This window comes from Vicia villosa, linkage group LG4 (assembly GCF_029867415.1).
Source record: "Vicia villosa cultivar HV-30 ecotype Madison, WI linkage group LG4, Vvil1.0, whole genome shotgun sequence".
In the NCBI taxonomy this organism is placed as follows: Eukaryota; Viridiplantae; Streptophyta; class Magnoliopsida; order Fabales; family Fabaceae; genus Vicia; species Vicia villosa.
Window position 1 is genome coordinate 176,867,176 of NC_081183.1, and position 69,331 is coordinate 176,936,506.

General features: G+C 36.0%; 9 protein-coding genes and 1 non-coding gene across 11 annotated transcripts; 3 read left to right on the forward strand and 7 right to left on the reverse strand.

Moving 5' to 3' along the window:
* The first annotated feature begins 5,600 nt into the window (after positions 1-5,600).
* Positions 5,601-9,781, forward strand: LOC131600399 (uncharacterized). 2 transcript variants are annotated; one of them, XM_058872563.1, is made up of 5 exons: positions 5,601-5,665; positions 6,013-7,188; positions 7,358-7,598; positions 7,764-7,843; positions 8,097-9,781. In XM_058872563.1, exons 2-5 carry the CDS (start codon positions 6,058-6,060, stop codon positions 8,160-8,162), a joined length of 1,518 nt encoding a protein of 505 aa, XP_058728546.1. In that variant the 5' UTR covers positions 5,601-5,665; positions 6,013-6,057; the 3' UTR covers positions 8,163-9,781. The 2 variants fall into 2 exon arrangements, with proteins under 2 accessions (XP_058728546.1, XP_058728547.1); XM_058872564.1 differs by lacking the exon at positions 5,601-5,665 and having other exon boundaries at positions 5,675-7,188.
* Positions 9,782-12,491: 2,710 nt separating this feature from the next.
* Positions 12,492-15,983, forward strand: LOC131596090 (uncharacterized). The gene is made up of 5 exons (XM_058868649.1): positions 12,492-12,651; positions 12,966-14,123; positions 14,291-14,531; positions 15,225-15,307; positions 15,706-15,983. Exons 2-5 carry the CDS (start codon positions 13,017-13,019, stop codon positions 15,775-15,777), a joined length of 1,503 nt encoding a protein of 500 aa, XP_058724632.1. The 5' UTR covers positions 12,492-12,651; positions 12,966-13,016; the 3' UTR covers positions 15,778-15,983.
* Positions 15,984-16,646: 663 nt separating this feature from the next.
* Positions 16,647-17,464, reverse strand: LOC131596091 (photosystem I reaction center subunit psaK, chloroplastic). Its single transcript, XM_058868650.1, has 3 exons — positions 17,258-17,464; positions 17,089-17,172; positions 16,647-16,995 (listed from the first exon to the last, which is right to left on the reverse strand). Exons 1-3 carry the CDS (start codon positions 17,336-17,338, stop codon positions 16,768-16,770), a joined length of 393 nt encoding a protein of 130 aa, XP_058724633.1. The 5' UTR covers positions 17,339-17,464; the 3' UTR covers positions 16,647-16,767.
* An 871-nt stretch (positions 17,465-18,335) lies between these two features.
* On the reverse strand, positions 18,336-26,378 carry LOC131596089 (TOM1-like protein 9). The gene is made up of 10 exons (XM_058868647.1): positions 26,117-26,378; positions 25,818-25,896; positions 24,914-25,012; positions 24,699-24,812; positions 24,285-24,445; positions 23,641-23,722; positions 21,843-21,928; positions 20,688-20,891; positions 19,502-20,082; positions 18,336-19,258 (listed from the first exon to the last, which is right to left on the reverse strand). Exons 1-10 carry the CDS (start codon positions 26,215-26,217, stop codon positions 18,651-18,653), a joined length of 2,115 nt encoding a protein of 704 aa, XP_058724630.1. The 5' UTR covers positions 26,218-26,378; the 3' UTR covers positions 18,336-18,650.
* A 9,230-nt stretch (positions 26,379-35,608) lies between these two features.
* On the reverse strand, positions 35,609-35,681 carry TRNAK-UUU (transfer RNA lysine (anticodon UUU)). Its single transcript has one exon. It is a non-coding gene; the product is annotated as a tRNA-Lys (tRNA).
* Positions 35,682-37,952: 2,271 nt separating this feature from the next.
* Positions 37,953-38,806, reverse strand: LOC131598381 (uncharacterized). Its single transcript, XM_058870992.1, has 3 exons — positions 38,702-38,806; positions 38,523-38,624; positions 37,953-38,474 (listed from the first exon to the last, which is right to left on the reverse strand). The coding sequence occupies exons 1-3, from the start codon at positions 38,804-38,806 to the stop codon at positions 37,953-37,955; spliced, it is 729 nt and encodes a 242-aa protein (XP_058726975.1).
* Positions 38,807-39,161: 355 nt separating this feature from the next.
* LOC131596093 (D-amino-acid transaminase, chloroplastic-like) lies at positions 39,162-41,423 on the reverse strand. The gene is made up of 5 exons (XM_058868652.1): positions 41,100-41,423; positions 40,955-41,004; positions 40,541-40,719; positions 39,610-40,295; positions 39,162-39,467 (listed from the first exon to the last, which is right to left on the reverse strand). The coding sequence occupies exons 1-5, from the start codon at positions 41,263-41,265 to the stop codon at positions 39,373-39,375; spliced, it is 1,176 nt and encodes a 391-aa protein (XP_058724635.1). The 5' UTR covers positions 41,266-41,423; the 3' UTR covers positions 39,162-39,372.
* A 984-nt stretch (positions 41,424-42,407) lies between these two features.
* Positions 42,408-46,706, forward strand: LOC131598382 (zinc finger BED domain-containing protein RICESLEEPER 1-like). Its single transcript, XM_058870993.1, has 3 exons — positions 42,408-44,050; positions 45,984-46,488; positions 46,626-46,706. Exons 1-3 carry the CDS (start codon positions 42,408-42,410, stop codon positions 46,704-46,706), a joined length of 2,229 nt encoding a protein of 742 aa, XP_058726976.1.
* An 848-nt stretch (positions 46,707-47,554) lies between these two features.
* On the reverse strand, positions 47,555-54,237 carry LOC131596092 (transcription factor MYB3R-1-like). The gene is made up of 12 exons (XM_058868651.1): positions 53,902-54,237; positions 53,347-53,527; positions 53,189-53,243; positions 53,038-53,095; positions 52,478-52,572; positions 52,146-52,249; positions 51,005-51,133; positions 49,036-50,704; positions 48,604-48,932; positions 48,375-48,483; positions 48,053-48,283; positions 47,555-47,953 (listed from the first exon to the last, which is right to left on the reverse strand). The coding sequence occupies exons 2-12, from the start codon at positions 53,427-53,429 to the stop codon at positions 47,870-47,872; spliced, it is 2,946 nt and encodes a 981-aa protein (XP_058724634.1). The 5' UTR covers positions 53,430-53,527; positions 53,902-54,237; the 3' UTR covers positions 47,555-47,869.
* A 5,832-nt stretch (positions 54,238-60,069) lies between these two features.
* On the reverse strand, positions 60,070-61,442 carry LOC131598383 (uncharacterized). Its single transcript, XM_058870994.1, has 2 exons — positions 60,948-61,442; positions 60,070-60,819 (listed from the first exon to the last, which is right to left on the reverse strand). The coding sequence occupies exons 1-2, from the start codon at positions 61,440-61,442 to the stop codon at positions 60,070-60,072; spliced, it is 1,245 nt and encodes a 414-aa protein (XP_058726977.1).
* Between the last annotated feature and the right edge of the window lie 7,889 nt (positions 61,443-69,331).

The following is a 69,331-nucleotide window of genomic DNA, read 5'->3' on the forward strand; positions in this document are numbered from 1 at the left end:
CTCGTTCCTTAAACGACTTGAATCGAAGGATGAAGTAACCCTCTTCATGGTAGTACATATCGGGAAGTTGGACAAAGTTCCAGCTCTTTATCATAAAATTCTTAACGACATTCATGCTAAGTTCTCCACCCAATGCATAGAGAACAAGGGACGGTTTCCAAAATTGCAGCTCTTCAATGATATCCTCAACCTCAATTTCCACCTCAATATCTCCGTTTATAATTTTCGGTGCAATAAACTTCATCTGTCTGCCCTTCGCAGGATTTCAATTATCATTCAAAACATCTACCCATAGCTTCCTCCCTTCATCAACTTTGGCCTCTAGGGTTTCTGCACTCTTAGAGGATTTCCCCAAATTAGTTTCCTCAACTCGAGTATTCTCATCGTCCTTCCTTGTACTGACCAGATTTGTAGTTTCAGCATCAGGAGCAACTTGAGCTGAATGCCCAGAACATTCAACAGGAGCAAGTTTCACCGGAGTAATGGAATCTTTCCGTGGCGGAGGCACCGTCTTTTTCGGACGCCCTCGACCCATCTTTCCCGTGATCTTACTGTTTTCAAACAAACATTCATATTTTATTCTTCTACACAGTTATAAATAACGTTCCTTTCAATTTCACAACTTTAAATTTTTTTGTTAACTAATACATTTTTTTTAAATGATCAAACATTAAAAAATCAGCTAGTTATTTTTTTAAATTCTATGATATATTTTGATTTTATTTAGTTATGAAAAATATTCATTAATATGTATTAACAGGGGATGAGAAATATTTGTATTTATCTTTATATTTTCATGTTTATCAACAAAAGTAAATTTTTTAATTATACCAACCATTTTTTTTCATTTACTACTATTTTTAAAAATTTGTCTTAAAACAAAACTATATACTAAAACTACCTACTCTACAAAAAAATTGAAATCGTAAATAAAATTTAAAAACTAAACAAAAGATACAACTTAAGAAAAAAATACTTGTAGATCCATACTTTCAATATTCAAAAACAGAAATACATACATACTGCAACAATAAAACATATCTCACTTCAATGTTATATTCTAATAGCTTTAATTTTTATAGCATGCTAGAGACAATGGTAAATTTTAGGAGCTAAAGAACCAATAAATAGAAATATACCTTTGAAGAAGATTTGTTTTCAATCTAACTCCTTTCAAAATTTGCATATACTAGAATGTGGATGAGGCTGAAATGATGAAAAATAAATTATTTGTTTGGAAAAAATGGACCGAGTGAGCATGAGAGGAGATTTAAGAAGAAAGGTTAATATTGTCATGACTGTTTGTTTTTTTTGTGTTAGAATGAAATCATACAATTTCATTTGTTTAGTTTTAATTGCTTCACAAAAAATAGGTTTTGTCAAAGCTTTTTAAATACAAACAAGTCGTTTTCAACTTATTTTCATAAGCTCTAAGGATAATTTATAAAAATAGTTCATTGCTTAAATTAAAATATCATTTATTGTAGAAAAAATCTACATAGCTTCATGAGAATATCTGACTTGAACCCAAGTCAGAGCTAGTGTGAGCAGCTTTTGTTTTCCTTTTGAATTACTTATTTGAACTATTTTTGTTTATTGTAAAACCATAAAATTTGAAACTCCTATCATGATGATAAAAGAATAAGGTTAGAAAGGAGATGGAGGAGACGTGTGACATGTTTAATAGTTTCAATCATAATTGTGTCACTGGTGCTACAAAAACAACTTTGACAATTCGTGGGAATGTTGATGTTTTAATCGATAAAATTGATCATATGATAGGTGATGAAGCATATAAGCATTAGAAAACATTTTTATCTACATATAATGATGATGATGAAATGGATGAAGATTACAGTTCCTTTTTGGCTACATATATTTGTGTGAATGTTAGAAACTGTTAGGGGTTGGTTTTGAAAGTTTTATTTTTATGTATGTGATGTTTATGCAGTATATATGGCTTGTTGGATTATGTTGAATGCTTGAATTTTGTGAAGTGAATTGTCTATGGTTTCATTGATTTGTTTTGAATGTGAGGTACTGTTTAAAAAATGAGATTTTGCATTGAACTTATGAGGTTATGCATTGATTGTTGATTTTAAACTGCTACAACATCTGAACTGAACTTCTGTGTTGACTTTGAACTGTCATGCATGTCTGGAGTTGTATTGAATTGATCATGGTGTGCAAGCAGGATGATTTGTTCCAATTTGGGGATGTCTGTTTTGGAATGGAATGTGGTTCTGTATTGACTGATGGTGTGGTATAGTAGGGTTGTGTTATGCTTGCATTGCAATGCGTGAACTTGTTTGAGAATTGATGCCATGTATTATTTTGGATGATGCAAGTTTATGTTGGCTTGACATTGGCAACTGATATTGCAAGTTGGGCACACTTTTGGTGGTTCAAACATGGGGATTATGGCATACCACAAGAGGCATATGATGATGAGTGAAAAATGAAGTTGGAAGTAATTTGAAGAATAGGAAATTTACGTTTAGGGTCAGATGTGGGTCCTGGTCAACCTTGGTCAACTGTTTGACCAGAAGTCAACAATTGACAAAAAAAGTCAATTGTTGGTCAAAGTGTAATTTTTCATGTATTTTGATTTTGTAATGTATCTTTGGATCTTGTGATGTAGTATGACTTTTGAAAATATGATCTTGACCCTTTTATTGAAAATGTTGACTCTTATGTAAGCTTTTGACTTTTGTACCTTTGCTTGTTTCTTGTTTTCTAAGTAACCAAGTCAACTTCTTGAATTTTGTATACTTGAATGAATAAGATAACTCCGTGTCATTTGATATCCAAAGCATTAGGTCGAAAAAAAGAAGATGATTTAGGTTAAAATCAACCTTCCATGGTTGACTTTGACTAAAAGTCAAAGTTGATGCCAAAGTCTTCAAAAATCCCTAAATGAAATCAAAATTGATTCCAAGCATGATCTCTCCTCCAATAACATATAGCAATCAACAAGTTTTCAATGAAATATAGGATTCCCAAACCCTATGTCAAAAGTTAACCTCAGTTGACTTTGAGCAACAAGTCAAAGTTGTCTATGGATCACAAGCCATTTTAAAACCCTTGCAATGAAGTATCTTGATTAAATTACTTTGTGTTGATATTGCACCAAGATGATGAAACAACCTTAAATCCCTGATTTATGACAAACCATGCGTATGAGCTACACAGTTAAAATCCAATGCATCTAAGGACCTTTGAACCAATGTTTATGTATGTATGCAAATGAATTATTCCTAATGGTAGAAATGAATGCCTGATGCTAGAAGAAAATGAATGAATTGTAAAAAAGTATAAGCATTTGAAGTCAAAAAGTATAGTGACACTCTTGACATTTGTTTCAAATTTCATTTGAAAGTTCCTTCATGTAAGTGCATCATTCGTCTTTCATTCGGTGAGGTAATACCGTTTCACCTATCTCTTTGTTCGTAAGTTTTTATTTCTTGCGTTGCTTATCTATGTGTTTTGTAACCTGACTGCGTGTTTATGTTCCAAAAATATGTGATATATTTGGTGTATAATTCAATCCCATAAATGTTCACTTCCAAAAAATTTATTGTTAACCCATGAGTGTTTTCAATCCATATGTTTATAGTGATTTCATGTTTTAATCATTTGTATTTCATCATTATTTGTATTTCATGATATCAATTCTTCACATTTGAAATATCCTATGATATTATGCTTGGATATGTTATTTATCTATTTTGCATATTTGTGCATTGCTGGCTATTTATATGGTTATGCTTCTTTCACTTTGACTTCATTCTATGTGAGTGATGTTATTATTGTTCAAATGTAAGTCTACAATTTATGGAACGAGGAATCATTGTGTGGATACCTGGTCCTTAGTTTCTTGTAACTTCCTTATGCTTAAGAATTTACTTTTCTGTTCTGGAATATAGTTTACATTAACAACAACAAGATTCATGCCATCTAGCAACAACTTCACACCTTCTTTTCCAATCACATTCATCTAAGTATTATTTCCCATTTTATAGAATGTCAACAAATTTCATCAAATTCACCTAACATAGTTTGATTAACACACATATGTCAGAACATCCTGAATCAAGGAACCATATATCTTCTTTTTTAACTTCACATAGTTCCACATAAGACATCAAAAACATTTCTCTTGCTTCATTAATTTCTGCATAATTAGCTTTTTTTATTTTGAGGACATTCATAACAAAAATGACCAAGTTGATGGAATTGATAATACTATATGACTGTTGTATTGAAATTTGTTCGACCTCTTCCTCTTCCTCTGTACACTTTGACTAAGACCTCTTATTCCTTCATATATTACTTTTAAGGCTTGGTCCTCACCACCGTGCCTTTGGAATTTATGTTCTTGTACTATGAATGAGCTTCGTAACTCATCAATATAACTCACGATATAGTTAAAATTCTCGGTTAAAGAGCGTAATATCTTTTCCACCACTTTAACATCTAGCACCTCCTTTCCATAAGTCCTCATTTTGTTAGCCACTGTCATGACCCTAGAGAAGTATTATGTTTCACCTTCACTAGTCTTCGTCTCAAGAGTTTCAAATTCTCTGCGGGGAGTTTGAAGATGAGGTTGTTTGACCTTTGCAATTCCTTCAAACTTTTTCTTCATGGCATCCCCTGTCTCTTTAGAAGTATCCTTCTTTAGAATAGTCTCAAGCACAGTTCTATCAGTCGTCTAAAATAGGTAGTTCTTTATTTTGAGTTCCTTCAATTTCATCTCATCATTCTTCTTTTATGCTTCTGTTTGTATTGCTCCAGGTTTGACCGATTTCTAATATTCCTTATATCTAAGAAAATTTTCCATTAACGTGCTCTAATGATCTTAGTGACCATCAAAACGTAGAATTAAGGGTTGTAAAAAGCTCCATTACACAATCATTTTTAGTGCTATTGCAAAATTGTCAAACACATATGTTTTAATAGATCAACCCTAATGGAGACTCTAATACTAAATTATTGGAAGTGTTTATGAAAATAAGAACACAATAATAATAAACTGCGTGATTCACTCTTTATTAACATAAACATAAATTTAAAAAGCCTTTTATTTTTTTTCAAAGTGACTTATATTAAAATGGTAAAGATAATGGCTAATGGGAAAAAAAATTCTAACTTAACTAAAATAAAATATAATGGCTAATGGAAGGAAATTCTAACTAAAATAAAAGATAATGGCTTAATGGAAGGAAATTCTAACTGAACGCGAATAGAAGTAATTTTCATAAATGAGAGAATAATAAATTAGAAATATTAATTAGATAATAGAATTAAAAGGTAAAATTTAAAATTATATTAAAGACTATTTTAAAACACACTATTTTGTTTAGTGTTAATGATGTATTCTATATTATCAAAAAAAAAAAAAAAATGATGTATTCTATCGGGCAAATACAACACTAACTCTTAATTAAATTGTGCATTTTTGCAATGGAAATTTTAATTAAATTGAGCTTAAAATGTTAATGATGATATTTTTAGTTTTAATTTAATTAATAATGAATAAAAATTTGTTTTTATAATTGTGACAAGACTGGACCCATCTGACCTCATTTTCTCTTTTTCTACGGTTAAAGAAACAAACACCACTGAACCAAACCAAAAACCCTTCTCCACCTACCTTGCAATGCTGGTAATTTCACTTTCTTTACTTTTATCGTTCTCTGTTCTTATACATTCCACACACATTACTCTCATTGCTCTCATGATCACGAAACCCTAATGGGAAAATACATCTAATTAGGGTTTGTTTTATTTATTCATCCAATGTTTTTTTCCACAGGTTGTAGAAATTGTTGCCCTTTTGTTAACTTACCTGTTACCATTTCAACATGTTGTAAAATATCTTGTAGGATACATGACTGCTTTACGAGTACATTCATATTTTGTAGGATAGGGTATGAGTACAGTTAACATACCTGTTATCAATCTTTACCGTAACATTGTTTGTTTCTCTGTTTTTTTAATGACTGCTTACAGTGAGTTTTGCTTTCTACTCTCAAAAGAGGATCTTGTTCTTGGTAAATGAAAATGAAGCGTGCTTTAGTCAAGTTTAACCCGATTGATTCTCATATGAGTGGGAATTTGAAAAGTCCTGATCCTGATGATAAAAGAATGAGGTCAGAAAGACGATGGAGGAGACGGGAGATCATGGTTGATAGTTTGAAGCACAGTCTTGTAGCTAGTGCTACAAAGACGGGTTTGAAGGTTTGTGGAAGTCTAGCTAGTGCTACAAAGACAGATTTGAAGATTAGTGGAAGTACCGACGTCTTAATAGATAAAAATGATCATATGAGAGATGATGAAATAGATGAAGATTGGAAAACATTTTTGGCTACATATACCGGTGATGATGATGATGAAATGGATGAAGATTATATTTCCTTTTTGGCTACATATAATTCTGAGATTGAAATGGATTGTGCTAGTAATCATAGTGGTGGTTCAAACATTGGCAGTGATGAAACCGATTCAGATTACAGATCCTTTTTAGCTACATATGATCCTGATGTTGAAAATGACAGTGCTGGTAATCAAAGTGGGGGTTCAAATATTGGCAATGATGAAACAGATGCGGAATACATATCGTTTTTAGCGACATATGATCCTGATGTTGAAAATGACAGTGCTGGAAATCAAAGTGGTGGTTTAAATATTGGCAATGATGAAACAGATGCGGAATACATATCCTTTTTAGCTGATCCTGCTGTTGAAAATGACAGTGTTGGTAATCAAAGTGGTGGTTCAAATGTTGACGTCAACTTTGGCAACAACAATGTCAAGAAGGAAATAGAAGAAGGCTACAATTGTTTTTCAAATCAATTTGTTCCTGATTATATTAGCAACGGGGTTCATGTTGATGAAGATGATCGGTTATTAAGAAAAAGTTTTAGTGTTGGGAAAAACACATTACTTTCTGATCAAGAATTTGATACCTCTAAAATGCAAAGTGTTGTTGATGAAGATTATAAACAAATCCTTAATTCTGGGAGGGTTGTTGGTGGTGATTTTGTGTATGGTTCTGTTATGAATGCCAATGACACATCCAATGTGAAAGATGAACGTAATTCCTCTGATTCAGATCTAATTGTTTTGGAATCTTGTCCATATTGTGAAAACACCCCTTCCGCATCTTCAAAAGCATATGATTCATCTGTAAGTGTCTTCAACTTACTTCACGCAATGAATACGTAATAGTCATATCTTGCAAATTGTCCATAAACATATATACATTATTCAAAAACTTATTTTATTTTAAGAAATAATTGCAAACAATTAATTTTTAACTCTTTTCATAACACATATTTATGATCTGTGTGTTTAGTGTTTTGGAGAAGAAATGCACCCCAAAAACAACATGCAAATGACTTGTATTTATCATTCTCAATTTCGGAAAAGACTTGTGGAATATCTTGATAGGCCTTATGACTATGAAGAGTATAAATCTCTTCTTGCTAAAGCAAATGAACGAAGGCAAAAGGAACGTCATTTAGAAACACGGCAGGGGGTGATTGAGTCATATCACTGTGGAGGTGTCACCAAATCGCATCTTGATTCACACCCTGGTAGGTCTATATTTTCTCTTGTATTCTCCATTTTGTGGTTTGTGCTAGTTTTCTTGGTAGCTTTTACTTTTGGATTTTCAACTTCTATTCTCGATATCGCTCAACTCTTTCTATGCTGAATCTGATTTCAGGCCTCTATCAAATATTTGTTTCTTAATTGTGCAGATGTAGCCAAAGCTATTGCCATGGAGTCCAAGGAAAATCGTATTTTGTTTCTCTTGCGTGGATTTTTTTTCTGGATACAAGTAAGTAAATAGATTCATGTTAACATAATATCTTGTATTATATATATTTGTGACAGTAGCATAAACTTGTCATGGAGTTCCCTAGATTATTTTTGTACATTTTGTTCGGTACATTGTTACATGATCCATCATTTAATGTTTTGTTTCTAATACCAGTGAATGTGAGTTTTTTTTTTTTTGTATAGATTTTTTCCAACTGTGTTTAATTGCTTGTGATGGAAGTTATATTGATTTTCTTTGTCCATTTTTGCAGAACACAGAAGGAAATTTTCAGCCTTGGCTTGACAAATCATGTTTGGAGATGATGCGAAGATTGTAAAAATGAAATCTTATATTTCATCTGGAATGAAGCATAAGCAAAAATACGATATGAAAAGTTGATGTGTTTGGAAGCAGTGTATTTTGAATCTAAAGAGGCAACAATGTTTATATAGATTGTTTTAGGTAAAATCACTGATTGTTTTAGGTCTCTCCACTTTTTTCAGGCCTTTGATGGTGTGATCTCACTGTCTTCCCCAACTTCATTTGAAAATGTTTCTTCTAACTAGGAATCTAGCTCCAGTGCTACATCGTGCTCTTCGCCCATATCCCGTGAATTACAGGTGCTCGTTTTTATTTGCAAGCAGGGCTAAGAAACAAACTTAGGTTGATGGAAAATAGGACCATAGCACTATAATTTGGTCCTCCGTAGTGTGGAATTTGACTTTTAGGTGCACGGTAGAAGAAACCTCCCTTAAAGTTGCCAAAAGAGGTGGAGGCATAGTGTAAGATAAAAATTTATCTTGATTACCCTTATTCTGTTGCTGGTCCCAAATGCCATGGGAAGTTTCACGTATTTTAAGGGTTTCCTGATTGTCCACTCGAAGCTCTGCAGGTTTCCACAATAATATGTTTAGAAAGAGAGTGAGGGTCTCTTCCCGGTATGTGAACCTTTGAAGAGTGTAATTTCCTATGAGAGGATGAAACAACTTTATCTGGGTGTACTAAAGTCATCGATGATGTGGCATTGAAGGTGGTTACTGACTTTGATGATAATTAGATATTCTTATCAAAGAAATACAATCCACCATTTTCCTCTATGACAAACAAGTATTCTCATCCATTGAATGTCCAACCAATGAGGGGTTTTTCAGGTAATCTTGCTCCTTGTATGAATCAATAATTCCTATTTCTAGGAAACACCATCTTATCTCAAATGAAAAGAGAATGTTGTATATAAATATTCATACAGAAGGCTCCATTGATATGTCCAGACCAAAATATCCCAATAATGGTTATTTCCTTGTATGACGATACGTCGGAAAGGGTTTGGTACCTACAAAAACAATTAAATGTCCAAGTTATTAGTTGATCAAGCCATGAGGTAAAATATTTTAGGTTTTTAAAAGTTTGTACCTTACTTTGGCGTTTGTCCTCCCTTTTATAGGAACATCATTATGGTTTTTACAAGTTTTCATTCCTTAGCAATCAGATCAAAGAACATATATCCTATTGGTTCTTTAATGGCTCCCAACAAAACACAACTAATACTTATACTATCAATTTTAGTCATTCTTGCTTGTACAACACGAACATGTTCTATGCATTCAAAAACTTGAAAGTGATCCACTGAGAGTTTAACTCCACTTCAAGCCTCCTCTGGTGTTACAACTTTTACTGCCAATGTAGCGCATATGTTTAGGACCTAAATAATCTCGTTCATTGGGAATGTATTTTTCAAATAGGATGGAACCAACCATGTTCATAAGCATTATATATTTTCCTTTCGATAACATCATTCTGTTGCGGAGTGTAAGTTATGGTCAACTACCTTTTAATCTCACTGTCTGAAAAAACCACTTGACTCATTTGAATTAAATCTTCCTCCAATCTTAGTTTGTAGACACTTAATAGAAATCTCAACTTCATTTTCGACCATAATTTTAAAACATTTGAAAGGATTTAAAGCCTCTGATTTCTCTACCAATAAAATACATCCATGCTTTTCTACTAAAATCATTAATGAATAACAGAATAAACATTTTTGTCATTGTTAGATACAGTGCAGGTAAGACCACATATATCTGAATGAATAAGTTCCACCTTTTGATTTTCTCTCCGATTACTCTTCCTTATAACAGAGCCATAATGTTGCTTTCCTCTGATGCAATTAGTGCATGTCACAGTTGAGACAGAGTGTTGTGGAAGTCCACAAACCATGTTCTTATACAATATTATTTTTAAGACTTTGTAACTCAGATGTCCATACCTTCAATGCCAAAGATGAGATAAATGTTGAGTAGATTTTATGTGAAAACAATAATGAGTTTCCATATGTTGAGTAGATTTTATGTGATCCCTCTCTTGATCAAAATTTCCAAACCTTTTTCTTGCAATTTCCATATGCTTAAGAAATTATTTTTCTATTCTAGAATATAGTTTACTTAAACAATAACAAGATTCATTCCATTCAACATCAACTTCACACTTTCATTTTCCATCACATTCATCTTAGTATTATTTCCCAATTTTACATAATGTTTAAATTTTTCATCAAATTCATTGAACATGGTTTGATTAGCACACATATTACCAGAACTTCCTAAACCAATGAACCATATATCTTCTCTTTAAACTTCACGTGATTCCACATAAAACATAAAAAACATTTCTCTTTTTTTCATCAATTTATGCATAATTAGCTTCTTCATCCTGAGGAAATTCATAACAAAAATAACAAGTAAATGTCATTGTTAACACTATATGGTTGCCTTATATATTACTTTCAAAGCTTGTTCCCCGCCATTGCTCCTTGGAAATTTTTCTTCTTATATTATTAATGAGCTTTGCAACTCATCAATAGAAAGAGCATCAATGTCTGTTGACTCTTCAATAGAACACATAATATAGTTAAACTTCCATGTTAAATGGTGTAGTATCTTTTTCATCATTTTAACATCTAGCATCTCCTTACCATAAGTCTGCGTTTTGTTGGCCATTATCATGAACCTAGAGAAGTATTTTGTTACACTTTCAATAGTCTTCGTCTCAAGAGTTTCAAATTCTTTGCAGAGAGCTTGAAGATAAGACTGTTTGACCCTTGTAATTCCTTTAAACTTTTCCTTCATGGCATCCCATATCTCTCTCTAGAACAATTCTATCAATCACCTGATTTAGGCAATTCTTTGTGTTGAGATCCTTCAACTTCAAACTCATCTCATCATTCTTTTTTCGTTGTGCTTCTGTCTGGATTGCTCCATTTGTTGCTTCAATATAGTCAGGTTCAACCAATTTCTAATATTCCTTATATATAAGAAAAATTTGCATTAGCATACTCCAATAATCATAATGACCATCAAAGCATAGGATTGAAAGTTGCATGAAACTCCATTATACAATCATTTTTGGTGTTATTGCATATTTGTCAAAGACCTTTGTTTTAATTTTTTTTTTGAAATTTTAGAATCTGACCTTGCAACCGACTAATTTAAGAGGATCAATCTCACCGTCTATTAGTGGAGACCCCATTTAAAGGCAGAGTAAAACTCTGTATGAACTAACCCAACACAAGAGTTGTTGGCATACAGTTGTTTTAATATATTAAGCAAAGTGGAACTCAGATACTTTATTATTGAGAGTGTTTATGAAAGTAAGTACACAACAATGAACCACCGTGAATCACTTTTTATTAAGATAAACACTAAATTAAATTGCCTCTTAACACATGATAAAGATAATTATAGCTAAAATAAAAACTAATGGCTAGTGGGTAGAGGTGTTCACGGTTCGGTTTTAAGGCAAAAACTCATCTGATCTAAAGATAAATTTACTCGTGGTTCGATTCAATTTTAGATGATATGTTTAAAAAAATCTATTATGATCCGATCCAATTTAATTCGGTTTAATTTGGATCCGTTTTTGAATAAGCAAATTATAAATTATATTTTTATTAATATTATAAGAATACTAATAAATCATAGATTTAATATAATATATATCATATAGTATATTAAAAGTTAATATTATAAAATGAGAATGATTGATATGAATGAAATAATAAAAATAAATAGATTAAACTAAGTTAATATACAATATAAAAAAAATAATAATTATAAAATAATAAATTTATATAATAATAAATTTATGTAACATATCATATTATTAAAAAATAAATAAGTAAAAAAATATATCCATACAGTTCGATTCGGTTTTGATCGGTTTTGAAAAATCAATTTGAAATCCAATTCGAACGGTGTAGTTCTCATAAAATGACATCCAAACACATTCAATGAACTTTAATTTTTTGCAATTTTTGATTTTTTAAAATTAACTTGTAATTTTTATTTGGATTGATTTGAATTTTAACTTCAGAAAAAAAATTCTAATAGAGAGCAAATAAAATAAAAAAATCTTAAATACCGAATATGATTTATTCTTTCGGACAAATATTAGCAAATTAACATAGTAATAAATATGATTTATTCTTTCGGACAAATATTAGCAAATTAACATAGTAATAAATATGATTTATTCTTTCGGACAAATATTAGCAAATTAACATAGTAATAAATATGATTTATTCTTTCGGACAAATATACAACACTAACTCATAAATTGATTATTTTTACAATGGAATCTTTAATTAATAACGAATTAATGTGTTTAGAATTGTGACAAGGATGGACCATCTAACCTAAATTTTCCTTCTAAATCAAAATCAGGGATTTAAACACTAAAAAATCGGCTCAATTTCTCTTTCACTGTTACAAAAACAAACACAACTCACCCAAATTCCAACCCTTGTTCCCCAACTCCTCTTCGCATTGCTGGTAACTACACTTTCGTTACTTTTATTGTTTCTCTATTCTCACATTCCACACACATTACTCACATTACTCTCATGATCATGAAACCCTAATGGGAAAATACACTAGATTTAGGTTTTGTTTTGATTATTCACCCAATGTTAGGTACATTATTCATCCAATGTTTTTTCCACATGTTGTAGAAATTGTTGCCTTTTTGTTAACATAGCTGTTATCATTTAAACATGTCCTAAAATATCTTGTAGGATAGTGTATGGCTACTGTCAATGACTGCTTTAATTTGATTGTTTCTCTGCTTTTCTTATGCATGTTTACAGTGAGTTCTGCTTTCCACTTTCAAAAGAGGAACTTGTTCTCGGTAAATCAGAATGAAGCCTGCATTAGTCAAGTCTAACCCGGTTAATTCTCGTATGAGAGAGAATTTGCAAAGTCCTAATCTTGATGATAAAAGAATAAGGTCAGAAAGGCGATGGAGGAGACGGGAGATCATGGTTGATAGTTTGAGGGACAGTCGTGTTGCTAGTGCTACAAAGAAAGCTTCGAAGATTTCTAGAAGTACCGATATTTTAGTAGATAAGAATGATCATAGGAGAGATGAAGACTGGGAAACATTTATGGCTACATATACGGATGATAATGATGAAGAAATGGATGAAGATTACCGTTCCTTTTGGGCTACATTTAATTCTGATATTGAAGCTGGTTGTGCTAGTAATCTTGGTGGTGGTTCAAACATTGGCAGTGATGAAACAGATGAAGAATTTTTATCCTTTTTAGATACATATGAGCCTGATGTTGAAAATGACAGTGTTGGTAATCAAAGTGGTGGTTCAAATGTTGACGGCAAATTTGACAACAACAATGTCAGTGAGGAAATACGAGAAGGCGACAATTGTTTTTCGAATCAATTTGTTTCTGATTATATTAGCAACGGGGTTGAAGTTGATGAAGATGATCAGTCACTAAGAAGAACTTTTAGTGTTGGGCAAAATTCACTAATTTCTGAACAAGAATTTGATACTCCTGAAGTGCAATGTGTTGTTGATGAAGATTATGAACAATTCCTTAATTCTGGAACTGTTGTTGATGGTGATTTTGTGTATGATTGTGATAAGAATACCAAAAACACATCCAATATAGAGGATGAGAATAATTCCTCTGATTCAGATCTAATTGTTTTGGATAATCCCGGGTTGGCTGTTGATGGTGATTTTGTGCATGATTGTGATAAGGATACCAAAAATACATCCAATATAGAGGATGAGAATAATTCCTCTGATTCAGATCTAATTGTTTTGGATAATCCCGGGTTGGCTGTTGATGGTGATTTTGTGCATGATTGTGATAAGGATACCAAAAACACATCCAATGTGGAGGATGAGAGTAATTCCTCTGATTCAGATCTAATTGTTTTGGAATCTTATCCAAACTGTGAAAACACCCCTTTCGTATCTTCAAAGGCATATGATCCATCTGTAAGTGTCTTCAACTTGCTTCACGTAATGTATATGTAATGGTCATATTTTACAAATGGTCCAAAAAGATACACATCACTCAAAAAGTTATCTTATTTTAAGAAATAATTCCAAACAGTTGATTTTAAACTATTTTCATAACACATCTTTATGATATGTGTGTTTAGTATTTTGGAGAAGAAATGCACCCCAAAGACAACATGCAAACGACTTCTTTTCATCATTCTCAATTTCGGAAAAGACTTTTGGAATATCTTGATAGGCCTTATGACCATGAAGAGTATAAATCTCTTCTTGTTCAAGCATATGAACGAAAGGAAAAGGAACGTCATTTAGAAACACGGCGGGGGGTGATTAAGTCATATCACACTGTAGGTGTCTCCAAATCGTATCTTCAAGTGCACCCTGGTAGGTCCATATTTTTTCATGTATTATGACTTCTTATACTTTCTACTTTCATATATAAAAATGGTAGCATAAAGTTTGGTCCTAAATAAGCAATCAAGATAGAATGCTCTCGGTTCAGTTCAGTCCTCACTGCTAGCGTTAAAACACTCTAACCTTATGTACTGCATGGACCAACCAAGACTTAGTTGATTTATATGGTTTAAGATTTACTAGAGGGTGTTATAAACTTGTTTTTATCATAAAACCTGAAACTATCTCCTATTGATGTATATTTTCATCATATTTTGATGGTTGTTTGTGTTTGTTAAAATACGAACAGTATTGTCTGTCTAAAATTTTAATGTGGGGGGTTGAGTTGAGAGTGTTATTTCCAAAACAATGGTTCAATGATGTATATTGAACCCAATATATGACAATAGAGGAATCTTTGATTTTACTGTAGTCAAGGTAGTGTTCATGGTTACCTTTTAAGCACAAGCTCATTCTGTGACTGAGTACTGATTTCTAATCATCAGTGGGTTAGATTTTGCTGAAAGAACATAAAATCGATCTATATATTCCATTTTGTGGTGCAAGTTTTTTTGGCAGCTTTTACTTTTGGATTTTCAACTTCTATTCTTGTTATCGCTCTGTTCTTTCTATGCTCAATCTGATTTCAGGCCTCTATCAAATATTTGTTTCATAATTGTGCAGATTTAGCCAAAGCAATTGCCATGGAGTCCAAGGAAAAGCCTAGGGTTTTGTTTCTCTTGCGTGGACTTTTTTTCTGGTTAGAAGTAAGTCAATAGATTCATGTTAACATTATATCATGTACTAGATCCTGAATGTGTATGAACTATGAAGATTATTTTGCTTGTTGAAGCAATGATTTGACAAGAAAGGTGCCTTGAGGCAATTGGATATAGACCTTCTAACCGTGTCTCTTTTACTAATTAGAAATTGTTTGTGTAGTAGTTTTTAATTATGATTATTTTTGTGACGTAGCTTAAACTTCTCTTGGAATTCATTAGATCATTGTACAGTTTTGTTTAATGCATTGTTTCGTAATTCCACATTTAAAGATTTTGTTTCTAAAACCGATGAATATGTGGGTTAATTGTATGCATCTTTTGCCAACTGTCGTGATATGCTTATGATGGAGGTTATATTAATATTTTTCTGCCTATTTTTGCAGAACCTATCCCACGAAGGACAATTTCAGCCTTGGCGTGACGAGGCATGTTTGGAGATTATGCGAAAAATGTAAAAAACGGAATCTTGTTACTCCCTCTAGAAGGAAGTATTGTCAAAATTAGTACATGAAATGTTATGTATCTAGTCTTTAATTAAGAGTATCTAGGATTTGGAAGCAATGCATTTTGAATCTGAACAGACAACAATGTTTATGGACATTTAAACTTGTCACTGAACTATGACACATTATGCTGTAGCTGAATGTTGAAGTTACTTTCTCATTGTCTCTAGGAGGAAGAAAACCACATATTTCCATTTTTTTCTTCTTTCAATTCCTTGATTTTCTTTTTTTGATCTCTTTGATAGGATATTGAGTTCATATATTTGTGATGACCCGATCATTGAGGTCAATCCACATCAGCATAACTTCTAAAAACTATAAGAATAATAGTCAACTAGAGTATTCCCTGATTTTAAGGGATCTTTTGTTATAAAAAAAGGGGGAGGGAAATGAGTAGCATTCAGAAAGTTTGTTAGAAGATTTACTCTCTTGTTTATGAGCAATCCTGCCATGGTTTAGGAGTTCATAAAACTCCTGTTTACCACTTCTGTCCATCCAACATTGTAAGAGCTTCAAGCTCATCATTTTCCCTTTCAATAATACACAATACACAGTTGCTTACTTAAAATTTTGGTTTCATACACTTCTGCTGCACCATTAAGAATAAATTAGTCTTTTTTGTTTTCCCTAGAGATAAATTGAGTGCTTCTGCTATTAAATCTTGCTCAGGCTCCTCAAATAACCACTTGGTAGCATTTTTTTAATGTAATGTGCAACATCATTGTTTTAAAAACCAGTTTGGTGATTGATCAAGTGAGGGTTTTGTGTTACAGATCGAGTCACATGATTGAATCAGATAATTCGGTTGTATATCTTGGATGTGTATTGAAATAGAGAGGAACAACTAAATATTAAAGTTAAAAGTGTGAGAGATGCAAACATAAAATGGCATTAAAACTGATTACATATCCAACACAAGTTCACAACATAAAAATTTCCTTTTTACAATGCACCAATGTTCTTAAGACCAAGAACAACACCAACACCAATGATGTGTCCAACAGTTCCACAAGCCAAAGTATCAGCAAGGGTGAACCCAGCTGGGTCACCAGTCTGCAAGCCTGAGTCCCTTGCCTCCAGCTTTAGTCCAGCCGTTGCTTTCCTGTTTGCTGAGGGAGCCAATCCAAATCTTCCAGCAAACAACATTAGGGTTGTAGATGCCACCATAATCTGCATACCGTAAACAAATTTTTCTTGAGAATCATTTTGTAATAGTTAAAAGAATAAAAGCATTGGAATTGGATCAAGTTCTTGAGATCTTACCACATTAGTGGATGAACCAATGAAGTCACAACGAACTCCCAAGGCACCCTTTCCCTTACGCTTTGTCATGGATTGGGAAGCAACCTGTGCATATAGAGTGATGTTATTTGAACATAAGAATATAAGAAAAGAGTGGAAAATTTATGTATATGAAAAAGTGGTTAATTACCAAACCCTGCACAGGAGAAGGTTTCAATTGTGGTCTAAGACCAGTGAATTGAGGGAGAGTTGTCATCATAGAGGTTGCCATTTCTTCAAGCTATGAGAGCAAATGAGAAATAATCTGAATCACTTTTTGTTGCTAGGTTTGAGCTTCTTCCCCTTTACTCACAGTTTTTCAAGGTTTATGATATGATATTATGATGTAACAAGTAAACAGAATCTAATATTGGCCACCAAAGTAACTTGTGGCTTCAGAATGTTGATATTAGATGGCCATAGATATGTTAGTCCTACGTGGCATTATGTGATTTGATTGCATTTTATGGGATTGGATAATGTCTTAGCTCCTCGTTTGTTTCATATCTGACCTGTACATGTATTCTTTTTACTTAGATTTTAAGCAATTTGTTTATTTTTGTAGCACCTTATCAATCTAAGTTTTTATATTGTTAATCTTTTAAATTTGGAAAATACTTAAGTGTGTGTCTCTCTCTGTTTGAATCTATTTATCAAATGTACTTATAAAAATATTTATTTAATTTCAGTAGTGTTAAAACTAAGTTAATTTAAGAACAATGGCTCTTAATTACTTTGGTAATAATAAAAAATATAAGAGAATAATTTTTTTAATATTTGTTACATGTGTTAGACAGTATATCAGATTTTTTTTAGAACAGACACTTTTTGTATTATATCAGGTGAACAATGTTTGAATTTTCTATCCCAAAGTTAAACTGCTTATCATCGGTTATTTTATTGTAACCTTTCAAATTAATATTTCGAACTAGTAGTCGTCGGTTTTTCAATGTGCTTGTTAAGCAAGATTGTTGAGAATATTTCTAGCGGTTTTGTTCCTCAACAGATTATCGAGAAAGCAAAAGAATGATTTCTATTTTCTAGGGGTAAATGATGTAAAATATGACTACCCCAGTTAAATATTTGTAACATCTTAATAAAGTTTTTGAATAATAAGTTAACTAAAACAAAACTTTACGAGTATTAGTGTCAATTGAAGAAAGAGGAGACAAAAGTTAGAACAAGAACAATAATTGATTCCTATAAATTTAGTAAATCCAAACATGACATTAACTAATAGGAAATCTTTGTCATTCTATCCAATGCCAGTCTTTCCATTTATTTCAATATCAATAGAAGTAAAGGACAACTGAATCAACAAAAGAAAAAGGAGCAGACGGAAATAAGACCTCCATTTTTTAATGCTTCCACCACCCTTCTATCTTTCTCCACCCTTCTCGGTTTTCCATTTTTCAATGTTTCCCCTAGAATCAATTTACATGAATGCTAATTCCCAGACAAGCAAACAATATGTAACAAACTATGTATATAAAACAAAAACATCACAAGTTAGCAAACAGCTAAAATGCAAACCAAGAGATGTTTTACATGCTACCAGCTCGAGCTGGAGATGGTTTTGGCTTCACTTTTGCCATGTTCACAAGGTCCCCAAATAACTTATCCTCTGGCTTGGACGGCTTCCCTGATGGAACATAAGATGTAGACACCTGATTAGAGTTTCGCAAATAACTATCGTCTCTTACAGACATTCCATGCATTTGCTGCTCAATGTAAGGAACTCCGTGTTGTTGTTGTTGTTGACCGTAGCCATAACCTACAAATTGGTTTCCATACATCTGTTGTGGATACATGGAAACTGCAGGACCACCTTGCATTTGATGTGAAGCCATCCCCATGTAGTTCACTGCACCACCTTGCATGTGCTGAGGGGGCATGCCTAATTGATTGTTTCCAAAATGGTTATTGTTTGCTGACAAATGATTGTTCACATTCGGCTGCATATACATACCACCAGCCTGGCCATAACCCATTGCTTGAGGCATTTGATGATTTGCAGCACTTTGTACATGTGTTGTAGCCATATGACTGATTTGCGGTGGTTGTGGATACTGTGCGCCTGCTAGCTGACTGCCATTGTCAGCTGGTTGAGCTTCCCATGGAGGTGGCGGCAATGATCCACTATTTTGCGCACCTATCAAACCAAAAAAAGAGTGACAAAATGAAGTCTGAAAAACAAAAGCACAAACCCTATACAGTTAAATTCTCAATCCATCCACCCAACATATCACTGTCAGTAAGTGATGAAAGGTTAAAACCGGCGTCGTACCATTTTTCCATGAACAGCTAAAAAACATTTTTCTGAAAGAGAATACAATTTTGAAGGAATTCTTCCAAATATGAATGAATATATTTAAATCAGATGAAAAAATATTACCATAAGGAGAAGCTGGCTGTTGCTGTTCTGCAACCTGACCATTCCAGGCAGGACCTGTACTTTGTGTATGCAGTGATTGCTCATACTGATGAGAACCAGAATTTGACACACTTCCATTGGGAATCTGACCATTCCAGGCAGGAGCTGTACTTTGTGTGAGCGGTGATTGCTCATACTGAGGGGAACCAGCATTTGGCACACTTCCATTAGGGTAAAATCCACCTTGAGATATAAAAGTCTGCTGTTGTTGAAATTGAGGAGTAAATGGACCAGATTGGCCAGCAACATTAGTTTGCTGGGTTGGCTGGGTATTGACAGGCGTGGGTGCATTGTCTCCGTTAGAAAACATATCAAAAAGAACAAGGGCGTTCTGATCAGACACAGGACTGGCAGCATGTTGTTCTCCCAGAGGAACAAGAGCAAGTGAAGTATCTGCTTTTGGAGAATCATAGGTATCACCACTGAGAAGGTCCCACTTGGGATCAACTTTGGCAGGTACAGCAGAACCATTAGATGTAGCTGGTGCGGGAAGCATTAACTGATTCAATGTTTGCGAGCCTGCTTCAGCACCAGAAGAAGACCTGCACATATATGAAGGTAAGTGTATATGATAAGAGCCATAGCCATCAAACTAGTTAGGTTAAGTTGAAAATATTTCTTACAGCTATCTGTTACGACATGTTCATACATAAAATGACAAATGTAAGCCTGCAGTAGGGATTTGAGTTTGGCCGAACTCATCCCTGCAAAACTGCCTTATAAGGCGAGGAATCTCACTCTTTATAAACTCTTTTTAGTGACTTTGATAATCTGGTATAACATATCTCAAGTGCAATAGCCTCTACCTTATACGCAAATTATCGAGGTAAATCATAATAATTACTAAAATTAAACTATTCAAAGGAACAGAACAGCATCAAATTCTAAAGAAAGCTAGATAAAACTCAATTTCAATCTATAAGTCCATATCTTATCGATAAACTACTCTTAACATCAAAGCTACCGCTCCGGTAAAAAAAATAATATGAACAAGTTGCATGGACAGATATTAGTTATTTCAAATAGTACACTTCTCTATGCCAATAAACTAGCAAACAGTAATGAATCAAATGAAACGCATAGTAACATGTCAATAAATGCAGATAATATACATGAGCGAATCAATAAAAAAAGACAGGCAGATTACCTCCCATCAGTTTGTTTGCCACTATCTCCAGTATCAACCAATGGGGCATCAACATCTACAAGTGGCCCAGCAGGTGCAGGTTTTGAATTCTCCAAGTGGTTTCCATTTTGAGTAGAAAGTCCTGACAAAAAAGATTCATGCCTGGCAAGTACACGCTGCAGATCATCATTGAGAGCTAGTCCCTGGCATAGCAATGATTCATCCCTGGAAAAATATGGAGAAAACACCATAATAAAGTACTACTTACGCTCTTGATATATAACAACAACAACCAAGTCTTATCCCACTGAGTGGGGTCGGTTACATGATCAAATTCCGCCATAATGTTCTATCCAAGACCATGCCTCTTACATTCTTTATATAAAAAGATAAATTTGTGTTGAGTCCCATGTTTGATGAGGTATGACCTGAAAATGTGTTTATAAGTGAAACATCTCTCACTTTACAAGCCAATTTTGTAGGATTGAGTTAGGCTCAACCCAATTTCTAAGGTATCAGATTCTATCAAAGATCCGTCAAGCCACCTCTAGTCCTAGGCATCCGAGCGGGTTGAGATTTCCACTTTGGATGGGATATGACCTATAGAGTGTTTATAATTAGAACACATCTCTCACCTTACAAATTGGTTTTGTAGGATTGGGTTGGACCAACCCGAATTTTAAGTCTAAGAATACAACTAACATGAATCCAGCATGTACAGAATATCATATGCGATCCTCAATCATTATAACTGATGGGACAGCAGGCCCACATTCAAATGATGAAATAAGCCCAGAAGGGAAAACAGACCAGGTAATGGTCCAGAAAAAGGCAAGACTCAGTGAGAAATATTTACAATAGGAGGCTTAGTTAGCATTCCTGGTCATGCATATTAAAAGGGGGAAATCCAGGAATGCTTAGTTAGTATATGTGGCAAGTTGTTTGGTTTATTGAGAGAATTGCTCATAAGGGGCACATGTGTTAAAGAGATAGGAGCCTAAGAGGGGGGTATCCTTTTCGGTATTCAGGTAGGCTTGGCCTAAGGAGTCGACCAACTGCTCTAGTATTCTTGTAAGCTCTTGGAATTTCGATAAAAATCTCAGCAATCAGAACTATAAACTTACGGTTTCTTATCAGTTGCATAATATCATGGTAGAAAGGGACATGAGGCCTTACGTAGTTGAGTTTACAAGGTGGACCACTCTTTGCTTGTATGTTCTACACTGCTCTACCAAATCAACAACAACCTCCTGTCTAAGCCCCTGAAATAGAAAACAAAGTAGGAATTTACTCTTCAAAACACGATAATCAACAATTTCTTGAGTTTTGAGCTTAGATGTTGAAAGGAAAGCATATTTAGACTATAAGAACAAGTTCATAAGGGATGGATTAGTTGACACTGTAACATTGTTTATAAAGCAGCAAATAGTTTACAATTCGGCAATTGCAAACTGCTTAGAATGATAAACCTTCTAAGGTTTCAAGAATAAATTATCACATTGTTTGGCAGTCATGAAAACCTGATTTTAATTTTGCGAAGAGCCTGTTAATAGATCCAAATCCATATCCTATTGTGTTACTTTTCAAGGAAGACAGTTCCTCTTTGTTGAACTCCGCACTAATCCCTCTCTCTGTTGGCCCCAATTTCTTTTTCTAAATAATATATGTAACATTTTGATGTTAGCCCTTACTCCTTTTGTTTTTATTGTTAGATATTTGCAATCACATGCTATCAATGGAGATGATATTATTGCTTCCGTCAAAGAGAAAGGCAATCAAACATTTTTTTCTTGGAGATGAACAGATGGGAGTCTTTGACAAAAAAAAAAGGGAGAGTCAAGTGATGTGTTTTATTTGGCATTCAAATCTGAACTCTACAATTTAATCTAAAGGTTTATAATAAATTCTCTCACTCGCATAAAAAAACAAAATGAGCTGCATTGTTTTGTCTAGAATAGATAATTAAAATAAATAAATAAATACAAGCTGATAATCAGCCCCAACAGAGAACAAACTATTAATTCACTTGATAGACCAAAATATAATTGGACAAGTTGCAATTTTCATCGCTGCAGCTTCTACTCAGTTTTCTGTTCCGATGACGAAAAAGAAAATGAGAGAAAATAAAATAGAAAAAATTAGTAGATTTTATATATTGTTTGGATTAATAGAAAACAGAAAGAATAATAAATTCCTCTCTATTTGTTTGGATAGATGGAAGGAAAATTGAAAGAAAGAATATGAGATGAAAGTAATTATTTATTTACCCTTTGGATAAAAAAAAATGTTTTGATGGAGGGAAGTGAAACCAAAGGCATTTTATAGGCTTTTATCAAAACTTGCTTCCATTAACTAGTTTTATTTCCCCCATATTTTAGCTTGTAATCAGATGCTTATGTATCATCCTCAAATTCTTCATTCAGTCAATTTAAATCACTACCGAATTTTTCATTGTTTTCTGCCTTTATAATCAGAGTTATCACTAAAGGAAACCTATGATTGTCTCGGACAAACATCTTAAACCATACCCGGTGAATAACCACCTATATCAGCAGATGGTGCCCTAAGAATACAAGGGAGAGGGATCAGAAAAAATAGCCGGTCAATCAGCATTAAATTGATTATAATCATTTAAAGATCCTCAAAACAAACTGGTGACTATGGGTTGGTCTAGGATTTTAAAACACATAAACCAAATAAAGGAAACCCCAAGGATTGGCCTGTTGGTGAAGGTTCGGGGTTTGAGAGAGTGCGCCTCACAAGATCTCAGATTCAAATCCCGCTAGGTGCTAACAATCCCTGTGTTAGGCTAGTCCATACAAAGCTTTCCTCGGGCTTTAAATGGTTCCCTCGCAAACGTACAGTGGGATTGGTTCCCTTGGGTTAGTCGGTCGCAAGGCCGGATACCAAGCTTTCAAAAAAAACATAAACCAAATAAAATGAATAATTTGAATACTAGAATTGAGCAACTTACTTCTTTGTTGTTAGGGTCTATTGCATTGAGCATTTCCGCGAGAACGTCCATTATACCATGTGCATTCTGTATTTCGGTCAAACTGGGAAACAAATACAAAATAAACCACAAAAAAGCATAAATTTATGTGGCAATCTGTACAACAAATAACTTTCATCATCATTATAATTATACAGATAGAAATGCCTACTGAAAGTACAATATGCTCATTGCATATTAAATAAGAGAGTTACGTTTATAATACATGGAGATTTATACAGCTTAACACCTTAGATTTGAAAAATCAGTGCATTCACAGTTAAAAAGACATTGATGATTGTATCAAGACTAGCGTTTTTCACATATCCTATAAAGTGAAAAAAGGGTGATGAATTAAAAGAATCAGCAGAATAAAAATAATGGAAATATGTGACATCTTTACAACACAGAAAATATGCCCTTGTGATAGATATGATCATAAACTTACGGGCTATAATCCAGATGAAACTAGAAATATAGAGAACCAAGATGTCGGACATAAAACTAATCCAGAGACTAAACTAGTTAGTGTTGGGCGCAACAATAATCCATATGGAGACTATATTTTTAAAATCCAACTCAACAACCACATTTTAGATAACAAAGAAAAAGAATTAGAAACATACCTTAGTGTCGGAAATTCTGATTCTGCAGATGTCTCAGCTGTGTCAGGCTGACCATCCATGCCACGTATGTTTGGAGGGTATGAAGCCAATGGTTGGGTTTGTGGAGGAGTGAATACAGGTGCAGACTGTTCAGATCTCTGAGGGAATACAGCCCCGGCACGCTGAAATAAGCAAATCCTTTGCATATTTAAAAAAATAAACAAATAACTAAATTTTAAAAAGGGTCATGTCTATAGCCAAAGAATAACAAATCACACTCATAACCCATATATAAGCAATCATAAACAATTGTGTCCGACCTCCAAACAAAAATGTCAAATGTTGATTTTTCTCTTGAACTGTTTTTTTAATTATAGCAATGCCAAGTAAAGAGGAATATTTGGAAACTATGTTAGAATTAGTAGTCAACATTACCAACAGCTCCTGGTATGCAGCATAATATTGTGGATATCTTGCCCTTGGTCCTCCAAAAGCTTCTTGCCAAGTATCTATAAGAACCAATATCTTCTCTTTGACTTGAAAATCAGGCTACAATTGGCATGAAAAATAATAACACACTTTACAATATGAAAGTAGAAATAACAAACAACGTAGGGAAACCGTTTAAGGATCTGAGAAATTATCCATACCTTTTTCTTTACTATTCTCACCATCTCATGAAGCACATTTTTCTCTGCAACATGCATGTGAACAATATCCCCACAGTTCTTTATGATTGTCTCCAGCAACTAGAATACAGAAGACCAACAGGAAAACAAATGAGTTTTTCTGAATATCGAATGTATAATAGACATGTCAAACGTACCCACTATAGAGAATGCTTCCTAGCTTAACAAACATCATTTGAGAAGGTACTAGTGTACTCCAAGGATTTAGCTGATTTGAACAAACAGTGACCAGCTAATGTATAATTTTAAGGCTATGACTTGGTAGATGGAGCAGCTGGGATAGCACCTATAAGAAAGATAGTCAAATCTCGACTAGGTGCTTTGGACGTGTGGAGGAAAAGATGTAGATTTCATAATAAGAGTAAAAGATGGAGGGCAACGTCATTGTAGAGAGAGGTGAAGGAAAGCCAAAATATCCATAGGCAACACTACAAAAAAAGATCTAGAGGCCAACGGTTTGGCTATAAACATGGTTAATTATTGATAGAATATTACGGTATTGTTTTATCTACATACTCAACCTCGCTAGGCGGGTGTTTGATCCACTTAGTTTCAAATCTTTCACAAGGAGGGTAGATTTCCACGAAAATTGTTATTAACTTCGGCATATTAAAAATCCCATCAGTTGATTAATGACTAAGGTGGGTAGATGTTTTGAACAATCTCTAAGGTCGACAAAGTATGTATTATTTTACTAATGGAAGTCTTTTCTAATTTCAAAAAGTAATCATCCTCCTTTTTCTTGAGGGTCTAATAGCACAGCCTTTCAGGTAATTAAATCCAAAAGCATTTCAAGTTAAGTTAACATTGCGGTATGAAAACAAATACAGGAATAAATTTGTATATAAAACGCTCCTTCACTTACAGTCAATGCAAGGAGTTGAGCTTTAGAATGTCTACTTCCAATCCGCTTCTTTATACCTTTGACAACGTCCTTTGCTTGCCTAATAAGCATAATCAAACAGAGTTCTCAATATATCAAAGTACAAACCAAGACTAAACCCCAAACATCAATCATCAAATTTTAAATTCCACTTTACAATTTACAACTTAGCTGAAGTTTCAATCGAAAAACCTTCAAATTTTGTTACCCAGTTTTTTTTACAAAAGCAGTATTAAAAAATCGACGGAACTAAAAACAACGAGAGAAGAAGGAACACATACCCAGGGTCATGATTGAGCATGTCACAGATCTCGATATTCATGGCCCAATCGGGACCGATGAGCATGTCGCTCGTGGCGCGTTCAACCATGGAATTCACCATCTCCGGTCACCGATTCGAAACGGAATAGGATCGGTTATGTTCCGGCGACCGTAAACCGAACCACCGAGTCGATCGGAGAATGATTCCGGAGATTGATTTTTTTTTTGTATGGGAAGGAAGATCGGTGATTCCGTTGATGGAAAGGTTTTGAGGGTTAGAATTGGAACTTTGAAGCGAACAAAACAATGATCTCGGTAAGAGAACGTGACACGTGTCTAGTTAGTTGTGATTAGTAACTGATGCCGTTGATTTTGAAGACCACTTTTTGATCAACGGTATTTGGGGCGTGATCTTATGTAGGGAGGCCTAGCAAACCCACCAAGAGAGGTCACATAAATAACTCACTTAGGACAAATTGGCATTACTTTGTGGAAGGAAATGCCACAATGAATCTCTACATTATTTCTATATCATGCTTTCTTATTACAATAATAAGGGATATAAGGGATAAATATACATTATTCCAAAGTGGCCATATGAAGTGTAGGATATAAAACTAAAAGTAAGGGAACTTAGTTCATTAATGAGATGTATCATACGAAAGGAAGTGAAGATGAAGATATTGAAGGCTTTGATGATAATCCGGATTAGAGAACTATTGTTCTTATATATGGATTTGAAGTTAATTCATTCTCAAATGTATCTAACATAGTTGCTCCTGTTGGACTAATTTGTATTTCCCAAGGCAAATTTATAGATGATGAATATGTTAGTGATGAATTGGGTAGCTGATAAGTTTCAAATTTTCGCTATTTAGAGTATAAATTTGTGGCACTTATCGATTCTATTCTTTTGGTTTTTGTAATAAAATTTGTATACTTAAGTTTTGATTCGTTTTATGTACCGTTTGATCGTTTTTTTTTGTTTTATAGGTATTGATGCATATCAGAGCCTCGAATAATAGTGTCTAGGGCACGACCTAGATTATGTAATTTTTGAGCAAAATAAGGCAAATTCTACAGAAGCTCGTTTAGCCAAGTTGTAGCGTGCTAGGAGCTTCAATAACACAGGAGAAGTGTTTTTCATAGCTCGCTTAGCATGGTCAGCCGGCTAAGCGAGATCTCCTTTACTGTGCCATATATTTTAGGAATAAGTGTAGCTCGCTTAGCTAGATTAGCTCGCTTAGCAAGCCTGCGCAGATTTTGTTTATATGTTCTTCACTTGTAACATTTTAGAGTTGTGATTTTGGGGGGATTTTTTACTCAAACTTCATCAATCTCATTCTTAGGTTAGATTAGGTTAGAAAACAACTATGGAGCTTGCATTTGGATGATTGAAGGTGGATTGATCGTCGATCGGAGCTGACAAACTGACAAATTTTTGGTTCATTTCTCTTCTTCTTTATGTATTCTCTTTCAATTGGATTTTGTTTATGTATTTACTTTGAACTCATGTATATTTGTCTCCCATGGCATTATATAAAACTTGTTTTACAAATCTTGATCGATTGTTATCCTGGATTTTTGCTCAGTGCTTGGGGTTTTGGGTTGTTATAGACATATACTGCTCGAATCCTTATCTAGGATGATTATCTGTTAGTTTCTAGACTTTAGAAATAGATTTAGAGCTAACATTCACTTGGGTATTTGTGCTTAATGCCTCTGTGTTGTGTTGTGTTGAGAGATCATCGACACGAGCATCACTGTTGTCTTATGTGTTCTCGAGGTGTGTGGAGAGATCGTCGTTGATATGATACAGTGGGTTTAGTGGTTGATACATGATAATATTGACGAGTATCGTAGGTTGAGTATAAATTATCGATAAATTTAAGTCTGTGACGAGTAAGTATGTTTGCATGCCTGATAAGCTAATTATATTCGAAGAATATATTTATTTTTTGTTCATATGTTTTTTTCTATTTTTATTTTCAACCCATTTAAACCTGAGCTCGAAAACATAAAAACTATTGAATGGCATTCTAACAATCATCTTTGTAGACACGATAATTCCCTGAGTAATACTTCCAAATCTTTTATTGTTTGCCACTATACAGCTTCAACAAAATGACGCGGTTACCGGGGATGGTTTTGTTTAGGATTGCATCGCAATAGTTCCTGTGATTTTGAGCTTTGTACATATCATATATATTGTGTATGCTTACTTGTATAATTTCACTTGTACATGTTTATTTGTAAATGTTCACCATATCGTTGTGTGGGTCTAGAAGGATACACCACCAGAACTGAATTGTCTTTCATTTGAGGAGGAAGAGAAAGAGGTGGAGCTTTGGAAGCTTTGGTGGCTGCAATAACAACTTATCATTGAATGCTAGATTGAGGGGCTTTGAATGTCACCATGCTTGACAAATATGAGAATAAATCTGTCTGAGGAGAACATTGTAGTTTCAAAAAAGATAATCAGTGATTTGGATCTTTGGCAATAATGGTTTTTTGTGGAAATTAACGGGAATCAAAAGTCGACTCCCAAAGACGACGCCCCAGTTCGTTTTCAAACTATAAATGAATGGTAGGCAGTGAAGTTATGTCTTGTTGCAATGGGGCGGTACTTCCGATGCGAAGGAGTAAGGGAGGGTGACCTATAAAATTAGCACTCTAATGGATAAGTCTATGAATAAATATCAGAAGTAGTGTATGATTCATAATGAATATGAATGCATGAAATGACACACTTTATCCTTATCTACCAAGAGCGGTTAAAATAGTTCACATGTGGTGCGACGTGTTATGTGAACAAAAATCTGATTGAATTGGACATTAATAGATACATTGAAGGGAAAAAATTATGCTTTTGGCCAAGCGAAAGTCTACATGTTATGTGTGCATTTTAACTCTAGGTTTGCTTTTAGGACTTCTACTATGAAACTTGTGAACTACCTAGAACATGAATCAAACTAATTCAATTTTTGAACCGAAAAGAAACAAATCATTCCCCTAGTTTGGTTTGGTTTGAATGTTTGATTTGGTTGTTTTTTTATTTGTTTACTTCCCTAACTGGATAAGTATTTGACTAATATTTTTCCAATTTATTTTTTTATTTCTTTAAACCATAAATTTAATGAATATTATATAATAATTATGTGAATAATTTTTTTTTGTGTAAGCAAGATATATTAGATGGAGAACTAAGGGTTCTCAAAACCTGTTACACAGTAACGAGATAAACTCGACAAAAAGACATTACCCACCAATTGATCCTACGATAAATAATACAACAGATCCTTACAAAAATCGTAGAAATTGCAATTGGGGTAAGTAATCTCCCCCACGAAAGACCATCTCCACACTAACGTCTTAATGGCCCATACCGTATTAAGAACGCTCCATGAATCTTTCCGGAAAATAATACCGTTTCTAACTAACCAAATACACCAAGTACAAGCCATCCAAATGCAACTTAGTCTTCCCTCCTTCAATTTCATGTTTCTACAAAAATTGTAGCAAAACATAAAACTCCCCTTAGGGTCTTCCTCCGTCGCATCCGACATACTAATCCACTCCGCTATATTCCTCCAAATCAACTTTACAATAGAACACTTAAAAAAAGAGTGTTCCAAAGTTTCAAGATCCGAACCACAAAAAACACAATAAGCCGAATCATCCAAAAATGTCATACCTCTAACCTTCAAGAGATCCTTTGTTGGTAATCTATTAATCAAAAGCCTCCACCCAAAAGCTTTAATTTTATACGGAACTTCCATCTTCCAAACGAGATTGAGAGCATCATCATGTCTATTGGAGGGGCCAAACGGTCGCAAAAATCCTGCATAAAAATCATAACAAGTTTTTACCGAAAACATATCACTAGAATCGAGCTCCCAAGCCACCGAGTCGCGGCCCAAATGAGTGCAGCTGGCCGCTGCCACTTTCTCACGAAGCTGCCAGGCAGCAGACCCGACTACGGTGCTGGCAGCCGCAAAAAGAGGAATTCCGAAGCTTCCCCAAAGCCATAATTCGTCCTTCCAGCCCCCCATACAAGCAACAGACGCATTCTTAAGCAAAGAATCCGCGAAAAGTGAAGGAAAAGACTCTTTTAACGAAACTCCGCCAAGCCACTTAGCATGCCAAAAAGATGTATTAAATCCTTTTCCCACCATAAAGTTACAGTTGTTCACTATGGCATCCTTAAAGGAATTCTTTCCTAAAGAGAGAATGTCCTTCCACCAAAGAGATTGAGTATTACGGGAATGGGTAAAATCTCCGCCGTTGGTCACTTGTAAGCAAATATCACCGTACCTAGCACAAAGAAGTTTGTACCAAATAGAGTCTGAACCTTCAAGAATCCTCCACCTCCATTTATCTAAGAGAGCTACGTTGAAATCGCCGATCTTCCTCACTCCTAATCCTCCCAACTCTACCGGAAGACACACAACGTTCCATCCCACCCAATGAATCTTTCTACTTTCTTCCGTTCCGCCCCACAAAAAGCTACTTTGAAGTTTGGTGAGTTCTTTAACTACCGTAACCGGCATCCTAAAAAAAGACATCGTAAAAATAGAAAGCGAACAAAGGATGGACTTCAATAGAGTAATTCTCCCTCCTAAGTTGAGATACCGATTCTTCCAACACGATAGCCGCTTCTTAACCTTCTCCAAAATAGGATTCCAAGATGAAACCCTCCTAGGATTCGAGCCCACAAAAATACCAAGAAAATTGAAAACTTTGCCTTCCACCTTACAAGCCAAAAGAGAAGAAGCCGCTTCGACCAAATTGTTGGAGACATTAAGCCCAATCAACTTACTTTTGTGATAGTTGATGTCGAGACCGGAAACCATTTCAAACGCCTTCAAAATAGCCTTTATAGCCCAAATTTGCTTCCAACTCCCTTCACCAATCAATAAAGTGTCATCCGCGAATTGAAGTACGTCCACGGAACATTTACCATTAATAAGAAAACCAACATATTCTTCCATGATAATTGCTTTCTTCACCAAGGCCGTGAGGCCTTCCGCCACGAGGACAAAAAGAAACGGAGAGAGGGGGTCACCTTGCCTCAAACCGCGTTCCACCAAAAATTCCTTGGTCGGACTCCCGTTAACAAGAATCGACATTTTACTTTGAAAAACCAAACGTTCCAACCATCCCATCCAAGTCTCCCCGAACCCCATTTCCTTCATCATGAACCTAAGGAAATTCCAATTCACCTTATCGTACGCCTTCTCAAAATCGACTTTGAAAAGAAAACTACTCCTTCCCTCTTTAAGAGCGTAATCAACAACCTCATTCGCAATGATGACACCATCTAGGAGTTGTCTCCCCGGGATAAACGCACTTTGGTTGGGAGAAACGATAGAGTTCAAAACACGTTTCAATCTTCCCGCTAGAAGTTTCGATAAAGCTTTGTACATGCATCCAACAAGACAAATAGGCCTATAATCGTCCAAATCAACCGGATTGTGAGATTTGGGAATCAAAGTCAAAAAAGAAGAAGTCACCGCCTTGGACATATCACTCCCGGAGTGAAAGCCCTTGAAGAAGTTTATGAACTCATCCTTAATGATGTGCCAACATTTCTTGATGAAAAGAAACGAAAAACCGTCCGGACCCGGACTTTTGGTACCACCACAACCCCATATCGCCTCCTTGATCTCGATATCTCCAAAAGGCATTTCAAGAAAATCTCTCTCCTCCAAGCTAAGACTTTTGAAATGCATTCCTTCTAAGAGAGGTATATTCCTATCCGTATCCCTAAATTTGTTCGCAAAATGACCATATACCTCCTCCTTGACCTCTTGAACGGATTCAAGCATACCCCTCAGAGAGTTAATGGGTCCTATGTGATTGTGCCTTCTCCTTTCTTTCATAGCCTTGTGAAAGTAACCACTATTTGAGTCCCCCTCATTAAGCCATGTCAACCTCGATTTTTGGAGAAGCATGTTCTCTTTGATTCTCAACTTCAACCAAAACCGGCTAGAAGCCTCTTTCCTACCTTTCACAATATCCATCATATCCCACGCATCATCCTCCTCTAAAATAGAATCTCTATTGTTTATATTCACCACTTCCTCTTCTACCTCCAAATCGATCCTCCCGAAAACCTCTCTATTCCACCATCTTAGTCTATCTTTGAGTAACCGAAGCTTCTCCTTTAACACAAAATCGCTTCTACCTTCCACAATCGCTTCCTTCCAAGATTTATCAACAAAAGGAATGAATGACTTGAGGCTAAACCACTCGTTGTTGACTTTGAACGGTTTTGGCCCCCAATCTTCCTTATCCTTGACTAACCAAATAGGGCAATGGTCCGAAATATCCCGAGAACAAATGTTTTGGCCCACTATTCCCCACTTGTTAACAATGGAATTATCAACAAGGAACCGGTCTAATCTACTCATTGATTTCCCATCTCCACTATACCAAGAGAATCTTTTGCCTTTGCAAGGAACATCAACCAAATTACAATCATCAATAAAGTCCGCAAAAGCATTCCACTCGGATACATTACCCGAAGAGGATCTCCCTTTCCTTTCTCTACTGTGCTTTATAGAGTTGAAATCTCCTCCGACAATCCACTCTCCATCCGTAAATTTCCTTTTTAAATTCACCAAAGCCTCCCATAAGAGTTTTTTCTTGTGAACATCGCAAGGAGAATAGATATTAATCACATAGTACAAATCATTCTTCCATAAAACCTTAATGCCTAAAAAACCAGCCCCGGAAAAGTTGTTCAACACTGACACCGTATCCTCTTTCCAGAGAGTAATAATACCTCCAGACATACCAACAGAATTGCTGAAAGAGTAGGCAACCTCTTCATTCTTCCAGAAGCTTTTAGCGATATCATCCTTCATGTCCACAACCTTTGTTTCCTGTATAAGAAAAATGTCTGCCAGACCTTTTCTAATGATGTTGCTAATCCTTCTGCGCTTCAGAACGCTACAGCCCCCTCTTATGTTCAATGATCCGATATTCATTGAGACACAATAAAATTCTCCTGCGCCCCTGCCTTGCTGCTGCCTAAGATGTGATTAGGTACCGAAACCACTCCAAGGGCCTCAACAGCCTTCATGATTCTGACCCCTCCTATATCCTTCAAATGATCCCATTTTCTGACATTGTTCCTACAAATGTCTGAAAATTCAGGTTGTTCGCCATGAACATTACGGGAAAACGACTCAGCCACTGCCGAAACAGAAATGGCAGCGTCCGTAGACAGATTGCAGGCCGAAACCGCATGTCCAGACTCGCACGTCACCTTATCTCGAGCTTTCCCCTTCCGCGTTCCCTTCCCTCTTGAACGCAATGGATTCCTGCTGTGCCTCCCACTTAGCTCTAAGAAATGTTGAAATTTAAGATTCTTGGGCATCCTCCTCCTCCCCACAACAGAAGTTGATAAAGATACAGGGGAAGAGTTAACCGCATTGGATTCCTTCGAATCACCCGCTGACATAACGTTGGCATGCTCCATGGTTCTGATCTTGATGGGAGACGAAGTATCGAGACCCTTCGCAAGAACGATCGCCTTATCAAAAGTGCCAGCAGAACAACTAGAATCAGAAGGGACCGGGACTATTAGGTTCCCTGCGTGACCTCCTAAGTCCTCAATATTATTGCCACAGCTGAATACAGGTATATCCCCTTTATTGCTAATCGAAAACTCCGAGATACTATCAGACGACTCGTCCCCTTCCAACCCTCCCTGACCAACAGAATAGCTTTCCGACCACTCACTCTCAGAACAAGAGGAATTCCCCGCCTTAGAGTTACAAGGGGGGGGCACTGAGGTCTTCATCACACTGAACTGTTCTTCTCTCAAAAGGATTTTGAACACTATTCCATCAATGAGAACAGAATAAGATTCTTTCAAAGTATAAGCAACAGGGATTCGAAGAAAGAACCTAGCAATATCCATATTGGTGCCGCTCGACGTATTATCGTCCACGCATATGAAGGAACCGATAGAGTTGGCCAACGACACCAGAAGATCACAACTCCAACCATGACAAGGTAGACCATATACCCTAATCCATGTTGCCCTCCAATTGTCAATATCATCTTCTTTCCATCTTCGAACGAATGAAAGCAAAGGCTTCCACCACTGCTCTCCCTCTCCTAAAGATTCCTCGAGAAACCCCTCAACTAAATCTTCTAGAAGGCAAAGATTCGGTCCCAAGGGCGTAACCTTAACAGAGAAAATACCCTCAACTTCTAATAATGCTTTCAAATTGTAAGAAGATCCTGGCACCAAGACCTGGCCCACAAGGGCTTTGTTGAAACGCTCCCTGACTTCCTTGCTAGAGTTAAAATTCACGACACATAAAGATTCGGCTGAAACAGGCCCAAATTCCTCTCTCCGAACTGCTTGAGCAAAAGAAAGCCCCGCTCTCCTAACCCCACAGCCAACACCTTCTCTAAAAGCCTTGTGGGTACCAATAGGACGACCTCCCGACAACCCTGATCCTCCTCCAACACCCTTAGCCACTGCCAAACCTCTCTCGAACCTTGGAATATTCGCGTGAATCTTCTTACCGTCAATTAAAATGTTGTCGAGCCTGACTGCCAGCATCCGTGCATCTTCCACCTCCCTAAATCTAGCGAAGCCGAATCTCTTCCCGACTCTATTGAACCTAGGTGAAATGGCCACTTCCACAATATCCCCACTGCATCTAAAAAGATCAAAAATGTCTGCAGCCTTAATACGATTAGGAAATTCTGAGAAGTACACTGAGGTTAGAGATTCCCCTCCCAGAATCCTCCCCTCCGGATATGAATCCCACTTTGGTGCCAATCCTCGAAACACCCTTTTCTTAACAGTATTCCAGCGCTCACCCCCATGGTAATGACCACCGAAGCCTCCCCTAAACTGTCCTGCTGCCATCAAAAACACAGAAATGCCAACTCTGAGAAGAAAAGAATCCTGAATACGGAAAAGCCGCTCGAGCCAGAAAAGCCAAACCCCGCGACCCGAAAGCCACCAAGAGGTAAAAAACAGAACACCGATCTATCGAACGTAGGAGAACCAAGAAAATCCACAAGCCCTAAATCAGGATCTACCAACACCTTCTCAATAAGGTCCCTGAGCCCTAAAGCCAGGAGTTTAAACCAAAATCGAGATGGTGAGAGACCCCTTTCTAGAAGCCCCTTGGATTTCCGCTGGTTGATATGAGAAAAAACGACCGGCAAAGGTCACCGGAAGTCACCTTCCATCGGTGCTCTGTCCTGTTCGTTAAGAAGAAAAGAGTTATAGTGAATCGACTTAATTATGTGAATAATGACTAGTTGTATATGTTAGTTTATCTATTCTTTTTGTGTCATATTTTTAGAAATATTTTTTAATAAATAGTTAAAATTATTACATAAAAATATTTTTTTAAATGGGCGGTGAGATCAGATCCTTTGAATTAGTCGGTTGTAAGACAAGATACCAAACTTTTAAAATTAATTAGAATAAAAATATGTATATTAAAGTAAAAATAATAAAAATTTATTACTTTCGCCGTCTGTGGGAATCGAACCCACGACCACGTGGTTAAAAGCCACGCGCTCTACCAGCTGAGCTAAGACGGCTTATTGATAATTATTTTAATCTTATACATCAAACAATTCACTAAAAAGTACATGGCATGATATTCTTAGACATAACTAGTGAAGTTTATTTTTATGTTTTTAAAGGTTGTTATTAAAGATTTTATACGTTATTTTATAGGATTTTGTTTTGATGAAGTAACTCTTTTATAGTGGTTTGTATCTTTAATATGACAAATGGATTGTTATTGTTGGAGGAAGCCCTCACCATTGTGGAACGAGGATTTTGCTACTAAAACTTCTTAAGAGAGAGTGTATCCTAATTCAATTTTATTGGGGCCTACAATGGGCGTCAATTGTACTTGTAGTAAGTAGAGAATAGTTGAGTCCCTGTCTGGGATACACAAAGGTACAAGTATTTTTGGGGTTAGTGATCTATGAATAAGCCATGATCTAACCTAAATCTTTAGATGACTATATATATAGCCTTAATCCATCCTTTGAGGAAGTCAATCTTTCGTCTATAAACTTGACCGCACATATCTTGAATTGTGCTTTAGTCCACTATGTTGGATGACTCACCCCTTCAATACAACTGACACTATTTAGCCAATCAAAAACTTGAGATTATTTGCTTCATACAGAATGGTCCCACTGGTAGTGAGAAGCGCTTGGTGAGTCATCCCGGTCATGTCGGGTGATGTGACGGGCATGTCTGTTCTTTTTACGAGATGGATCACTGTTAGACTGACACAAATGAAATCAAAGAGGACTTGAATTATAACATAACAGTCCATACTCCCTCAAACATGAGGCCTTTAAGGGCGACATGGTTTAAGAAAAACATGACATTCATGTGGTTAAAAGTGGTGTTTATGGGTAAATACATTTCAGAATGATGATTATTAATGGTCAGAATGGTAGTTTGCGGTGGTTAGAGTAGTATTCAGTGTTGGTGATTGATGATAATTTACTATAGTCATAATGGTAGTTGCTAGTGTGGTCAGAGGTGAATGGAGGGATGATCAATAATTCACATAGTGATGGATGATAGTGGTCAAAATGGTGACTATATTGATGATAAAAAATGGATGAAATAGTGATCAACGTTATGGTTGGCAGTAGTTAGAGTGGTGACCAATAAAAGTCAGAATGGCGATTGAAGTGGTAAGTGACTATTATTGGTGTCTTAGTTAAAACAAAAACAAACTTTTTATTTTTATTTTTTATATAGTGAGAAAATTATTTTGTAACTTAAAAAAAAAAAACTAACTCAACTCCATTTTTATTGAATAAGTTTGGGATTTGAAATTTGCATTTAAAATTAAAAATCAAGAACTCACAACCATCAAGAATGAAACCATTTCTTTTTTCATTTTGAAATTGATTTTAAAGATATTTATATTATAACACTCATCTATGGATTGCAATTGAACCCATTACCAATGGGCACTTGCAAAAATAATCTACAAAGAGTAGAATAAAAATCAGTAAAATAGATACGGACAATTACGAACGAAAAATAAACGGACAATTATTTAAAAAATAGAATGACATTTTAATTCATTCTACTCTAGTTCATTCTGCTTCGTTCATTTTATAATATTCAATATAACTTTTAAAATTGTGAATTCCAATCACTTGACTAATTGGAGAAAAAAATAGGAAAAAATCTTAATTACTATGACAAGGAGATAGTACAAAATATTATATTAAAGAATTAATTAATATTCTAATAAAATAATTTTTAATATTCTAACAAGACAACACACATGCCAAAATTGTATAACTTTACAATATTCCAATATGATCAATATTAATGAACTTAACACGTTATATAATTATATTGTAACTTGTTAATAAGTGTGGTTGAGCCTAACTTAACTCTACTAAATCGGCTTGTAGGATGAGGATTGCCCCCACTTATAAGCACATGTTCAGGCTATATAATGTCCGATGTGGGACTCTTAACACACACCCTCACGCCCAGGACTAGACATCTGGTCTGGAGCGTGGAAATAAACGGTGGGTGGCCCGATAGCGGAAACCATAATAGGTGGCCCACCCGATCTTAAACGAAGCTTTTGATACCATGTTAAGAAGTGTGGTTGGGCCTAACTCAACCCTACTAAATCGGCTTGTAGAATGAATATTGTCCCCACTTATAAGCACATGTCCTGGCCATATAATGTCCGATGTGGGACTCTTAACATAACTCATAAAAATTAAAAATTTTTTTGTTAAAACAAAATTTTTAATTAATTGAATTTGAAGACTCGCCACAAATCTCAAGACTTTTTTTTCAAAACAAAACTAACTTCTTTCATTATAAATTAAGAGATCAATACAAGAAGGAATATCATGAGTAATACTACGTCTAGCCCAAGAATTGGCCGCCTTTGCTAACGAATGAGCAACCATATTCGCTTGAAGTTTGATAAACTTCACCTCAAAGTTGGGAAAATTACAAAGAGTAGATTGAATGACTCTCAAAGTAGTAAAGAATTCCGAATTACCAATTATTTTATTTCTTAGAACTTGAACTACCCGAAGGGAATCACTTTCGAAGATGATGCGGTTTATACGCGTATAGATAGCTATATGAATTGCGTCCTTGAGGGCTAATGCTTCCCCTTCAAGGACCGAAACCTCACCAACTTCCCAAGTTGTACCTGTTGTATGGAAATTATCCGAAGTGTCACGGATGCACCACCCTCTGTTAGAAGTGCTACAACTCTTGTTAAAACCCGTATCCACATTACATTTGAGCCAACCAGGAGGTGGTGGTTCCCATATATGTCTATGTTGAGGAATATGGTCATCCTCTGATTTATTCTGAACCGTAAACCACTCCTGCCAACTATGGTTAGCCAACTACCCAACCTTTGTTGCTTCCTCCCTTTCATTATGCCATATGAAGTCGTTCTTATTCTTCCACAAACCTTCTAACATAACTGCAACTCCACCAGCTGTATTTCTATCTTCCTTTGTGCATATATCAAAGATTAGTAACTTTACATCATCAAAAGAAAGAATACGGTGATCAATAATATTACTCAAACCTGCTGCCTGCCAATCTTGATTTGTTTCCGCACATCCAAAGAAAATATGCCACGCATCCTCCAAACTATTATTGCAAAAAGGACATTCAACCGGGCATGGAACATGACGTTAACGAAGTCTCACTCGGAAGGGTAGACAATCATGACAAATTCTCCAAAGAAAATGCTTAGCTCTAGCCGGCGCTTTAATACTCCAAAGACTATTCCAATTATGTATATTGGGTATCTCGCGACTTAAACCCCAAAAAAAACAAATCTCAAGGCATTCAGAGAACAGCTACATAAATACTGATAAATTACCACCACAAGATTGTCACGTTGCCGCAGAAGTTAAATCTATATTCTTGTGATATAGTATGAATTCTCTTTACCAATTAAATCAACTTATGTTAGATCATATAAATTAGAGTCCAAATACAAATCTTTAGAATATTACCTAATAATCCTAATTGTGAAGGAATATTTTGAACCTCAAATTTGGCATACAACCTTTATACATTATTATACAAACCTAACTACAAAATTTCAGATCAAATGGACTTCACTATCTCCAAATGTGCAAATGAGTCAAAATGGAAAGCTTAGGGAAACAAAAATGTAGGTAATTTTGAGGATCACAACTACTAATGAATGTTCATAATCACACATCTTCAGAAGGAAATAAAGTTGGGTCAATATATAACAGGTGTTCTAACAGAGGGAGATGCTGATTTCATGTCTTCAACAATTAGATTTGAGAGATCGTGTGTTATATCGCCTTCTTTGCCTACAATAAAGAAAAACCAAATCAATAAGCTTACAAAGGGTAAAGTAAAGATCATTCAATCTGCTGATAATAAGGCATGTTCATATTTAACTTTTAAACTAAGGAAATTTAATCGATTCGGAGAAAACTTGAAATTACTTACCATCTCCAATAATCTGCTCATCCCACTGCACTACAGGGCAAACTAGAACTCCGCTACCAAGAAGCATCATTTCATCTGCTTTCTTCCCTTCTTCGACAGACACGTTTTTCTTTCTTATCCCCCGAAGCTTACCCTGCTCGATCAAACGCGCAGCAAGGATTAAAACTCTCTTAGCTGTACACCCACTTAGAATTTTGTCAAAGTGTGGCATTATAAGTTCCTTCTCTTTAGTTACAAAAGCTACATTCATATTAGGCCCTTCAGCAACAAAACCTTCATCGTCAAGCCAAATGCCTGCAAAAGCATCAGCTTCTTCCGCCTCCATCTTTGAAAGCACATTCGGAAGGTAATTCACACTCTTAGTGATGGCAAACATGCGATGTTTTATCGGAATAGATGAAGTGATGACTTTAACTCCCTTGGACTTAACTGAGTCCGCTGCTGGTGACATGTCCTGTATTACAATTGCATAAAGTACCGATTGGTGGCAGCCAGAGGGAGAGAGGTTAAAGTCACCCGGTCCTGCTGATAGCCAGTATCTTAGTGATCCATTTCGACATTTAGAAGCGCTCACAGTTTGTATAAGAATTCTTCGAATACTTTCACGATCAAACGGGAGATCTATTTTCGACCTTGATGCTGAATTTAAAAAGCGATCCAGATGTTGATCTAGCTCGTACAGACACCTGTAAAGCATAAAATATATGAAGTTATCAACTGATACCTTTAGTTTTCAAAGTATAAAACACAATGTTAGAAAAAATAAGCAAACTCGTTATATTTGAATGTCATTCTTCATCTGTATTTTGTTTCCTTGACATAATTTGAACCCACTAAAGGCATATATAGAAGCTAAGAAAACTCGTTATATTTGAATTATAGTACAAATTTAGACGATCTTAGTTTTAAATTTGAGATGGAAGTCACTAACCCGTCCATTATTGCTGCAGTATCAAAGACACCGTGGCCCCTATGGACCATATGGTCATCCATAGGAATAACCATAGTTGCTGGATCAGTTGTTATCCCACCAAAAATACCAGAATACATGGCAAGATATTGCTGCTTTCCCTTTATGTTTTCTCTAAATGTTTTCATCTTTTCATAGACCTTATACATGCAAAAGAATGAGTAAAAACATGTATTATTAGTAACACCAACACCACATACTTCAAATAATTATTTTATTTCTACTTATTAACCCTCTTTTATTTAAAAAAATATTATTTCCATACACATTAATTTTCACGAAAACTATAGTAACAATAATTTATCACACAAAAAAAATGCAGAATGGAAATAAAAGATGAAAGTTTGAAGAAATGTTATACAGTAGTGTGAGTACCTGGGAGGAAGATAAAAGAGGAACAGCATCAGAGACTTGAGATTTAGAATCTACAATGTCAAATCATAAATTTATTTTTCAGAATTAATTAATCATGATTAGCATAATAATGATGATGATTAAGATAAGTTTGCAGATAATTAACCATGTAAGCTTCTAGAAAGATCAGAATCTTTGAGAGCGGTGGTTTTTGTGACGGGGAAATTGATGTGATGTTGTTGTTGTTGAGGATAGGAAAGCCGGTGATGATGAAGGAAATCAGTGGATGATAATGGATTTAGTGGTTGTGGAAGGGACCGGAGAAACGCCATGTTTCACGGTGGTGATGCTGCTGTAATAATAATATGGAAATGAAATGCGATCTATACTCGGAGATGATTAATTAACTAGATAAATAAATAACCCTTCTATGATTGAAGATATTCTAAAATGGAAATAAAATATAGTTGAAAGATTCGTAGTGGATTACAATGTTAGGATTAATAATGAGAAATGATTGCAAACATACAGGTAGAGACAAATACCTGACGCCGTATTTGTTAAAGGACACTTGTGTAAATTCCGTATAGTAAGGGTAGCAATGTAATTTCGATTATATTGAGGATGGTGACGATTAGGGCTGTATTTGGGAATGCGGATCCGAGAACCGGACCGGGATCCAGACCGATGGAACTGGTCCAATGGACCGACCGAAACAGTGAATGGGACGGTAATGGATAAAAAAATATCCGAATCCAAAATGAAGAACCGGACCAAATATCCAATGAGTAACCGAAAATAAAAATATAAATAGCCTTGTCATTTCATTTCCTCACTTTTTCCCACTCTCTCTCATTCACTCTCAGACTCCTCTGGTCCTCTCCTCCCTCTCTCACTCACGTGTCTCTCTTCCTCTCCTCCTCCCATGTCTCTACCTCAGCCACCTCTGACGGCCTCCTCTTCCCCTCCTTGTCTCCGATGATAACTCCTCATCCTCACACACTAGTTATTGTTTTTACTTCTTCTTGAATCGTGATTTCTTGTATCTGTTTCAGAGAGATATCTTGGAGTATCTTCTTCGTATAACTGTAATGTATTCAATCTTTTTGTATTGTTATATTTCACATAAATTTCATGCTATTTACCATGTTTGCATGTTAGGTTTGATGCTTCGTTCTATAGTATGTTGCTGTTTTGCCCTATTTTGTTTAGCCCTAATTTGTTTTGACCTAAACTTTTTATAAATGAAATGCATGTTACAATTTTGACCTAAGTTTTGCCTATTTCAATTTTCAAGTTTGATTAAGATTAATAAATCTTTAGGGTTTTCTTATACTGAGTTTTTTTGATTCATAAATGATAATAAAGCTCGATTAGGTTTTCTTATACTGTTCTAAATAAAGTTGGGCTTCTGTTGTTGAGTTTTGTTACAGTTTACTATTATATTATTGTTTAATTCTTTGTATTTTCTTCCATGTCGTTTCAAGATTCATCATTGACTCCTCCAACAATGGTGGATGATCTTATTGATATTGAGTTGTTGCTTGGTGACATCGGGGAAGAGGAGACAACGGATGGAGGTAATTTAGAGATTGGTGAGTTGATGGATATGGAGGTTCCAGTTCCGAGTGATACAACTACTCAAATCAACCCCACTGATAATACTACTACTCAGACCCCTACTCAAAATACTACAAACACAAACACTGATGCTTCAACCCCTCAAGTTGCCCAAGCTCAGAGTTCCCAGAGTCAGAGAAATGTTGATGGTAGAGCTCCTCGTCCCAAAAAATCTGTTGTTCATTCTGAAATGGTGCTGATTGTAGGTCCAGATGGCATTAAGAAGTGGAAGTGCAGATGGTGTGGAAAGCTTTACACATATGATTCAAAGTGGAAGAGTACCTCTAATGGTAAGAAACATTTAGATGCTTGTATTCAGAGAAGGTTAAGGTTGAAAGGAAATAATGAGAAAGAGTTTGCTCAGTCTAGATTAAACATAGGTGATAATACTCCTAGTTTAGCTACTTGGACATATAATCATGCTAGGGTTAGAGAAATTGCAGCACACATGATTTTAGGTCATGAATTTCCTTTTTCTGTTATGGAATGTGTTATTTTTAATGAGTTTCTAAAAGAGATTTATCCATGGTACAAAAAGATTACTAGGCAACAGGTTAAGTTTGATTGTGAGACATTTTATGAGGCTGAGAGAATTAAAATGAAAAGGTCTATGGCTTTGATTAATAGGGTCAGTCTCACCACTGACTTGTGGTGGTCTGGTGAACAGAGGATAGGCTATATGACTGTGACTGGTCATTTCATTGATTCAAAATGGCAACTTCATAAAAGAGTTTTATCTTTTAAGAATGTGCCACCACCATATTCTGGAGAGGTTTTGTGCAGGGAATTGATAAAGGTAATGGATGATTGGGGAATAAGGGATAAGGTAGCATCTATTTCTGTTGATAATGCCAATGCCAATGATAATTGCATTGCTAGGTTGAAGAGGGATTATTCTGGTAGGAGAAATTTACCCTTAGGTGGTAAGTTATTTCATGTAAGGTGTTGTGCACACATCTTAAATCTGTTGGTGCAGGATGGGCTTGATATGATTAAGGTGTTTGTTGATAAGATAAGAAATGGTGTCAAATACTTGCTCAATTCTGAAACAAGATGCAAATCATTCAAAAAGATTGTTGATGAGTTGCAACTTGAAGGCAGAATGCAAGTGTTGGATACAAAGACTAGGTGGAACTCAACTTGGTTGATGTTGTCTACTGCATACCATTACAGAGAAGTGTGGCCTAGATATGCTGAGGAAAATGGTGCATTTCTCAGTTTTTTGCCTGATGCAAATGATTGGGAAGATGTTCATGATATTTGCAAGTTTTTGGAGGTTTTTGCTGATGTGACATCAATTATTAGTGGCACATCTTACCCTACTGCTAATCTGTTTTTGTCTGAGCTTTACAGAGTGAAGGTTTTACTTGATAATGCTTCAAGAATCTCACATAATCCTCAGTTGCAGGCCCTTGCTAGTGAAATGAAGTTGAAATATGACAAGTATTGGTCAGAGTCTAATACATTGATTTCTATTGGTGCAGTTCTTGATCCAAGGTATGAACATCTTAGCCTATGATGTATGTGAAGGACAGAAAAACACTTAGAAAGGGGGGGTTTGAATAAGTGTAGTCTTAAAAACTTGAACGATAAAAACAATTTGCACAGTTATTTTTATCCTGGTTCGTTGTTAACTAAACTACTCCAGTCCACCCCCACAGAGTGATTTACCTCACCTGAGGATTTAATCCACTAATCGCAACAGATTACAATGGTTTTCCACTTAGCCCACGACTAAGTCTTCTAGAGTATCCTGATCACAACCTGATCACTCTAGGAACAAATGCTTAGACACAAGCTAAGACTTTCTTAGAGTATCCTGACCACCACGTGATCACTCTAATTACAACTGCTTAGACACAAGCTAAGACTTCCTAGAGTATCCTGATCAACACTTGATCACCCTAGTTACTTACAAATTAATGTAATCAATTCTAAGAGTATTACAAATGCTTCTGAAAAGCTATAATCACAACAGTGATATTTCTCTTAAAGTTTAAGCTTAATCTCACTAATATATTACAACAGCAATGTAGTGAGCTTTGATGAAGATGAAGTTTCTGAGCTTTGAGTTGAACAGCGTTTCAGCAAGTTTTTCAGAATAAGTTTGTTCAGGATTGGTAACCTTGCTTCTCATCAGAACTTCATATTTATAGGCACTTGAGAAGATGACCGTTGGGAGCATTTAATGCTTTGCGTATTCCGTACAGCATTGCATTTAATGTTTCACGCTTTTGTCAACTACCTCGAGCCTTGTTCACGCTGTGTCTACTGACGTTGCCTTTAATAGCTTCCAACGTTCCTTTTGTCAGTCAGCGTAGCCTGCCACCTGTACTTTCTTCTGATCTGATGTTTGTGTATACAACGTTTGAATATCATCAGAGTCAAACAGCTTGGTGCATAGCATCTTCTTGTCTTCTGACCTTGAAGTGCTTCTGAGCGTGATACCATGAGAACTTCAGTGCTTCTGCTTCTGATCTCAAGTTCTTCTGATGCTTCCATAGACCCATGTTCTGATTCTGCCTTGACCATCTTCTGATGTCTTGCCAGACCATGTTCTGATGTTGCATGCTGAACCTTCTGAGACAAAGCTTCTGAGCGCTGATTTGTGCATACTCTTTATATATTTCCTGAAAGGGAAATTGCAATGTATTAGAGTACCACATTATCTCACACAAAATTCATATCCTTGTTATCATCAAAACTAAGAATATTGATCAGAACACATCTTGTTCTAACAGTATGATTATTATCTGAGGCATGATTATTATTCTCTGATCTTGATATGAATGATTATTATCTGGTGCATGATTAGTATCCTGTTATTGATATGTATAGTAGTGAGTTGTGACTTAATTGTGTCTTATTAAGTTGCCTTGCTGCTAGTTGTGGTTTAATAGTGCCTACTGCCTGCCTATGATGTAATCTTTTCTTGAATTGTATGAATTATTTATGATTACCTGAGGTATATGATGGATCCTGTAATCCTGTTCTTGATAGGCTCATTTAAGTTGCCTTGCTGGTTGTGGACTTGTGGTTTAATAGTGCCTATGATGAAATCTTTTCTTGAATTGTATGAATTATGATTACCTGAGGCCTATGATGGATTGTTTTGTTGATATGCATATTAGTGAGTTGTGACTTAATAGTGCCTATTTTCTCATTTAAGTTGCCTTGCTAGTTGTGGTTTAATAGTGCCTATGATGACATGTTTTCTTGATCTGCATTATTAGAATTCAAGATTCTGAGGCCTATTCTGTTACCTCTTGGTGACTTTAGTTGGGGTTGTGGCCTATTCTGTTACCTCATTAATTGTTAATGCTGCCAATGATGAACAATAATTCTGAGGTCATTAATTGTTAATGTTGTCTTTCCTAATGAATTATTCTGAGGCCATTGTTGTTACCTTATACTTTATTTTATGCAATAGGTATAAGATGATCTTCATCAAATGGGTATACCCCTTTTTGTATCCAAATCCCACTCAATCAGATACATATCAACAACAGTTGTCTGAAAATTTAAGTACCCTCTTCCAATTGTATCAAGATTCCTATGGAACCAATGATGCAACTACCCCTACTGCTGCATCTGAATCTCCAGAAGTAGGATCTACTTCTGGATTGGGAAGGAGGAACTTTGAAATGTTTTTAGAAACTGTTGTGGGTAATAATTCCAAATCTGACCTTGAATTATATTTTGAGGAGCCTCCTTTGAAAGTTCCCCCTAATGCTAAATTTGATGCTTTAACTTGGTGGATGGGAAATGAGGCCAAATATCATGTTCTTAGTAAATTGGCAAAGGATATCCTAACTGTTCCAGTTACTACTGTTGCTTCAGAAGCAACTTTTAGTGCTGGGAAAAGGATTATTGATCCGAAAAGATCTTTTATGAAAACTAAGACAGTTGAAATGGTGCTTTGTGGAGGTGATTGGGTGAAGGAGAAATATGGAATAAAGAAGGGTGCATTGCTTCTATTGTAAGTTTATTTTTCATGTCTTCTTTCAATTCTAACTAATACATGTTTATTATTATTCTATCTTAACTAATACTTTTCAAATTTGTGTTGTAGCTTGAGGAGCCACAAGATGAACCTTTGACATATCATTTTGGTGAAGATTTGGGTGTTTCATCTACTGCTGCTGAAACTTGAATACAATGCCAATGATGAGATTGTTCTGAGGCATTATGAAATGTAATGATCTTTTGAGTTTACTTTGACTTATCATTTTGAAATGCTGCTGCTGGTTGTCATTTTGAAACCTCATGTATTTTTGATACAATTATCTTTGGTAGCCTCTTATCAAAACATTAATATTTGTCTTGGTATATTATATAAGTTGGAATATTATATAAGTGATTATGAAATGCTGCTTGTTAATTTCATATGTAAAATCATTAGTTTCATTTCATGTACAGTTTGGAAACCCATAAATAAACATGAAATTTCATTAATTTTTTTTTGTGTATCGGGTGGTCCGGTTACCCGATCAACAACAACGATCCGATTTCGGTTATTTTATTAAAAAAGATCTAATTCGGTTCGGTCTTCGGTTACCCAAAATTGTTGGATCGGTTTCGGTCCAAAAATTTATCCATCACTGTGCTGGACCGGTTCCGGTTTACCCGGATAAGTTTTCGGTCCATGAATCGGGATATCAATTATCCGAACCGAACCGGACCGATAACAGCCCTAGTGACGATGATGAAAATGACATCGAACCTGCTCAAATTATTTCTTTGTTTCCTTTGATTACTAATTTACTATTAATACTATAAAAATAAAAATAGAAATAAAATGATAGTTCCTTAGTTATATAATTAGACTATTACTATAGACAAGAATAATTAAGATAATAATAATGAAAGTGTCAAATATGATATGGGAGGAGTATTTTATTTAGTAATTTACTATGATATGAAATTTAGGTTTTGAAATAAAACAACTCTAAAAAAATCTTATATTTAGCGGCATAATTTTGACGGAGAATTCCCATTCCTCTATTTTTAGGTGCTTCTGTCTAAGTACGGGAAGATGACACGTGTCACCGAAAATGATTCATGAGAAAAGGCCAATCATTTAATTTCATTGTAATTTTCTCAAAACAAGAATTGTTATATGACAGGGTGCATTTGATGTCAATTACAAATTCAGTCTTATCAATGTAGTAACTGAAAACAAAGAACTAATCTTACAAATGGTACATACACACATATATGCTTGACAATGACAGCTGTAATTGTTACAACTGAAGCCTGATTGATAATGGACTATCTACAATCCTTCAACAAATGTGACAAAATGCTTGACAAGCTTCATGGCTGACTAGCTGACGATTTGCTGCTATCATTCTTATCAGGTGATCCACATTCACTAAAGTCGAGTACGCGGCGCTCAACCTGAGGAAAAAAATCATATTAAGCTATAAGGGGTATTGGCAAAAGTGAGGTTTATCAGACATTATCTTTCTTGGAGGATGATCATTAAATTCAACTTACCAAAGCATTTGAAGCCAATTTAGAATTGTTTGCATTGTTAGAATCATTATTTTCGTCGTCGCAATTCTTGTCATCTCCTGCTGTGCCTTTAGGTAATGCTTTAGGAGTATCATTATTCAAAATCTCCTGTGCATTTTCATATGTAGCAGCAGTTTGTTCACCAACTTCTTTTAACAATCCAATAGCATCATAGCTTCTATCACCTCCAGGGCTTTTGAAAAATCCAAAATCCTGAGAAAATATGTTTAAAGTATTTCGGCAAGTCAAAATCAAAATATACTTCAAGATCATTACAGTAATTATCCAACAGAACCTAAAGCACCTCAATTGTAATTTCAGCATTTGGGCTACAGAGAAAAGTATTCCTGAGCCAAGGAGATTTCCATGCAGAAGGCGATTCAAAACCTTTCCTGAAAGGTGTTCCACCAAATCTACCATCAAAGAAGCAGATAGTTAGAAACAGTATGAGCATTGGTAATAATTCAAGTTAAAATAGAACTGTTACGAAGTACCAAATTGGTATCAATAACAAGAAATTTAAAGAACATTACAGGTTACATGTTTCAAATCCTCCATCATTTTTACTTTGATCCCCCGAACTCTCCTCTGGAGCTTTTGCACGAGTAGTAACAGAAACTGTAAGATTTTCATGCTCCTTTGCACGAACACAAGGAGAGCTAAATCTTGAGCGTTGACTCTCAGAAGATGGTTTTGAAGGAATGCTCTGGTTTGGAGCAATTTCCGAGCTCCTATTGTTCATATTTCTGGGAATTATAACACTAGAACCTAGAACTCTGTCACTAACACCAACTTCATCAGATGAATATAATGAAAGGTCGTTCCTATCATGTTCAGACAAAACTCTAGAAGATTGTTGCACCTGATAAACAGAACAAATAAATAAGAGGGAGCGGGGACAGGTGGAGAAGTAATTCCAGAATACAAGCAATTACAAGAGAAAATAAACTGTACATAGTACTTACAATCTCAACAGCAGTAGTAGCATCAATCTTCATTTTAGAATCAACATCAAAAGGTTGCTGCTTAACCTTACCAGGAGAATTACTGTCAAGAGCATCTCTTTGGGACATCTTTTCTTCCAAAACTGCAGATTTAATTATCTCCTCTACTTGTTTACCTTTATCAGCTTGTCCATAATTTTCTTTATCGTCGTCAAAAACTGGAGCCTCAGAGTTTTGCTTTTGCAATGAAGATGGAGAGAGTATATCTGCTTCCAAACTAGAAAAGGCTTTGGACAAAGAGGATGTCATCTCAGTCTCAAGTTTCTTGCCAATTCTTTTATCGGAAAGTGGGGATAACAAATCTCGGCGTCGTTTTTTTAATATTGATGGTGTACCCGTAAAAGTTTTAGCTGCACTTTTCAATAATGCTTCTGGACTATCATCACGAGAAGGGGAGTCCCACAACCTTGATGGAGTCAGACAGTTCATAGACGACATCATAAACTGGCGGATACCCAGAGGACTAAATTCTTGCTGCATATCACCCCCAGATTGTACAAGATCACAGCTCAAGAAAGGAATATCCATGCTCGGAAAACGAGGAGGTTCATAACACAGTGCTCCCTTGCCCTCCTTTTCTGTGTGCATGTTTGGCCTTTCATCTGTTGGATAACAGGTTTGCTTAACATCTCGCATTACTGCACCATCTGTAGCATCAATACAAGGAGAAATGGGCATGTCAATGGCATAAGTGAAGTTATCAGGTGCACTGGAAACAAACTGCTGATCCTCAGGCTCAGCGGAATGTACAGGTCGAGTAGATTGGGAGGATGTCATCCCTTTAAAATTATTAGAACACTGAGGGCAAGTTAATGGCAGAGTTGAGGTTTCACAATTTTCGGAAATCTGAAAATGACATGATTGACAAACAAATGGGGGTTGACCAGAAAATTCAACAGTATCAACATCTTTAATATAATCTCCTGGGATAAAACATATATCATTATTTGCCTCTGGAAATAGGGCTCTGCAACATTCATCATCAGATATCAGCATATGATCTGGTTTAGCAGCATCTGTAGCTGTAGTTTCCATGGGCATTGAAGCATTCGCCAAGTCTCGTATTCCACTAGGACCTGTAGATTCCATATAATCTCTTTGCAACTGGGAGGAGTCCTTCCCTAAGTCTATTGATGAAATATTGGGTAAGGAATGTAAATTATACTGGCAATCCTCATTTATGGAATTCCCAGGTTCATGAGAGAATTGTTCATTGAATTCAGAAGAACATGCTTCGTGATGAGCAATTTCTGGGATGCATGTAGTAGTGTCATCAATTGATATGTAATATGGCTCTGAACAGGATGCTTGACTTGGACTATGATCCGTCCCAAGACTACATTCTCCCCCAACAGTTTGCAAGTCAACACTGGTCATCTCTCTAGTGGATGGAAAATGGAGAGCATTAGCTGACTCATGGCTACACTCTAAACCTTCATCTCCTTCAGTCCCCTGAAGAACGCTATCATCTGCATTACATTGCACCCTTGAAGATGTTGTAGCCATTGATTGACTTGGATTTCCATCATGAGGTGCAGACTGCAGCTGAGTAAGTAAGCCCGATGCCAAGTAAGAATCCAATTTCTTTTTGACAGAACTGTTCCAGTGGTTTTTAATAGCATTGTCTGTCCTGTTTCCATTAAAGTACAAGTACGTCACCAAAACTAAAAGTATGCAGATAAGCAGAAGACAGAATAACTAGAAGAATTTGACATGGGAAAAACAGGCATTGATGACACCATCTGGATCTCCTGCAGTACTAAGTTAAAATTAAAAGATTTGTATTGAGTTTTTATCAAACCAGAACCTGCAGTACTTTGGTATCTGATGAAATCAGTCCCAGAACATACATGATTAAGACCTATGACCGCAGATGGAAGTCAAGCATGTTACATCTTCTCAATAGAAATATAATCAAATATGAACTTACCTTCCAGGCAAAAACTTCGTTAATTCTGCCCATTTATTCCCATAAATTTGATGAGCTCGTATTAGAGCCAACTCCTCTTCCTGTGTCCATGCTTCTTTGTTTATAGCAGGATTAAGATGATTATGCCACCTAATAAGATTTTACAAAATATACTAACGAAAATGAGAACCATCCCCCCAAATATACTTCAAAATAGTTCCTAGAATATGATTTGTGAACAAAAGAGAACAGGAAAAGCATTAAATATTAATCATGTGAGGGTCTTCTCTAGTACTCAACATCTGGTTGTATATTTTATTTATCTTTGCTTAGCAGTCATGCAGTTAGTCTCTGCTAGGTAACTACCTCAGTTAGCTGGGGCCCTAGGCTTCTCAATAAATACAGAACTGTAACTGCTCTGCAGTGTAAGAATCGTTTTCACAGTTTCAATGCAGAATTAAACTTTTATTTCCCTAAAATCTAGTATGGTAACTAGCTATTTTATCAATGTCACCGAACATCCACCTCATTCCCTTCCTCCACCAAATTCTGATGAAACTCCTCGGATTTAAGTACCACCATTCAACAATGTTCTGGCAAGGTCAGTTCCCGAATCAGCTTTTCTAGCCTTGCACTCAATTTCACTGTAATTGGACGGCGATAGCTTTTTCTTACGTTGTCAACAAGTTGAGCCGGTGATTCTATCTAACGCTGATCACATGGAAGGTAGATTTAGATTCGTAAATTTGGAATGGCTCTCTTCCTCAATGCATTCCAAAGTTCTTGCCAGAGTCCACTCTTAAGAGATTAGCGGAAAGATTCATTTGCAAAAACAAACAAAATATATACAATTGCATGGAAACTTACAAAACTCAATAGGGAAGAAGGAAAACAAATGAAGGACAACTCAAGTTTAAAAACTGAAAATATCATATAGACAAAATAGTGACATTTGGGGATACTTTCTAGGTACTCGCTGACAAGGCTATAAGAATAAAGATACTCTAAGATCTTCTAAAGATACAACTATAAATCTCATACGATATTCTCCTGCTAATCTAATAAGGTTATAAGGATAAATAATCCCAATAGGGAAAAATAATTGTAAGCAAAAGATACTTTGAAAATATATGAAAGAATTAGAGAAATCCAACACCCATACCTTTCTCGACATTGCTTCCCGATACGCCCAGGTAAATGTTGTGCGATAGTTGACCACTTTTTAGGCCCAATTTTGTTCACCAATTCAATCATCACTTCATCTTCCTATTTACATATTTGGATTAGTAGATATATATAACAAGAAAGTTGATATAACCCAAGGCCACATCAAAATAATGAGGAACCCAAGGATCGAAATGTAGCTAACAGTCTCAAAGAAGCTCTAATAGCAGTTACTGGTTTATAGATAGTTAAGGTAAGAACTAAAAGATAAAGAACCACTTCTACATGTAGAGATATTAACACACAACATAAAAGGGAGATATAGACTACCTCTTTAGACCATGGCCCTTTAACAAGCTCGGGATTCAACACTTTCTGCCACCTATGTAAGCATTGTACATCAGTTCTATCCTTGAAACACTCCGCTTCAGACATATATAAGTAGCAATTAGACAAGTTATGAAACAAAATGTATAAAAACAAAGTTGCATAAGCTAAACACTGCTTTAAGAAGATTAACATGTAGAAAAATGAACCCACGAAAAAGAAAAGGCTGGCGAAATATGAGAGTAGACTACAAAACAAGTTTTGAGGATCTAAAGATTGGTTTTATGTTCTTTACATCAGACATTCAATACAAAAAATCACACCCCAACATTACAAAGTTTTTACTTCATTTAAACTGATGCAATTAAGACTACCAACATGTAACTGAGGAAACTCCTTGGAGGCATATAATTTAAGTATGGACACATATAATTTAAGTATGGACACATGCAATGTTCATTTCAAAAAAACTAGTCCCTTCCAGTGGTGATAGGTAAAGAATAATTTCATTTCATATACATACATATAATAATAATGAATAAGTTGAAACATCAATATGCTACCTATTTTTTTCCAATTTTTTCCTTGGAAACGTTCAACAGCCTTCCGCAATGTCTCGTCCTGAAGAAGAAGAAGAAGAAGAATATTAAAAGTTAAATCATTACTCAAACTTAAGAAAGATTAACTATGTTGTTCAAGTATCCAAAACATCACCTCCTCAGGAGTCCATTGCCCTTTTGTAGAACGCCTAGTAGGACCAGTAGTCCTCCTACAAATAGATTCTTAACAATTAGCAAAAACCTCCTTAACCCCATCATTGATTGCAATGAAGTAAAAGAAAATGAAACACATAGCAGACTTTTATGAATTACCCGTGCAATGCTGCTTTAAGTTTCTGAGCACCATCAGCAGACCCATCAACATGAGGAACGGCCATTTTTCGGTCACCGTCCATAATTTTCCAGCAAACAAGTACAAAAGCATACCCCAATTCCCACTCTACCACAAATCATTATAATTACACTCCCTCTATAGAGCAGCAAGATCAAACTCCTGCAACAACAAAAACAAAAAAACCACAGCAACTAAATAAAACACACTAATCAAATCCAAAACAACCCAACATTCTAATTCACCTGAAAAATCAATCCCAACAATAAAAAAAAAAAAATTAATCCTAATAAATTTCTCAAGTGCTAATACTTCAACTCATACACCAGAATCCAGATAGCTAGATTATAAAGCTTCTAAAGTAACTGAGATTAGTCAACGCTGTCTAAAACCTAAAAACTGAACAAACGAAAACACAAATATTCAAATTTGAGTTATCACAAACTGAGATTCCGTAAATTCGTCACTGGAAAGCATAAAAACCCGAATCAAATTCAAAAAACAATTAGGGCAAATGCAGAGAAACAAAAACTCACCAAACTGAATTTGATACCAAGAAGTATAAAGAAATCCGCAATTCGCATCTTCAGATCCAAACACAAGGTAGTTTATTGAAGAATATATATAATAAAAAGATTAACAGTGTTGATAGAAAGAATCGAAACGGAAGAAGAAGATGAAGAAGAAGAAAGCGAAACGTTGTGAGAGTGGGGACGTTAAGGTGGGTGGTGAATCTGTTCAAACATAAAAGGCGGACTCAACAAGTTTATTTTCAAACCCTATGGTTTTTCGTTCTCTTCTTTCTTTCTTGTTGTTGGATTTTTATTTTACTCTTCAAACAATAAATGTAACGTGTGTGTTCTTTATTTCAATTTTTCAAATATGTTTAACGGACATCTTCTCTAAATCACACTATATGTTGTTATTACCACTCACACTAGTATCTTTTTTATGATTTAGTTCCACTAAGATTGTATTGGTCAACCTAATATATTGTTTTTAGTTTGAGAAAATTAAGGAGTTGTGAAATTTTTTATCAACCTAATATATTCTAAAATACCGATTCAGAGTTGAGTTAAATAGTTAAGTTTAACAATTTAGGTCATACATTATCGTGATCGTGATCAGATTTATGTTATTTTTTATATTTTTTAAAATATTATTTCTCGATTTAATAATTAAGTTAACAATTTAGGTTATCCATTTTCGTAACTCATTTTCTATCATAGTTTTTGCGATGTTGTCGATTTATATTGTGCGTTTGTATAATGTAATCTTTGACCAAATAATTATACCTATTTTCATATGCATTTTTCAAGTTAGGAAGCTATTGAAAATTTTATAGAGTCTCTGTTATTTTCTATTATCTAAAATATCATCTCTTTAGATGTGTTTGATTTGTAAAATAAAAAATACTAGACATAATAATATTAAATAATTTTTTATACTTCATTATGTTTGATGATTCGCTATGTTTAGTGATCGATGTCGTAGACAAATTATTTTATTTTAGATGTTTATACATCAGACATAAAAAAATTATTATAATATTCTTTATTAATACATAAAAATTTATAATTATGAATCAAAACAGGGTCGGCCCAATCAATTCAGAGATCCTGTTTTAATTTAAGAAATGAGTCTGATTATTTTTTAAAAAACAAATTTAATTTTAATTATTAAAAATAACACGTGAAAAATACACTTGTATATTAACCAAACAAAACACTAAAAAATTCAAAGTAATATTTAAATTATAAACTTTTTATATAAATTTAATGTTTTTGATATTTTTATTTATTTTTAATATCTTTTATCTAATTAAAAAAAAATACCCCCTAAAATTTGAGGTTGTAGCACACCCTGCACTTATGCAGGGGCGGGCCTGAATCAAAATATTAAATAATGAGACTGAAAAAGGGAGCAAAAGCGAGCAACTTACTGGAATAATTGTACCAGCCATCACGTGCGTGATAGACCTGTTAAAGTTGTATCATGCGCGCGATGGGCCTTTTCTGGACAAGTTATGACGTGTTCTGATTGTTTCTCTAAAGGCTTTAAAAGGAGATTTTTGGCACATTTTCAAGGGTTCTGCGATTTTAAATCTAAGTGACGATTTACAAGACCGAAAGTAAGATTTAGAGTGAATCGCATTTGAAGCCATTGGAGGCCAGTTCTTCAAGGATTATATTATCCAAACTTCTTATTATTATTTGGTATTGGAATTTAATCATTATGAGTATTTAAGTTTCTCTAGGTTAGGTTTGGTATGATGAACCTATTTTTACACTATTTGGACATATGTTTGATTTGCTATTGCATGATTAATTTGAGTTATAATTATATTCAATTGCTTCTTGTTCCTAATGCTTTTTATGTGAGATACTCTTTTAATCTAATTTTGGGCATTAGGAAATACTGACCATTAGTCTATGTGTTGGACCTAGAGTAATTGTTGTACTTACACTAGTTGAATAGGGATAGGAGACCTCGAGTGATGACCTATGAATTAACTTGTTATTGCATCGCCTAATAACTTTCGCCGATTGACTAGGGATATGAGACTTCTAGTAGAGATTATTGAGTTATACACCAAGGGATTAGGTATAGTGGTTTTGTTAATTCTCCATGGAAGTATAACAACGATATCATTCATGTATACATCGAACATCAACAAGGGAGAAATAGGGAATTCTATACAAAACTTGACTGCTTTCGTATTATTGATAGAACAAACTTTTACCTTTTATCAATAAACTTTGTTTTATTTCGCAATTAATACTTGAAACACCCCCATAATTTGTTACTTTCTTAACATTGCACAACATTGTCAGGTTAAATAGAAATCCACGTGGGCACAATATCTTTTTATTACTTCGACAATATCAGTACATTTGTCGAGAAGTCATCAAGTCTTTGGCGCTATTGTCGGAGACTGTTGATAAATTCAACAAGGCAATGCTTGTGCAACGTTTTTGTTTAGATTTAATTTTTGTATTTTTTTTCTTATTTTTTATTTGAATTTCTGTTATGCACTACTACTAAGGTATTTTATTTGTGTATGCGCAGTTTAGGACCAAAGTTGATACCACTTAATCCAGAAATTGAGAGGAACGCACGAGCAAATTGAAAAGCTACTAGAGAAGCCAATCTAGCACAAAAGATATTAGTAGAGGAAAATCCAATTGTTTCTTTGGATAGTGAATTAGACAAAGGAACAACAAAGACATTCGTACCGCCACCTAAATTATGAAGGACTGCTGCAAAAGAAGCGACGTAGAGCAAATCTCTAGGGGTTTTATACCCGCTGACCCTACTAATTTTGATATTAAATTTTTTTGTACTTTCAGATTTAACAGACAATCATGTTGATGAAAATGCAATTTGGGATACTAAACACAAAGGCTCAAAATACTAAACACGCCTTGCTTGTTGTCTGGTCTGAATCTTCTATATGGAGAGCTCCTCCTTAAATAGAATCCACCTACATGGACCGTTAGGGTTTTGAACAACCCTTGTGGCTGAAGAAAATCCAAATAACGCAACACATTAATTTATTTTAATTTGATTTACAATCTTTCATACATTAAATCTTCCTCAATATGATTTGGTGTCTTTATATCTTAAAGATTGATCTTTTGAGAAATCTTTCCTTATTCCAAAAAGTGCATAAAACTATCAAATAATAAAATAAAAAAATCAGGCGCGAGATTCACTTATGTGACGGTTGCCTTCCGAGGCAGGATGTTCCTCAGTGGGACATCGTGTTCCACATCTTTCCTCTGGTTGTCTTGAGCATTTATGCTTTTCAATTTTGTCTTCATGTGTGCCTTTGTCTCTTTCTACTTCCCTTTACGTTTGATCGTCTCTATGATTTTTTTTTTTTTGCATTCAACCCCATTTAGATTTCTTTGAATGCTAGTGATCATATCCACCACGATTTTGCAATCAGTCCTTATCTACATATTATTGATTGTCTTCTCCTTAGCCGGCATAATCACATTCTAAATCGCAGCCTCCTCCTGTTTTTAGTAAAAAAAAATCCATTGTATCAAATTATTAAATAAAATAGAATCTAATTTTTTTTTAATCAAATGGGGTATATATTAATTCAAAAAACAGGTATTACAAAACGATCGCTTACTATCCAGCTAACCAACCAAAAACAAAGGAAAACAGAAGGATTACATCATATAAGTAGCTATATGAGGCCTAATCCTCTTGGACATCCAACCTCTATATATTATATTTTCAAGTATACCCTCCTTAGTATTGACTATGGTATCCTTTTGAAAGATAATTCTATTTCTATGTAACCAAACCTCATGGATAGTCTCAGCAATAGCCAGTTTTAGAACACTAGCTCTCCATCCCTTCTTCTTCGTGTTATTTATAGCCCAAATTTGCTCTCGGGACCAAACCTCAGGACTATGGTCCACCTCTAGCCAATCCAAAACAAATTTCCAGATTTCGTTGGTAATACGGCATTCAAAAAAGAGGTGATCAATCGTTTCCTCAACTTTAGAACAAAGGCTACATATACTGTCTTGAATGATGCCAAACCGCTTTAGACGATCTTTGGTTGCGAGTTTCCCATGGCAAACTAACCAAAATGTGACAAGAGCCCGAGGCCTAGCATTGTTATTCTTTAACATGAATCTCCACGAAGTTCTGAGGTTATCATCAATTAAGCCCCTGTAGATCTCCCTCATATGAAATCTATTCTTGTGTAGCATGTTATCCCACAAAATCTGAATGGTAAGGATGGGAGCAGTCTGTTGTAGAATACCATGCATCATCCACGACCAGCTTGGCTTGCAATTTGTATGCATAATGCTAGCATCCTTCAAGTAATAATTGTGAATCCACTTGACCCATAGACTGTCTGATTTCCTGCAAATATTCCAGAGACATTTTAACATACAAACTTTATTCCACACAGCCAGATTAATGATATCATAACCCCCCTGGTAAGCCGGTTTGCAAACAGTCTCCCAGGCCACAGGGCTTCTCCTTTTTGTATCCTGGTTACCATCCCAGACAAAATCTCTACAAATTGCCTCTATCTCGTGGATAACAAATTTCGGAAGAGGAAAGCATTGCATCCAATATTGGGCAATCGCAAATGTCACGCTACGAACCAATTGGAATCTGCCAGCGTAGCTTAATAGTTTAGAGGTCCAATGCTTGACTCTACATAGAATCTTGTCAATTAGGGGAAGAGAGTGAGTAAGATTGAGTCTCTTATTACACAGGGGGACTCCTAAATATTTGAAGGGAAGACTGCCTGCCTCAAAGTTGGTAAGCATCTGAAGATCCTATTTAGTAGCCTCATCTAAACCACCATAATACGCTTTACACTTATGGGGATTAATGAGCAAACCTGTGGACTTAGAGAATGTTGTAACAGTTTAAAGTAGCATTTCCACAGACTTGTGATCACCTCTGCAAAAGAGTAGCACATCATCTGCAAATATCAAATCAGTAATAGCCAGCTTCTTGCATTTGGAATGATGATGAAAATTAGGGTTCAGTTACATTTTAGTAAGAAGTCTATGGAAGTACTCCATCATAAGGACAAAGAGAATAGGAGATATAGGATCTCCCTGTCGAATTCCTCTGCAAGCTTTTAGGGGTTTGGACATAATACCATTGATGTTGAACACATAGGCCACATTAGTGATCACAGTCATGATCCACTTGATGAACATATGAGGAATGCCAATCTCATGCATTATGTTTTCAAGTACAGTCCAGCTCACCATATCATATGCTTTTTGTAAGTCGAGTTGAAGCATAACTCTAGGTGTCCCTCCCTTTCTACTATAGCCTTTAATAATTTCATAAGCTAGCATTATATGATTGTGGATAACTTGGCCAGGGATAAAAGCAGCTTGGCTAATGCTGATAATACTAGGGAGGATAGTACCTAATCTAGCTGACAGAATTCTAGATATGATTTTGTAGAAAGTAAAACAAATAGCAATAGGTCGATATTCTTTGACAGATACAACATGATCATTTTGGGAATGAGGGAAACTACAACTTTGTTGAAATCATTAAGGATACGATGATGTATGAAAAATTCCCTCACTGTAGCAGTGACATCTTCCTTGATGGTAGTCCAACAGCTTTTGTAGAACTTAGCTCCATACCTATCTAGTCCTGGGGATTTTAAGTCCCCCGTACCCTTAAGAGCATCTTCAATCTCCTTAATGGTAACAGGTCTAACAAGGAACTCTTTTTGAGCAACATTAAGCTGACTTCCTTTCCTCATAGCATGAACATTAATGTGTTGAAGATGATGATCTGCTTTCCCCATGAGATTGATGTAAAACTCCATGACTTCAGTCTCAATATGATGTTGTTTAGTGATGTAAGTACCATCAGCTTTCTGCAGGGTGTGCATACTCTTAGCCTCATGCCTAGATTTGAGATAAGCATGGAAAAATGCACTGTTGCCATCACCCTTTCTAAGCCAGTCAATTTTAGTCCTTTGTAGCATAATTTTCTCTTCTAAGTCATTCCAGTGAATAACTTCTGCTGTCAGTTTTTTAGCCTTTTCAATCGAGTTCACATCAAATCTATGGGAGATGAGTTCAGTTTAGGTGACTATAAGTTCCTGCTTGGCTCGAGCCAAATTCACCTGAACACTAGAGAAAGGCTTCTGTATAGATTTCAGGGCTTTCCTTAGTCTCATGAGTTTATGCCATAGGATGCTCATGGGAGCCACGGCTAAGGAGATTCCAGCTATGTCTAACAATATCCTGAAAGTCTATTGCATCAGTAAGACTATTGTGAAACTTAAAATAGCTATGCTGCATTCTTCTAGATTGATTCATAGCCACATGAAGCATGGCATGATCCGATATACTAGGGGGGAGAATGTTTTGGTGAATATCACTAAACATCTGAAGCCATTCAGTGTTAGCAATGAGCCTATCAATGCGGGAGTAAATGGGAGAAGAACTCTGCTTATTAAACCAAGTGTAAAAATCACCTTTGCTAGGCATTTCACAAAGACCAGTGTTATCCATCATGTTTTGGAGATCCTTATACTCATTCTCAATGACCAAGTTACCACCAATTTTGTCTTGAGCTTGGAGGACATTGTTAAAATCTCCAATTAGACACCAGGGGCCTTGTTGGGTTCTGCTGAGATGTTCAATATCAGTCCACAATCTTCTTCGATGTTCCAATTGGTTTAGAGCATAAATTGCTATAAGCCAGTATTTGAAGTTACCAAGTAGATCATAAACTCCGCAGTGGACAAACTGGTTGCTGCTCTTAATGTGTCTCAGATCATTGTGAGTGTGATCCCAATTAATCCAAATACGACCATTATTATGGAAGGCATAGTTATCCAAGAACCGCCCTTTCAGATGCAGCTTCTGTCTAATTTGAGCAGCTTTATTTACTTTAACCCGTGTCTCAAGCAAAATGCAAATCTCATTCTGGATGTTATTAAGGCGGGAACTCACCTCTTTGACTTTACCAGCTTTATTAAGTCCTCTAATGTTCCAAGATATTAACATGGATTGTTGAATGTGGTAGCAAGGGGCTCATTCAAAACCCCAAGTACCCCAAACACATTAACACAAGGGACAGAAGGTGATGGCTCAGCATAGAGGACTCTCTTTCCCTTGTCTCTTGTAGTTTTATTTACAGCAGTCCAATCCTCCAAGGTATGCTCAGTGTTCTCTGCAGTTGACTTTGGTATCTCCTTGGGTGTGGTTAGCACATGTGGATTGGACTCCAATTGGATCTTCAGTTTCCACACCTTCTTCTTGATGGGTTCACCACACATATGACCAACAACTTGGCATTTATCACAATATTTTGGTTTCCATTCATACTCAATCATTTGTTTCTTCTTTTTGCCTTCTGCATCTTTAATAGTAATTTCATCGAGCAGCTTGCGTGTGATATCAACTTCCACTAGGAATTTCTGAGTTGTGCACTCATCTGTCACCAAAGGCACACCAATGGCACTCCCTATCTTGCTAAGGATTTTTTCTCCCCATAATTGAAGTAGAAGTTGGGGGAGCTTTACCCAGATTGACAAGGTACGCATCATGTCCTGCTTTAGGCTAAAGTCAGGCCTTCATTCCTTGATAATCATAGGTGCATTGCGAAACGTATATGGACCTTTCATCAAAACCGAATCCTTATCCTCGTGGCTCTTGAATCGAAGGATGAAGTATCCGTCATCATGGTAGTATATCTGTGGGAGCTGAACAAAATTCCAAACCCTAGTCATGAAATTCTTAACCATGTTCATGCTCATATCTTCTCCCAAAACGTATAAGACAAGAGCATTTTCCCAGAATTGAAGCTCAGAGATCATATCATCATCCTCAATTTCAACTTCTACGCCATCTTCATAATGCACTGGAGCAACATAACTCATCACTAGACCGTTTGCAGGATTACGGTTATCTTTCAGAACATCCACCCACAGTTTGCAATCAACCGATGGTGTCTTCGTCGTATCGTTCGCCGGCATAACAATCTCCTCAGAGGATTTCCCCATATCCGAAACATCTGCATTTGAAGGCCCCGTAGTAACAGGTGTCGTCGGTTGAGCCACCGGAGACGTTTGACTCACCAGAGACGGTGGTACCGTAGTTTTCGGCCGCCCACACCCCCTTTTCGTCATCCCTATTTGTTTAAAATTGAGAGTACATAATTTTTATTTAAAAAATTACATTTGTTATTAAAAATCACAAATAATTTTAAAAAAATTAATAAAAAAACATAATTTTAAAAAAAATTAATAACAAAAAGATTTTAAACAAATTTCACAACTTTTTACTTAAATAAAATTATATTTGACTCACTTAAATAGATAAGTTTTAAAATAGAGTACAAAATTTTATTAAAAAACTATATGAAAAAGAAAAAGAAAATCAAATAATTAGTAATGATTCAAACATATAAAGTGAAAAATGAAATTCATAAGTTTTGACTCATTTTTAAATATTTGTAAATAAATTTTACTTTATATAATTTTGGATTTTTTTATTCACAACTACAATATTATGTGTTCATTATTCATTAATTTTTATTTTTATACATATTTTGAGTGTTATCTTGTATTCTATTTAAAAAAAACAATTTTACTATTTACTTTAAGTGAATAGAATATAATTTAATTTAAATAAAAAAATGAAAAAGAAAATCAAATAATTAGTAATGACTCAAACATATAAGTGAAAAATGAAATTCATAAGTTTTGACTCATTTTTAAATATTTGTAAACAAATTTGATTTTATATATTTTTTTATTTTTTCTTATTCACAACTACAATATTATGTGTTCATTATTCATTAACTTTTATTTTTATACATATTTTGAGTATTATCATGAATTCTATTTAAAAAAGAAACAATTTTACTATTTATTTTAAGTAAATAGAATATAATTTAATTTAAATAAAAAAGTGAAAAAAAAATGATTAGTAATGACTCAAACATATAAAGTGAAAAATGAAATTCATAAGTTTTGACTCATTTTTAAATATTTGTACACAAATTTGATTTTATATATGTTTTGATTTTTTTTATTCACAACTACAATATTATATGTTCATTATTCATTATTTTTTATTTTTATACATATTTTGAGTATTATCTTGTATTCTATTTAAAAAAGAATTTTTTTTACTATTTAATTTAAGTGAATAGAATATAATTTAATTTAAATAAAAAAGTGAAAAAGAAAATCAAATAATTAGTAATTACTCAAACATATAAAGTGAAAAATGAAACTCATAAGTTTTGACTCATTTTTAAATATTTGTAAACAAATTTGATTTTAAATATTTTTTTGATTTTTTTTATTCATAACTACAATATTATGTCTTCATTATTCATTAATTTTTATTTTTATACATATTTTTAGTATTATCTTGTATTCAATTTTAAAAAGAAACAATTTTACTATTTACTTTAAGTGAATAGAATATAATCTATAATATAAGAAAATTAATGGTTGTGAAAACGTCAAAAATATAATTATTTAATTTTTTGCCACCACATTAAAATTGTGGTTTTTTAGTCTTTGCACCATAAAGTTCTTAATTTTATTATTAAAATAATACAACTCTTATATTTTATCAATCTTATCAAATCTCTCTCCATTCTCTCTTTTTTCAACGAAAAAATTTTATTATTGATATATTTTTTATTTACGAAAAATGGTATTTATGATCAAAATATCTTTTAGTAAAAAATGTTAAGGGAAACATTTATTCAAAAAATCTATTATTGATCTAAATATTTTTATATACGAAAATTTAATATTGATCCAAATATTTTTGTAAGTGATACCTAAATAAAAATAATATTTGTATACGGAAAAAATCTATTATTTACGAAAAAAAATGGTATTTATGATCCAAATATTTTTTATTCAAAATTGAATAGGCCAAAAAATCTACTATTGATCTAAATATTTTTATATACAAAATTTACTATTGATCCAAATATTTTTGTAAATGATACATAAACAAAAATGAAGTTTGTATACAGGAAAAAAATCTATTATTGATCTAAATATATTTATATACGAAAAATGTTATTTATGATCCAAATATTTTTTATTCAAAATTGAATAGGCCAAAAAATCTATTATTGATCTAAATATTTTTATATATGAAAATTTGATATTGATCCAAATATTTTTGTAAATGACATCTAAACGAAAATAATATTTGTGTATAGAAAAAATCTATTATTTACGAAAATGGTATTTATGATCCTAATATTTTTATTCCAAAATGGTGTACGGGAAAATAATCTACTATTGATCTAAATATTTTTATATATGAAATTTACTATTGATCCTCTATTTTTGTAAATTATACCTAAACAAAAATGAGGTATGTATATGAAAAAAATATATTATTGGCCTAAATATTTTTATATATGAGAAATGATATTTATGATCCAAAATGATATAAGGGAAAAAATCTATCATTGATCAAAATATTTGTTTATACGAAAATTTAACATTGATCCAAATATTTTTGTAAATGATACTTGATCGTACCTGATCAGAAGAATCGTCGTAGGCTGCTCGGACTAGATCTTATAGGAAGGAGAAGGGGGGGTGTACCTGCAAGGTACTCCAATGCCAAAGTAAGTTGACGAGCAAAGGAGCGCAAGTACTAGCTAAGAGTGAGTAAGAATTGAATACCTGACCCTCTACTGAGAGAGGGTATTTATAGCCCCCAGCGCTGGGCCATGATCACGCTAGTGGACTGGATTTCCAAGCCCAACTAGGAGACTGCCAGGTTTCCTAGGCGGAAATATCGGAGGTGCGTGATGCCCTCTGTCCTGGTTAACCGCTCCGGAATCCAAGGGAGACGCGGTCTTATAGGGGCCACGTGGACTCCGTAGTATTCGGAGGATTGGGTGTGAATAGGGGTGGAAATAGGCTAGGCTAGGCTAGGCTTTAGAAGGCCTGAGCCTGGCCTACGATAAACTTAAAAGGCCTAAGTCTGGCCTAAGGCCTATCATAGGCTCAGTTTTTTAGCCTGACCTGGCCTTTTTAAAAGTCTGGCCTGGCCTGAAAGCCTATTTAAAAAGCCTGTATCTTATTAAAGTTTTCAATTAATTCGTATAACTTAAGAAGTCTTGTAGGTCGACCTATATATACATATATAATTATATAATTGAACCTATTTAGCATTTGTTTATATATATATATATATATATATATATATATATATATATATATATATATATATATATATATATATATATATGGTAGCCTATTTAGCTTTTTTTCTAATATATATGCATACATGAACCAACTTATTTAACATATCTCTAATATATATGAAAATATAGGCCGGCCTATAAGACTTTATAAGCTTTTTTAATAGCCTAAGCCTAGCCTATTAAATAAAATAGGCTTTTAAAAAAGCCTAAGCCTGGCCTCTTTATTAAATAGGCCTGGCCTGGCCTAGGCCTATGTAGGCTGGGCCGTAGGCCCCTGTAGGCCGGCCTGGCCTATTCCCACCCCTAGGTGTGAAGGACCACTGCGCGGAGCAGGGTCCTCGGCAGTTAGATGCTCGCGGGGAGACCACTGCATGGAGCAGGGTCCTCGGCCGTTGGATCTTGCTCGTGGAGAGCACTGTGCCGAGCACCAGCTAGAAGACGGAGAGTGACGCCGGGCAATGCCTAGACGAGCATCGTCCGCCAGTAGCTTAGGTTGGTTTGGGCCTTTAAGCCTAATGGGCTGAAACTAGGTTGGGCCAAATCTTGGCCCAGCCCAGAACAGGAGCCCCCCAAGTCGGAGTTCCGAGGAAGGAGCTTCGAGTTTTACTTCTGCTGGCCGGCCACCCCGAGCAGCGTTACCTCGAGGAGAAAGTCGGAAGGTCGCGCGTGGAGGGCACGCGCTGACGTGGCAGTGTAATGATTGCCTAGGAATAGGAGGCGGCGCCTAGGGAACCTGTGTCAGCCGACGTGACGTTTCGTATTCCGGGCAAAACCTCCTATAAAAGGGAGTAAAATCCCTCATTTGGGAATTTTTCTGCTCCCCGTTGTACGCTCGGCATCCAGGTCAATCTGCAAACCCAGCTTCTGCCAGCGTTTCTTCAGCAATCGAGTTTCTCTGAGATCATGTCTCAATCAGGTGCGTTTGAGTTTTCTTTCTGGTTTAGAATGTCTTTTGTTTAACTCTATTGAGGATCTACGTAGTGGTTCTACTGTTTTTGCCGTCTAAGTCGGCAAACAGATGCAAGAACCTGACTTTATCCTCGGGTTATTCATGCGATGCCCGGGGGATGTCAAGGTAGAGGTTGTACTTTTACTGATTCTGTTCGACCTCTTTACCCTCTAGCCCGTCAAATTCATATACTGGCCGGCAACATTGAGTTGTCGGCCGGCTTATTCATAATTATGCCCGATGTGCTTTAGGTTTCTTCATGCCTTGCCGGGCTAGATCCGAGCATTCGTGTTTCATTCGTTAAGTTAGTCTTTTCTCGGGCGAAGACTTTGGCCGAGGATTAACGAATTCCTCGAGGGGGTTTGGTCGGTGGCTTTATTGCTCGCCGTTTCACCCTTTCACTTGCCTCGCGGTGGAAGGGTGGATTTGACGATCATCGAATTCACTATTTCCTTCTGCGTGTAGGTGAATCAGGCTCGGGATCCAGCTCGGGGTCCAGTTCTAGTTCTAGCTCGTGGGGTGGTTCGTATGCCACGACCGCGAGCAGCTCTGAGGTCGAGGTAGTGGAGGTTGAGAGTTCGCACCTTACCAAGATAGAAGAGGGCGACGAGGAAGGGGTGCTCTCGGGATCTGATGAGGAGAGTCATTTAACTCCGCTTTTTGAATATGACTTCGAGGTGGACCTAGATTGGGTGGCCGACGAGCCCCAAGTGGAGGTATCGCGATATACCGAGTCGCTGTCCGGTGCGTTCCGTGAAGTTGAAGAACGAGGGCCGAGCGATGAACTGAACTTTCAGGTGGTGTGCCCGTCCGCCGATGAGCGCATTTGCTCTCACTTTCATGGAGATAGTTTCGCCATGTACGAGTATGTTTTTCGGGAGCTCGGATTTCGTCTGCCGTTCACCAGCTTCCAGGTTTCGCTTCTGGCTCGGCTTGCATTGGCGCCGTCTCAACTACATCCGAACTCCTTTGCTTTTATGCGAGCCTTCGAAATTGTCTGTGAGTATCTGGGCATCGGGGCCACGACCGACCTGTTCTGCCGGTGTTTCAGAGTCCAGCGGAAGGTGGCCGACGGGCGGTATGGCTGGGTTTCCTTCAAGAACGCCGACCGTAAGCTCTTCAAAATGTTTATTGACTCGGTTAAGGACTTCAAAGACCGGTATTACGTCATCCGTCTGCACAGCCGGGCAGCCTACACCTCGCTGTCGAAAATGGTGACAGTACGTGGCGAGGACGGGGCCCCGGAGAGGGAGAAGGAAGGGAATGTTCAGACCAGGCTTTGCAGCGTGTTCCCCTTTGTCTGGTGGAAGGCCCACTTCAATTTTCCCCCCAAACATTATGCTCGGGAAGACGGGGACTTGGAAGAGCAAGATGCAGCATCGTACCTTCGTCTTTGCCAGTGGGTGGATAGTTTCACCCTTAGCTCGTGGGTATCGAGGACTGGGGAACCTATCTGTGTCGAGGATGGGGTCCCGGTGACCGATGCTAGAGCCATCAATACCCGGGCTCTTTTGATGTGCCGGACGACGGCGGACATGAAAGCGTTGTTAGGTGGACTTTTAGTCTATTTTGTTTTGTTTGTTTGATTGCTGCTCGGCGCTAACCTTTTTGTTTTGTTTTGTTGGTTGATGCTCGGCGCTAACCTGTTTGTTTTGTTTCAGATGCTATGCCCTTGAAGGAAGACAAAGTTCTGAAAGCAACCCAGGACAGAAAAAGACTCCGGGCGTTGAAGAACAAGAACCGGGGGACGACCTCGGGTGATCACTCTGGATCTGCAGGCTCCCCTCTGGTAATCCCGGAAGGCGGGACGCCGAAGAGGCCGCGTCGAACGGAGATGCAACGAGATGAAATGTCGGCTCCGGGATCTGAGCGCGGGTTTGTTCTCCCCCCTTGCTTCAACGAGGGCTTGTTTTTCGAGAAGTTCCCTTTGTCTGTCTCCCCGGATGAGGTCCGTCGAGTGGAGGGGATGTCCTCTTCTGCTCGTCAGAAGCAGTTGGCCGGCGACAGTGCTGCCGTTAAGAGGGTCATTGGCATGGCCCAACTATTTGCTCAGGGGGGCGGCGTTTCTGCTGATGTTTTGAAGAAGGTGGAGGACGAGAAGCGGATCGCCGAAGAGGAAGTTGTCAGGCAAAAGGCTCTTCGGGAGAAGACGAAGAAGAGGATGGAGGATCTGCTGAAGCTGAAGGATGATGAGTTGGAGGGTGAGAAGAGAAAGGTCACCGAGAAGGATGAGGAGTTAGAGAGGGAGAAGAGGAAGGTTGCCGTGCTCGAGCAGAGTTGGGAGCCGACGCCGGAGGAATCTGCCGACGTGGCGATGTTGAAATCACGGGTGGAGTTCGTCGAGAAGATCGACGACCTAAAGATCGAGCTTGCCGATATGGCTGAAGCGGGGTTCAACTGCGCCATCCAACAGTTGAAGCTCTTGAATCCGGATCTAAAAATGGACAACGTTGGAGTGTCGAGCCGGATTGAGGATGGTCGGCTGATTGAGCTTGTTTGGGGCCTGCGTGCCTTTGTCTTCTCGGCCTGCGCGCCGTTTTTTGATCTTTAGGATTTTTAGGGCTTATGCCCGGTATATTTGGGGCCTGCGTGCCCGACATTTTGATTGTAACCTTTGGACATCGTCGACCACGTTGGTCGGCAATTTTAATGTTTTATAATTTTGCTTGCTTATACCTGTTTATCTGCATCTTCAGTGTTATCGTTGTATGCTCGTGTTTTGATAACTTTCATGTTGCGCTCGTATGACGAGGTATTTCTTCCATACTTAGAAAATCTTTCGATTGTTTTAGGTAACTGATGACTTATGCTCGGATACGCCGGAGAGTTACTTATATACTTGTGATATTATCGGTTTTGTGGACTATGCTCGGCCTAGATTGATTACCCGGGCGTGTTGAGTACGGCCCGGGTGCGCAGAGCAGGTGTGCGCTGTTAGCGAGTACGAGTCCATGATCATGGCCAAGTCCTCGCGGCGTGAACGGTCCCATCGCGAGCTGGGGTTCTGCCATGCAGGTACTTCCACGGAGGGTCTAGGTGTAGAGTCTTCCGTGTGGTCGGTTCTCCCATTTTGTGGTAGTATCCGACCGTTGCTGTCGTGGAGTTCTCGCGTTCGTACCTACGACGCGGGTCCATACCCGGTTAGCACCCGTGTTGGATACAGGCGTCCGGGGGTGTTAGGACGGGTCTAACTGTAGTAACGTCTGAGTTTTTCAGCGTTCCAGGGCCGAGCAAGTCTTACTCCGAGGAGATCCTCGAGGTAGTAGGCGTCGTTCTCTGTTTTATCGTAA

What these genes read in the sequence shown, in the direction of transcription:
- LOC131600399 (XM_058872563.1), top strand. Translation starts at nt 6,058, where the DNA reads ATGAAAATGAAGCGTGCTTTAGTCAAGTTTAACCCGATTGATTCTCAT. An exon ending in GCATCTTGATTCACACCCTG is followed by an intron (nt 7,599 to 7,763) that starts GTAGGTCTATAT and finishes TTAATTGTGCAG; the next exon opens with ATGTAGCCAAAGCTATTGCC. An exon ending in GATTTTTTTTCTGGATACAA is followed by an intron (nt 7,844 to 8,096) that starts GTAAGTAAATAG and finishes CCATTTTTGCAG; the next exon opens with AACACAGAAGGAAATTTTCA.
- LOC131596090 (XM_058868649.1), top strand. Translation starts at nt 13,017, where the DNA reads ATGAAGCCTGCATTAGTCAAGTCTAACCCGGTTAATTCTCGTATGAGA. An exon ending in GTATCTTCAAGTGCACCCTG is followed by an intron (nt 14,532 to 15,224) that starts GTAGGTCCATAT and finishes ATAATTGTGCAG; the next exon opens with ATTTAGCCAAAGCAATTGCC. An exon ending in GACTTTTTTTCTGGTTAGAA is followed by an intron (nt 15,308 to 15,705) that starts GTAAGTCAATAG and finishes CTATTTTTGCAG; the next exon opens with AACCTATCCCACGAAGGACA.
- LOC131596091 (XM_058868650.1), bottom strand. Translation starts at nt 17,338, where the DNA reads ATGGCAACCTCTATGATGACAACTCTCCCTCAATTCACTGGTCTTAGA. An exon ending in CTTCTCCTGTGCAGGGTTTG is followed by an intron (nt 17,173 to 17,257) that starts GTAATTAACCAC and finishes CTATATGCACAG; the next exon opens with GTTGCTTCCCAATCCATGAC. An exon ending in TTGGTTCATCCACTAATGTG is followed by an intron (nt 16,996 to 17,088) that starts GTAAGATCTCAA and finishes TACGGTATGCAG; the next exon opens with ATTATGGTGGCATCTACAAC.
- LOC131596089 (XM_058868647.1), bottom strand. Translation starts at nt 26,217, where the DNA reads ATGGTGAATTCCATGGTTGAACGCGCCACGAGCGACATGCTCATCGGT. An exon ending in TGAGAATAGTAAAGAAAAAG is followed by an intron (nt 24,813 to 24,913) that starts GTATGGATAATT and finishes TGCCAATTGTAG; the next exon opens with CCTGATTTTCAAGTCAAAGA. An exon ending in ACAGCCAGCTTCTCCTTATG is followed by an intron (nt 19,259 to 19,501) that starts GTAATATTTTTT and finishes TTGGTTTGATAG; the next exon opens with GTGCGCAAAATAGTGGATCA.
- LOC131598381 (XM_058870992.1), bottom strand. Translation starts at nt 38,806, where the DNA reads ATGTTCCATGCCCGGTTGAATGTCCTTTTTGCAATAATAGTTTGGAGG. An exon ending in TCAAGATTGGCAGGCAGCAG is followed by an intron (nt 38,625 to 38,701) that starts GTTTGAGTAATA and finishes ATATGCACAAAG; the next exon opens with GAAGATAGAAATACAGCTGG. An exon ending in AAAGGGAGGAAGCAACAAAG is followed by an intron (nt 38,475 to 38,522) that starts GTTGGGTAGTTG and finishes TTTACGGTTCAG; the next exon opens with AATAAATCAGAGGATGACCA.
- LOC131596093 (XM_058868652.1), bottom strand. Translation starts at nt 41,265, where the DNA reads ATGGCGTTTCTCCGGTCCCTTCCACAACCACTAAATCCATTATCATCC. An exon ending in TCTTTCTAGAAGCTTACATG is followed by an intron (nt 41,005 to 41,099) that starts GTTAATTATCTG and finishes TTGACATTGTAG; the next exon opens with ATTCTAAATCTCAAGTCTCT. An exon ending in CTCTTTTATCTTCCTCCCAG is followed by an intron (nt 40,720 to 40,954) that starts GTACTCACACTA and finishes TGCATGTATAAG; the next exon opens with GTCTATGAAAAGATGAAAAC.
- LOC131598382 (XM_058870993.1), top strand. Translation starts at nt 42,408, where the DNA reads ATGTCGTTTCAAGATTCATCATTGACTCCTCCAACAATGGTGGATGAT. An exon ending in GGTGCAGTTCTTGATCCAAG is followed by an intron (nt 44,051 to 45,983) that starts GTATGAACATCT and finishes TTTATGCAATAG; the next exon opens with GTATAAGATGATCTTCATCA. An exon ending in TGCTTTGTGGAGGTGATTGG is followed by an intron (nt 46,489 to 46,625) that starts GTGAAGGAGAAA and finishes TTTGTGTTGTAG; the next exon opens with CTTGAGGAGCCACAAGATGA.
- LOC131596092 (XM_058868651.1), bottom strand. Translation starts at nt 53,429, where the DNA reads ATGGACGGTGACCGAAAAATGGCCGTTCCTCATGTTGATGGGTCTGCT. An exon ending in ACGAAGTTTTTGCCTGGAAG is followed by an intron (nt 50,705 to 51,004) that starts GTAAGTTCATAT and finishes TAATGGAAACAG; the next exon opens with GACAGACAATGCTATTAAAA. An exon ending in AATTGGCTTCAAATGCTTTG is followed by an intron (nt 47,954 to 48,052) that starts GTAAGTTGAATT and finishes TTTTTTCCTCAG; the next exon opens with GTTGAGCGCCGCGTACTCGA.
- LOC131598383 (XM_058870994.1), bottom strand. Translation starts at nt 61,442, where the DNA reads ATGATGCGTACCTTGTCAATCTGGGTAAAGCTCCCCCAACTTCTACTT. An exon ending in CTTGTGTTAATGTGTTTGGG is followed by an intron (nt 60,820 to 60,947) that starts GTACTTGGGGTT and finishes AATAACATCCAG; the next exon opens with AATGAGATTTGCATTTTGCT.